Below are 66,690 nucleotides of genomic sequence, written 5' to 3'. Positions count from 1 at the left end.
GGAATTAACCCTGTCCTGTCCACACCAGCTCCCAGCATCATCACCGAAATGTTCAGGTGCTGCTGATAACAGGACAGTGATGGAAAACCTGCTATTTACTAGGCTCGGATTTAAGAAAGGAATGAAGATAAATAGAAAAGCCTCTCTTTGCCCAAGACATGAAAGGAAGGGGTGTCAAGATGTGAAACCCATGGGTTTTGAGCGGTGCATTCCTCCACGTGCATTGGCAAGGCTCTAATGAAGAGCATCCTGCTGGACACATCCTTGTGGGTCCATGGAGGTGGTGGGGAGAGACCTGCAGCCATGAGGTACCTCCTGATTTGGCTGGGCAGCTTCTGAGGTGCTTCTCCTGCTGGACTCATCAATATTTATACAGGAAATGTCACAAGTGGCAATGGTGGGGTTCCCCTCACACAGGAAATGTCACCAGTGGCTATGGCAGGGTTCCCCTTCACACAGGAAATGTCACCAGCTGCTGCAGCATGTCCCCTTCTGGGATTGTCCTCTAAATAACTGCACAGTCACAGAACCCATCGCAGACTCATTTCTGTTGAAGTGACCTTAGAGGTCACCTAGTTCCACCCCAGCCCAAAAGGGGATGGTGGCACTGGGGGATCCTTGTTAGGGGCAAAGGCACTGGGGGTCCCCAGGACAGGATGGCAGCACTGGGGGTCCCTCATGAGGGGACAGCGACACTGGGGGTCCCCATGACAGGATAATGGCAGTGAGGGGTCCCTCATGAGGGGACAGTGACACTGGGGGTCCCCACGACAGGATAATGGCAGTGAGGGGTCCCTCATGAGGGGGTGGTGGTACTCAGGGTCCCTCATGACAGGATAATGGCAGTGAGGGGTCCCTCATGAGGGGACAGTGACATTGGGGGTCCCTCATGAGGGGGTGGTGGTACTGGGGGTCCCTCATGACAGGATAATGGCAGTGAGGGGTCCCTCATGAGGGGACAGTGACATTGGGGGTCCCCATGACAGGATAATGGCAGTGAGGGGTCCCTCATGAGGGGACAGTGACACTGGGGGTCCCCATGACAGGATAATGGCAGTGAGGGGTCCCTCATGAGGGGACAGTGACACTGGGGGTCCCCATGACAGGATAATGGCAGTGAGGGGTCCCTCATGAGGGGACAGTGACACTGGGGGTCCCCATGATGCAGTGGCTGCACTCAGTGCCCCCATGAGGGGATAGCGGCACTGCCACCGAAACTGAGGGAAAACCAAAAACCCTCCAACAACATTTTTAAAGTTAGACAGTCAAGGCATTGCTTTATTATCTGGCCAGGATGTTGTTCTGGCCAGGAGGTACCACAGAAATCATCTCACCCACACACAGCCCAGAGTACAGAGAATCATTTCATGGCACGTGGCTTTAACCGGATTTTTCAGATCTTTTATGCAGTCAAAACTCATAGAAACAAACTGGGTCAGTGTTCATTGGTCCCAAGGAGTTCTTAGCATTTGGTCTCCTATTGGATCTGGATTTCTTCACTTCTGATGTTAATTAGCTCTTCATTCCTTGATTTTCTGACCAGTCTTTCTGGAGATGTCTCCGACTCCGCCAGCTCTGGGGTGGATGTTGGAGGTGGCGCTGATGTCCCTTCATCTCTTGGGCACTCCCAGTCTGTTGGTGTGCTGAGTCCATCACACCCCACCTGGTGCAACAATGCCCTGGAAAGAAACTTACAATTCTTTTTCCCGGGCAAAGGCAAACAAAACCCCTTGACTAAAGTTGCACAACAGTTTTTAAACGGGTGTGTTTTCCAACAGTACTGGGAGGTGTCCTTGACAGGATAATGGCACGGAGGGGTCCCCGTGAGGGGACAGCGGCACTGGGGGCTCCCCCCGGCCGCGGGCCCCGCTGCCATGGCAACAGGTGACGATCGCCAACGGGCTCGGATTGTCCCTGCGCGCCCTCCGTACCGCGGCGCGGCGGGGGCGGGGCTGGCTGGAGAGGCGCCGGGACGGGCGTTAGCGGCAGCGCGCGTGCGCGGTGGGTGACGCCGGGCACTGAAGATGACGCCATGCGCCGTAGATGACGTCATGCGCATCGGATGGCGTCATGCGCAGCGGATGACGTCATGCGCATCGGGTGACGTCATGCGCAGCGGATGACGTCATGCGCAGCGGGTGACGTCAGGCGGGCGCTGCCTGAGGCGGGGCCGGTGCCGCCCTCAGGGCCATGGCGGAGTGCGGAGCGCGGGGAGCCCTCGGACTTCAGGGCTGTGAGGCGCAGCTCAGAACTGGCAGCAGCGAGGGGTTTGTCCTCACAAACAAGCTGCGGGTCTGCCGGTGGATAAAACCAGCGCTGAGAGACAAAAGAAACAATGGGAAGGATTCCACTGATTGATGGATGGAAAAAGATATTTGCCTTTAGAAACGAAGTTTAGGTTTGCTGATAAGTGGAATTTGATATTGAAAGATGAAAGAAACGATGGGGAAAAACCCTACATTCCATAAGAATGAAAATGAAAAGGGAGTGTTGTACATTAGAGGGGAATCTTTGGTATCAGGCATTCCAGGAAGTCTGAACCTCTCAAGTGCCTCAGCCAATGGGGAAAGAGAGAGGGAAATGTGGGAAATTGGGATAAAAAGGAGGCTGCATCCTCCAAAACTTGAGAGACCCCAGGGGAATGCCCCATGGCCTCTCCCTTTATTCCAATAAAGTAAAAGGACTCCTCTGTCTCCTTTTTGCACATAATCCTCTGGTGTTTGTGGATGTTATAAATAAGAAGCTTGACTAGGCCAATATTCAAGCAGCAATCAATTTATTAATTAATGTGGTAAAGTATGAGCAAAGCAGCGCTGGGTACAGTGGGGGAAGTTTTCCCTCCAACTGCACACCGATGGTTGGGGCGTACAGATATTTATAGGGGTGCACATAAGCTTTTTTCAGCAGTTTCTATTCCCAATTTTTACGTCACAATTCTATACACTACTGTGAGTTAGTTTTTCTCAGGATGTACCCCAGAAAGGAGTATTCCCAGATGGTGGGGTCCGACTTCCCAAAGAAGAAAGAGGCCTCCCAGCTGGTGCGGTCCAGACTCCAGATGTGGGCCCACCTTTTAATTACAAAGACTATAAATCCCATAACAGTGATGTCCAGCTTCCCTTGGTCGAAGCTATCAATCCTTGGGTTGATGTTCATCTTCCTTTCTCAAGCTGCTTTTTACTGTTTTGCTAAGGTGTTGAGATAAGCATGTTTCCTTTACATATATTCTAAACTTATATTTTCAAAGTTCCTTACTACAAGCATTATTCTAAAATTCTACTTCAAAAGGTTATTATTGCAAAGCTGTTTAATGCTTAGCTACGTGCAAAAAGTTCCTGTCTAGCAGCAACATCCTTAAAGCTTTAATTCAGATGCTATAAAAGTTAATTGCAAACAAAGGATAAGTTCAAAGGCCTTCTTCCATGCTTTACTCCCTCAGTTTTGTTTTTTTTTTGGAATTCATCCTTTAATTATCCCATGATCAGTTTCCATACATATCACAATCACAAGCACACACGCTGCCTGTATGTACCTGACACGAAACACAGCTTTGTATCTCACAGTGGATTAATTTTCCTGACAGAATTAAACACAGGATTCAATTTGAGAGCTTGGAAAAGGCTTCCCAACTTAGGCGCTAAAAGCGAGAACGTGGATTTGTAGTCTAAGCAGAGACACATTAACTCGAGGAGAAAAAGGTTTAGAGTTTAAGGTATAAAAATAAAAGTAGTTGCAGAGGTAAACAAGGAGTGGAGAATGCAGTACTGTAGGTTTGTATATCATAACATGATTGGCTAAGAAAGCTCACATGGTAGCTTGAGTCCATAAGACAAAATATTTAAGAATTGGGTCAAAAACATAAATATCCATGTTGGCAGTGTTTTATTGGTCAATAACTCCTTAAAAGGCCTTGTAACTAAGGTTTTATGGCCTTCTGAGCCATGCTGTGAAGAGGTGAGCTGAACTCACCCTTCTGCCCATGTAGAAGATAAGAAAATAAACCCCATCATCCAAACCAGCTCAGAGGTCCCGTGTCAGACTCTTTCAAAACTCTTTCAAAAATCCCCAGAACTGTGGCTCCCCAGTCTGAGGGCTCCCATCTTCGGAGCTCTCTTGGTGCCTCAGGTTTTGGCTTTTCTATTTTTCAGGTTCTGTGCTGCTTTAGTGTGTGGGGCTGGGTTCATGTGGGGGATGCTGAGCTCTGCACAGAGCAGGGAGACAAAACAATTCCTGCTCCAGCTGGGCACCAAGGACAAATGATCCAAAGCTCAGCCCAGGAGCACAAACAGCGTGGGCTGGAGAGAGAAAAACAAGCAGGATGGGAGTGCCTGGGCTAAAGCTGGAACGGGACAATGAACTGCAAGGTGCAAATGGAGCAGAACTGAGCCAAGGGAGAGACCCCGGGAGCGCTCGTGCATTTTGGGACCATTTGGGTTCATCTTGGGGGCAGCCCTGGCTGGGCTCTTGTGCTGCCCAAGGTGGATCCATGGAGGAGCTCCTTTAATAAATCCCCAATTTATTTTTCAGCTCTGTCCAGCCTCTGCTCTGGGTCACCCTTCTCAAGGCATCACTCTAATCACAGAGTCTGCCTGAGCAGGGACACATTGTTTATTCTGTACTGTTTTTTCTGTGCACAGGGGAGGTTTCCACAAATCAAGTGGGTGAAAAGTCACCTCTTTTATACAGTAAAATTCACATGAATTTGCCTATTTGACAGCAAGTTGGACAAGCCCAACTCCCTGAACTGACAGCAGCTCCAGAGAGGGAAACACCTGCAGTCACATCACGGAGCACAGGGTTCACCACTTCCAGCAGCAACCCCTGCAAAAAGCTCATTTTAACAATCTGTAAAGAAATCTCAGATCTCCATCAAAGCTACCTGCACAGCAGAAGGGAATTCTGCTCATTTTTATCTTCCCCTGCCTTCACCTCCTCCACCTATTAAGGTTCCTTTATCAATTCATTCCAGATTTTTTTAAAAAAACCTGGATCTCTGAGGATGTGGATGATGTCTTCAAGCTGAATTATCAGTCCCCAGGCTGAATTTTCTATTCGAGTGGTTGATTGGGGAGTACAAAAGTTCTTTTCTTCATCAAGAAACTTCTGTTGTAGAATTTGTCTGATGGCATCAGTTAGATTTACAGAAAGAGAGAAAATTCAGCCTGGGGACAGATAATCCAGCTTGGATACCAGGAGACTTGTGCACAGGGTGTGAGGTGGGGGTCTTCACAGATGGAGGGGCCAAAAGTTCCCTCTCTGCAGTGAAATTCATGTGAACCCACGCACCTAATTCATATTTGCTGCCTACCTAATGCATGTTTATTTGGGTGAGGTCATTTTACTCAGCGCTTGCTTGCTTTGGGTGAATCTTAGAGGACAAGAAGCAGAAGTTTGCCTTTTCTCCACTGAGCATCTTCTGTTGTAGAAGTTACCAGAAGTTACCCGATGCTATCAGTTATGTTTACAAAAGGTGAGGAAATTCAGCTTGAAGACATCATCCACATCCATCAGAGATCCAGGTTTTTTTAAAAATCTGGAATGAGTTGATAAGGGATCTTTAGTAGGTGGGGGAGGTGAAGGCAGGGGAAGATAAAAATGAGCAGAATTCCCTTTGGCTGTGCAGGTAGCTTTGATGGAGATCTGAGATTTCTTTACAGATTGTTAAAATGAGCTTTTTGCAGGGGTTGCTGCTGGAAGTGGTGAACCCTGTGCTCCGTGATGTGACTGCAGGTGTTTCCCTCTCTGGAGCTGCTGTCAGTTCAGGGAGTTGGGCTTGTCCCAGCACATCCTTGCTGTTGAAGCCTCTGCAAGAGAAGAGGTGAATTTGCACTGTCCTTTTCTTGGAAAAAAATGAGAATACTTACAGATGGGAAAGAGTCTGGCTCCCACACACCATGAACCCTCTGCTTTGTGCATCTATAGGGTTATTTTCCTCCTTGTATTGCCTCCTGTGCTCTTCAGGGGCATTCTGGGATTTTTTTGTGAACTATGTCAAATATTTCAAATAAATTCCTCAGGGGTATTTCTCAGAATGAACCAAAGGCAAAATTCTTCACTAATACCTGCCAGAGGAGAGCAAGCAGGAGTTTCCAGAGCAGCTTTGGAGTTAGAACACTAACAAACACCTCGCTACTTCCTTCCTGCCTCACCCTTCCAGTCCCTCGTGTCTCTTAACCACTGTTGCCAGGCAGGGAATTAATCTAAAATAGTTGGGCTTTATCCCCATAAGAACAGAGGAACAAAATTCAAAAATCATGTGGGTAACAATCTGGTTTAGATATATTATTTCCCCAGCAAGGTGAAATAACTTGTTCTGAAAGTTTTTTTACCTGGTGCCTATGGGGAATTTGGGCAGTAATTCAGTGAGTGTGGGGCACAAGCAGCTCCTATTTTAAAAAGCAGCTTCACCTTTACTGCCTTTGCTTTTGTTGGTGAATCACATTTTGATATAAGGGCTGCATAAAAAGTAAACCCCTCTGCACTGAAGCCTTTTTTGCCTGCATTTCTCTGGAAGTTTTCTGACCAGCACAACCTCAGAGGTGGTGAAAAATGTACAGTGGTGTCTCCTACCTTCTGGTTGTGGCAACTGAGTGGTATTTTGGTTTTTTAATTCTTTCTCCACAATATGACTAAAGTTTTTCTCACAAAAGTGAGAGTTCATAGGGATCATTTTTCTTGTGAGTCCTCTCTAAATATCAAAGGAAGCAGCAGAAGTTACAAGTGCTGGAAGCAAAGATAGGCTCAGGAGATAGGGATGGAGTGCTAGTGCCATGGATTTGAATCTGACTTTGTGCTAGGACAGAGACAAAAACATGGAAAACCCTATGGTTTTGTTTTCTGTTTTATTTTTTTTTAAATTTTGGATAGATCTTATTCAGCTCACCCAGTCACTGGATCCCAGCCAACACTTCTGGAATAGCAGTAAGACACTTTTTTTTTTTTTCTTTTTTTTTTTTTCTTTTTCTTTTTTTTTTTTTTTCTTTTTTTTAACCTAAAGGGGAAATTCTCCTGTCTGAAATTCTTTCTTAATTCCCAAAGTAGGTCAGGAATGCAGCCATGGAGGTTCGTGCTGCCCTGAGTCACGGTGTGCTCAGCTGTTGGGAATGCTAAATTGCACTGGGAACAATAAACACAAAGTGGAAGTATTTCATCGTTTGTTTCATCTTCATTTGTCTCAGAGGAAGGGGATAATTGATTTTGTTTTCCATGAAAAGCTGCTGCCAGACCTGCTGTGGGGATTGCAGCGTTGAAGCAAGTCGTTAGGGATGCTGCTGCAGGGAGAGATGAGCCAGGCAGCTGACATCACCCCGGGGAGGCACAAACAGCCTCAGCACATGTCCAAAATCGGCAGTGGGACTGGGCCAGGCTGGCAGGGACGCTGTGAGCCTCCCCCAGTGCACCCTGGGGACACGTAAATGTGCACCCTGCACACATTTATGGGATCACCCCCAAATAATCTGTGGATTCTGGCGGATGCATGAGAGCAGTGGGTTCCTCCCCTTCCTTAGGCATCTTGTGAACCTCAGGAATGAGAGATCCTTGGCTCTATGTACATGACCTATTGAGTGTAATTGAATTATGCAGGGAATTTCACCTGGGTACTCACTGCACCACCATGGGCTGTGAGAAATCAAGGTGAGGGATGATGAGTCCTCTCAGGGCAGTCAGTTTTTCCTCCTCTACACTGGTGAAGAGATTGCAGCCCTGCAGGAAGGAACGCTTGGAGAGAGGTGCTGCTGCCTGGCAGTGGAAAGTGGTTTTTTTCTGGAGATCTTTATTACTGCCCTGCTGCAATGGCTCACGTTAGCTTACCCAAGGGTAACTTGAACACAGCCCTGCATTGCTCCCAGTCGGAATAAAGCTCAAAACCTGCAGACGTGGGCAAAGGGAACGTGGAGCCAGCAGTGTTTATCCTCTGGATGGTGCTGTTGTGTTGTACAAACAGCAGAGAGGGCCCGCAGAGCTCCGGCTGAACATTTCAGGTGTTGTTTGCTCCGGGGAGGGTTAAGGATGTGCTCAGTCCTTTTCTATTCACAAATCTCTCACAAACCTCGTGTGTTGTGATCCACCTGTTCTCCAGCATTCCTGAGACTGGCTAAGCTTAGCTAATGACTACTGATGAGAAAACTCATATTTTCTGAGCAATTCCTCCTGGTCAGGACCAGGAGGGTTTTTTTTAGCATCTTACTTAAAACTTCCCTCGATAACCCAGCCCCCAAGAGTTAAGCTCTGTTTCACCTGTGGGATGAGTGTTTGTTGGCTCAAGGGAGTGCACTGAGCTGGCCTGGAGTCACAGGGGGAAAAAAGCTTTCAGTCTTGATTAAACTTCACTGTGGGGGAAGAGAAAGCACATGCCTCTGAGGAAGCCAAAGTTTCAGAGGCCAGGACTCTGATGTTTGAATGTTGTTTGTCTTCATAGCTCCAGATAAGATCTGAAATAGGTATTTCCTACTGTAATGTGTGTGACCTTTTTCTAATGGTCTTGGAACTTTATTGTTTTGTTTTATAACTCTGTCATAAAGATATAACTGCAATCCTTCTGGAGGAGAGGACGTTGTGGATCATTGCCTCTGTCATTTGTCTTCCTTGTCAACGCTGCTATAACCCTTTTATCAGAGAGAAAACCAGCAGCCTGTGTGGTGTAAGATATTGTTTTGTGACTGCCTGTGACTCAGTTCTACTCCTGATAATTGATGGAGGTAGAAATTAACTCAAAATGCTTTTTTTACGGAAATGGGAGGGTGGTAAAGGAGTGGTGGAAGTGTTTGGTTTGTGGTGAGTAAGGAAGGTCTCACTGGCTCAGTAACTCCCCTGAAAGGTGGTGCTTTGACTTTGTAGTGCCTTCCAGCATCAGAGAACTGCCTGTCAGCTTCTTTCTTTGCAGATACCCCAAAGTGTGGCAGCAGAGCATTCAGAGAAACCTGCAGTCCACTGGCTGTAGCTGTTTCTGACGACCACTGCAAGTCCATGGGGAACAGGCAGAACCCCCCGTGTGACAGCTCAGAGCTGTGTCTGGTGTCCCTGGCCAGGCTTGTGTCCGTGCTGGGTCCCTGCAGCAGCTGTGGTGAGCTGAGCAAGAGCTGCTGTCCAGGATGGGTGCGGGGTGTGCCTAACCAGAGACTGGCTGCTCCCAGCGTGGGGCAAAGCAGAGGTCAGCAGAGGGAGTGTCTGACTCTGGGATGCCAGTGGTTCATGTGACGAAAGTCCTGACTTCAGAGGAAAAACAGCATCAGATCCGTGCTTCAAATTCTCATCTTACTGTAACCTGTTTGAACACAGTAGTGGCTCCCCGCTGAAGCACAGGATCTTTTAAATCCCTCCTGTCACCCTGAATTCCCTTTAGCTGCCATTCTGTTTATGTGGAGCATGTCCTTTCATGTCAGCAAGGACCACTGAAAAATCCAGCTGTTTAACTTTGGAGGAGAAACAGCCCAGCAGCTGATGGAGATGCTGTGACCTTTGGTGGGAAGAGGCACATAGTGAAGATGGGACTGGAGGGATAAACCAGACTGCCTGGGAAGACAGATTTGCAAGGAGATGGAATGACTGACTGCTCAGGCTTGTCCCAGCATCTGACTGTTTACCAAAAGTTAGAGCTAAAATGGAAGACTTATAGTTTCTGGATACTTCCAAGACGTGGTCAGAATGGCTGGGAGGGAGACTCATACCTGCTGATTTCAGAACTTGCTGTTTGTTTTGGCTTTTGGTCAGAAGCTCTCCTCTCTGTGTGCTTACGTACTTCAGTTTTGAAGGCTCTGACCAGATATTGTCCGTTCCTCTTCCATGCTCTTTGTCCTGTTTGTTCTTACACTGTGATGTGAAGCCTGTGGATGAGTTACTGCATGGCAGCAGTAGAAACACCAGAAGAAACCAAATGGAGAAAATAGAAACCCCAGCTTTCCTCTGTACAGACTACGCTGAAATTTTCACACCCACACGCTTAAATCAACTTTGTAGTGGTGAAGTTTGACTTTTGGCATGAGCAAGAAAACTTCTATTTCAGGCAGCACAACATGAAAATTTTAGGTTGGGTTTGCCAGTTCTTTCTCCCCTGTGGGCTGTGTTTTTATCCTGTAGTAAAGGATTCCTGTGCCTCTTCTGCTGTCCTTGTGCTGTGTGACCTTGGTGAAGAAGGCGAGTGCCACTGTGTCTGAACCCAGTGACCTTGAGATAGGAGCAGTGGCATCCTGAAATCTTGTTTTTAGGGGGAAGGTTGTCTTCTCCCTATTTTCAAGCTGCCCATGAACAGCCAAGAGTGTTTGGCCTCATTTTGTGTGTAGACCATGACAGTTTCAATAGCCCTACGGTGGCACTCTTAAATTGGCAGTGCTTTGAGTGGGTTGATGGGATGGCTCCCGAAATTTCCTGAGGAAATGGCACTCTATCCTACACACCTCCTTTGCTTTTTAAAAACTGCTGGCAGCACAGCTGAGGTGGGAAATGGCTCCTCAGGGAAGTGGTCACAGCCCCAAGGCTGCCAGAGCTCAAGCAGTGTTTGGACAACGATTTTAGGCACAGGGTGGGATTTCTGGAGCTGTCCTGTCCAGTTGCTCTTGATGATCCTTTTGGGTTTGCATTGCCAGGCTTTGGTAGCAGGGTGGCTACAGGGATGGCTTCTGTGAGGAGCTGCCAGAAGTTTCTTCCATGTCCAGCAGAGCCAACTGCAGCTGGCTCCAGGGTGGACCTGCCACTGTCCAGTGCCAGCCAGTCAGTGATGGCAGTAACACCTCTGGGATGAAATATTTAAGAAGGAATAAAAAGTTATTGCACAGAGGTAACTGCACTCAGAGAAGAGAGGAGTTAGAATATGTGAGAGAAACAAGCCTGCAGACAGCAAGGTCAGTGGGGTAGGAGGGGAGGAACCAGGGTGAGGTTCCCCTGAAGCCTGTGGGGCAGAGCATGGTGAAGCAGCTGTGCCACTGCAGCCCATGGAGGTTCATGTGGGTGCAGATCCACCTGCAGCTCCTGCAGGAGCCCACGCTGGAGCAGGGGGATGCCTGAAAGAAGCCTGTGAACTCCTGGGAAGGCTGAGCTGGAGCAGGGTCCTGGCAGGGACCTGTGGTGAGAGGAGCCCATGGGGGAGCAGGTGACCTTGTGGGGGATCCACACTAGAGCAGCCTGTTTGTAAAATGTTTGAGTGCCCAGGCAGAGATGTTGGACCTGCATCCAGTACCTGTATTCTTTATGCAGGTGTCCAGCAGCAGTGCTGTCTTGGATGGCCCCTCCATTCCAGGCTGTTTCATAACAAAATCTGTCTTTGCCAGCCAGCCAGCTCCTCCTGTGGCCTTTTGTGGCAAATGGTTTCTTCCTAAAGGGTGGATTATCCTTGTTTGTACATGGATATACTGCACCTGGGAGTGATCTCCATGGTGCATGACAGTTTGGTGATATTTGTACTGACAAGCCTGTGATGGTGGGGCTGATGTCCCTGCTCACCTTTCTGCGACAAGAAATGAGGCAGAGAGCCTCAGAATGGTGTGAGCTTTATCCTGCTCTCTGCACTCACAGTGGCTGACTCAGCTGAGGAAAAGTGATTGTTGCAATGTCTTTGGGGGCACAGACATGCAGGCCCTTGGGGCTGGGATCTGGGGACCCAGGCATGTTGTTGTGAGGTAGTGTGAGAAATGGATTTGTAAAGAATTCTCAAAATCTGACAGAAAGCTCACAGAGTCTTGTACATCTGTATGCAATCTCTGAGATAAGGTGTGCTGACTTAGGAAGAGAGATGAGATTGTTGAGAGAGATTGAACTCAACAAGTTTCAAAACATGGCTTTGCAAAAAGAGCAGATATTTTAAAGAATTAGAACTGTGAAAGATGCATTGTAGCAGGACCATGTGGGGAAAAAATATAGGTGATTGGTGTTAGAAGTAACAGCAGCAAAAGCTAATGGGCTGGAAAACATTTATAAGGTATTGTAACCAGGAAATGGGTTGGCTTCTGATGGAATGGCATTGAGTTTTACATCTCTTATGTGTCACTCTTCATTGAGACTGATAATGGGACAAAATGTTTTAAAACACCTCTCAGTTGCCCCGTCTCTGTAAAAAAAGCTGGGAAAACCAACAAGGTAGGAGAGCATGTGGTGATGGGAATGGCTGGGCTCTGTCCCAGCAACCTTGGGGTCATCAGCAGGTGGAGTTATCCAAGACCCCTTGAACATACCTTCTTTCTTTAAACAAACCTACCAGAAGACAGAAGATATTTTTTTTTATTTGTGAGTGCAAAATAGGACAAAATTATCCATATGTACCTACTTGTGGGGAAAAAGTTGCTTGGGGTACTGAGTGTCCACAGTCACTTACCATGGTTTTTTACAGTCTTGTTTAGGTGCATGTAGGAAGGGATGGTGTCAGGCTGATCTGCTCATCTCTTTTCCAGGTTTGAATTCCACCTGCCAGTTGCAGTGTTGAAACAAAACTTGATCACCTTGGCTCTGCTCTGAGTCAAACCAGGTTAATAAACCTGGTGACCAAGTATCTGCAGGCATGAATGTGTCTCAGTTTGGCCTGCAGGAAGCCCTGGCAGTGTTGGTGGCCACCAAGTCATTTTTCATGAAGTGTGGATAAATGGATACATGGATCCATTTATAGTAAATGGATAAATGGAACTGCAGGCTTCTGGTTTACTTGAAGTTGTAAGGCCAGACCTTATAAAGTTCTGCTATTAACAGAAGCACAAAGCTGGCTTGAATACAGTATTGTACAGGGAACAGTAAACAACTCGAGAAAGTGGCCTTCTGGGAAAACTGACCTTCCATTCAGCTGCAATCCCTAGACAAGGAATTGTTTCACAGAATAGCACAAAACCCAAAGACTAACCACGTGACAAGACAGGAAGTTTTTATTCCTGGTTAGATGAGATAACAAACCATGTGAAATTCCACAAGTAAGATGCCACCTATTTATCCTCAACAAGGAAGAGACAAATGTGCATTTTGTAGACGTCGGGTAAAGCTAATTCTCAAATCAAATTGTATATGAACTTCCATCCATCAAACAGTGCAGTTATTTTAATGTGTTTGTGGGGTACTTGACATATCAATGTGTTTTTAATAGATTCGTCTCCTGAACAATGGTGAAATGTTTTGACTGTGGCAAAATAAATAACCCACCTTTGACTTGCGGGCTGCAGGAGCCTGGTGGCTTCAGCCATCAGGGCTCCAAGGATGTTGTGGTGGAGCCACAAAAGATAAAAGCTGACAGATAAAGCTGAAAGCAAAAAGATAGTTTTGGGCAAAAGCAGAACTGTTGGCACCATTCTGGTTAAATTCTGATGTCATTAACTGCCTTTACTGCTCTGTCTCCTTTCTATTTACTTCAGAGATCTTCTGTCTGAAAAAGTGTGGGGTGCTGTAGGATGGCTCCTCATCCTCCTGGCAGCCAGGAGTGCCTTTCAACATCAACTGAAGGACCCACAGTAAGGTAATTTTCAAGTGCTTCAGGGTAAATTAGACAAAGTTTGTCAACACAAGGGCTTGTTATTTCTCAGTGATTCTCACAGCACTTTACCGTATGGTTTCACAGATAGCACACACAGTTAAGCATCCAGCAGAATAACTTTTCATAGCTCTCATTTTAATACGCAGCAATGTCTCTTCTTGCTCTCGATTGTTTTATGCATTTAAGATGTTATTTTAGCTAACTGAGCTTGTTTTTCCTTATGGTTACAATATCAGGGAGTGAATATAAACTTAGATACTGAGCAAAAATAATAATAAGTGAATATAAACTTAGATACTTCCATGTGGGGTGGAGCAAAAGGGATCAGCAGAGTGTGATGCAGTGGTGGAGATTGCTTAGGGAGAGGGAGGAAAAGCTCAGGCACTGAAGGATAGACAGGGCCCAGCTGACATCTGCTTGGAATCATGGCGTTGGTAATGGCAGGTGAACAGAGATTAACACGAGGGGTGGGCAGCACCCACATTTGACGTGGTGTGTAAACTACACTGTTTCTGTCGTAGGCCCGTTCTCAGTTGATAACTGCAAATGGAGACCCAAGGCTTGAGGTGCAAGCTGCAGAGCTGGGAAAAGCCCCACTCAGTGTGTGTCCTGCCTGACTTCTCCGTGGCACATTTTGGAAGTACAGCTCATGAGGAGATGATGAATGTCACTGCACAACATTAGTGGAAACAGGCTGGCTCATCCTCTTGGCTCTGGCTGAGACTGCAACAGAAGTGTCCTTCCTGGAATCTTTGAGACAAACCTGGATTGATCAGATACTAAAGAGCTCCAAGGAATCAGGAGAGAATGTGTGGCCCTTCCTGAGCACCAGGATCTCACATTTCCACTACAACAGCATAGTGCTGCTCTCCTGCCCAGCAATTCCTTTGCCTGGGCATTTCCATGGAGGAGGTTGATCGGTGGTGTGATTCTGCTGTGGCAAAGGTTTCCCTTTTCTCCACGGCTAACAAAAGGCTCTGTCAAGTTAACAGGAGAAGGATGGAGTTAAGTAGCACCAGGTATGTATCTAAATAAAGCAGGAGAAGAACTGTACAGAGAAGACAATACACAAAAGGGAGAGAAGGGAAGAGAAGCATCTGATTTTCAGCACCTCCTCATGGGACCTTGTGGCTGTCCCACTCTTGCAGATAAAAATATGACTGCACTTCCCTGATGCTCCTGTAAGTCAGGAGCAGAGAGGAAAGCGCTATGAGGCCACATTTTCCCAAGTGTAAGACAGGAGCAGGATGATTTATACCACTCAAGAAGCAGGCTTATGTCTTGCATTCCCTGCAGCATTTTTCACCCCAAAGGATGCCAAATGGCACATTTGTCCTGCCAGAGATGTCAAGAGCAATGGTTTTTGATGTTAAGGCAGTGGGAAGAGTATGGGAAAGACTTTTACCAAGAAATATTTCACTTCTGGCCCTAAAATTAGTGCATCCCCATGGAGATGTGATTCTGTAATTCATCGCTCTGCAGGGCCTGAGTTTTGCTGCCAGATGTGATGTGCTGAGATAATATGCCTGCAATTTTTTTTTTTTTTTTTTTTTGCAAGGGGTATGGAGGGGAATTTGGGCTTTGTGATTCTTGTGTTTCTTTCTCTGGAGCAGTGGAGAGTCCTTGAATGCTCCTATTCCTGGCAGCTGTCAGGGACAGGAGCTGGAGAGGCTGCTTTTCTGATGGGAGGCCAACTAGCCATGAGTTTAATAAATTACCTCTTCACCTGTCTGCAGTGCTGCCCTGCTCCTTGGAGGACCAGCGCTCTGAGAGATTCCCAGCCAAGGAACAGAATTTTTTCTTCCTTTCCATCAAGCAGATTTTAAAAGGGAGGGAAAATTCCACAACCCGTCTTAGCCCAGAAGTGGTGTCAGTTTGTCTCTCTGTCTGTCAGCTCTGGGGTGATGTGCTAGGCTTCCTGCTGGGATGGCACAGACAAAAGGCTGCTGAGGGAGGCATTTGGATAAAGGGTCCCTGGTTCTTTCCAGCCTGTGTAACTCCAGATGATGTTTCCAGCCATTGTTGCTGGGAGTGTATTTCTCTGTGGTTTTAAAAATTCTCACAAATGATGAGGCTCATCAGTCTTCTCAGCATTGTGTGTCTGAGGAAGGAATGCTGGCAGCAGAGCATTTCAGTGGGATGGGGTGAATGTGAAGAGCTCGAGGAGCAGAAAAGGCTGTGTGATGGCAGACTTGGTCTGCTCCACTCTGCTCAGGGAGGCTGATTATCACCCAGAGCTGTGGCCATAGGGAGCAGCTCCAAAGCCAAGTCCTCACTATGCTTACTGAACGAACTAAAACAAGTTCCAGCAACCAGAGGTGGTAACAGGGCCAGATTCAGAGCACTTACCCCCCACCTCCCAGTGACTGCCCCAGGCAAGGACACTCCATGGTGTGTGGCACTGGCTGGAGGAACCTGCCCACGGTCCCATTACCAAGTGGGAGAGGGGGAAATGACCTAGCTTGGACCCTTGTCACCTGCTGGCCCTACACAGATCCAAGACAGTTTCTTTAGAGGGGCGTGAGCTGGCTGGGGCTGGACACCAAGCACACAAATCAGCACTAAAGAAAAGCTGATGGGGTTTGCAATCTCTGCAGCTCTGCTCTGTGGACACTGAGCAGCCACTTGCTCATTCCACCATCAAAACCACTGAGTCTTTCCCTCCTGGAGATTTCACCCCATGGAGAGAACAGACCAGTTGGCTCACAAAGCTGTTTCCTCACTCCTGGCACAGTTTACTGGGGCTTTGCTCTGTGAGAGAACTCTGAAAGTGCCACTGTATAAGATGTGGGGGCTTTGCTTCAACAAATGCTGTTGTCTCTGGGTGCTTGTTTAGTTTTTGAGAGAAGGTTTGGTGCAGAAGGGAAGGAACTAGCTGGAAAATGCCCAGTGAGTGTGAAATTATGGCAAGCTTGGGAGTTTCTGGGCTATCAGTTTCATTTGGTAAAAGCAAGACAAACAGCTGTTCAAAGTTTGCTTTTGTAATTTCTTCGCCTCCAGATTCCCAGCCTGAAAGCATTTGCTTCTGAAGATGACTGCTGAACAGGGAGGGAGAAACAAGAACCTAATGTTGCCAAGCCAAGCCTTTGCTAGCCCCAAGGCATGACCACTGAGCAGCTGCCTGCTGCAGACAATGTCATTCTTTTTCTTCCCCACTTATAACTCAGTTCTTACATCATCAAATAATACTGTGAAGATGTCCAAACACCTCCAGCTTCTTTAGCAGCTTTATTCCATGGCTTCCAGTCAAACACTGGTTTTGGTAGGTTGTAGACAACACTGAAAGACAAGTTTATCCTGCAGCTAAGATGGATTGATCTGTAGAACAGTTCTGTTCTTAAGCACATCTTGTGATGTTCTGTTCTGTAGACCAGAGACATGGGAGAGTGGAAAGCACACAAGGCTCAGGCAAGTAAACAAGATTTGGTGCACAGCCCGGTGAAGAACGTGCTCACAGAAAAGTTTATGGCACAGTTCAAATGCCAGCTTGCCAGCTGACACCCTCAACACACACAGTGTAGGGTTTAATGACAATCAAGTTTCTTTATGAATTAAAAAAAAAAAATCAACAAAAAAAACCCCAAACACCCCTCCAGGCAAATCTGCCTTTTATACGTCCAGGATGTAATTAAGGATTAGTGAAGTGGACGTGGAATTAAATGGATATTGGAGCTCAAAAAGGGCTGGCAGAAAACCATCTTCTCTCGATGATCCCAGGTGCAGTTTGCTTAAATAAAAAAGTCATCTTGTTTTTACAGTACTGAAGAATGGAAGAACTTCTGCTGTGGGCATTGGTGCTGAGACTGGACACACCAGCACTGCTGGGCTTGGAGTCTCTCTCTACACCATAAATGAAGCAGCATCTCCTGAGATTGCAGGTGGGATTGCAGGTAGGACTGCAGAGAAACATGCACTTGGAAAAGGATGCTGTGGCCCTTGAGAGGCCAGGCCCTGTGCATTGTGCAGTCTTTGCTTTGTGCCTTCCTGCCTGTGGGCTGGGAGCCCTGATCCCAAGAATCTCACTTCTTACAGAGCTGTTTAAGAGATCAGCTCTGCTCTTGACCTCAGTTTTCACCAGGTCATCCCTGGAGAGTTCCAGTACATCCCCATTTCTCAATCTGACCCTAAGTTTGAGGAAACCAGCCTGGTGCCTCAGTTCTGACAGACTGATGTCAGCAGTGGGGGTGGATGGTGAGGAAAGGATGCTCCAAGGAAGTGAAAGTCTGTACTCTGATGAGGGGGGGTGTGTTAGGTTTTCTTTCCTTACACCAAGAAGGTGAAAAGCCCTGTTTTGCATATACCAAGCCTGCTTTTGGCTAATGTGCTTGCCAGAGATTTGGATATTTCCCCAAGCACAATCCCTCCTGAACAGACGAGTTCTCCACAATCACCAGCGCAGATCCTTAAAAGCAAAGAAATCTTTATTTTTCTGCTTGTAGGAATTTTTCTATCCCTTGTGGCTCTTGGTTTTGCAGTAATGTTACAAGGAGGAGATTGAAGGAAAATGTTTCCTGCCTCCAGAATTTCCCTTTGGGACCCCTATTAACAAAAAAATTCTTGCAGTTGTGAAACCTGTTGACTGGCTTTGCTGTGATATAAAACAGGCACCTTCAGTTCTCTGGGTATTCAGTAACAGTATGAGTGCCTCTGAGATTTGAGATACTGTCAGCAAAAGCTTTTTTTATATCTGAGCTTCATTTTTTTATAACAGCTGTGCAAAAGCAGCCTATGCATAAGAAGCAATAGGGCCACCAACCCTTGAACTTTCAGGGTTAATGTTTAACAACTTAAAAAGCCAAAATAGCCCTTTGCTGTAAAACGACATCCCTGGTAGAAGTAAACATTTCTCTGGCTGTGGTGTCCATCTTTGCAAATCTTTTCCTCTGCTGGTGGGGTGATGTACTCTGGACTGCCAAAGATTGATTTCACACTGACTGGGGATTTTCATAACACAAACTCCCATTTGCTGTGGTGGATTTGCACCAAGTCTTACTTTGATTTGTTGGGTTGCCTCCCAACCACAAGGTAAAATGAATGTGTGTCTAGCCATCAGCATTTGTGGGGCAGGGATTGCTTCTGGATTGGAGCTGCAAGCCATTACTGCACGAAGAATATATGTTTATGGTTATGTCTAAAACCTCGGGCAGGGGGTGGTCTGAAAGCTTCCTGGATTGTAACTATGGTCACCTCCACAGTTTACATGCGTTCCCAGTGACGCCTCTTCCAGGTTAGAGATAAGAGGTTTCCATTTTAGGGCAGAACAATGTCATTAAGAAAAATACAGGACACTTGTATTGTTTGCAGTAAAAAGCTTTCCTTCCGCCCCTCTTTGTTAAATAAGCTTCTGGTGATAAACAGGAACTGTACAAAACTGATGCCTTCCTGAGAAATTGGATCTGTGTGCAGTGTCTGGGAATGCTGGGAGACAGGGTGTGCACATTGTGGGGAAATCCAGAGGGAAGACCAGCCCAGTCCTTCCCCACCCCTTGGTGAGGCAGTGCCTGGCAAGCGGCTCAGCCACTCAGGGGTACCTCAACATGCGCTGCTCCAGGATAAGGCTCCCAAAAATTGCCAAAGCCCTGATTTGCCTCATTGTTGTGACACAGTTCTGCCTCTTCATTGGCAATTCCAGCTCCTTGTTTGACTTGGCAAAGACAAAGATTTTCAGGTAAGGGACTTGTTCCTTCGGGGCATGCACTGCCTGGTGTGGGTGCTTGTGGTCACTTTCTCTCTCTGCCTCTCTGTCTTTTTTACCCTGAAACTTGCACTTCTGATCTGAGTTAGGTGACCACTTTAGCAGAGCATGGTGTTGGAAGATCCACGGTCAAAAACCGGCCTCACTGTTTTCCAGGGCTTCCTAAAGCAGCTTTTGCTTCTCTAATGCTACGTGTATTCATGCTTTGGCACTACATAGTATTTGCTTTTCCTGATGGCTTCCAGAAGGACCTTATTCAGCCCTAATCCAGATTGCCGTGGTGGACAGTGAATTTGGTGGCATGGCTTTGAATTTATGGCAAGTTCAGCAGCTGATTCCTAACACAAAATATGCTGCATCCTGGGACACCAATGCCACGTGGACATGATATCTTGATATCTCTTTTATATAAATGGTCAAGTAAATCCTTCAGGAATGGGTGTGGAGGGAATTGCAGTGAAATGTCTCCAGCATCACTGGCAGGGAGCACTGCTCCTTGCATGAGCCCTTGCAGACACCTGAGCCTTTCCCAGTATGGCTCGTGGATGTGCTGGTGCTGTGTATAGGAAGCACCACTCCCCAGTCTCCCCACCACCCTCACATGGTCCCGGCTCTCCCAGTGAGCTCACATGGCTTGGCTGGGTCGGTTGGTTCTCGGCTGAATGTCTGGGCTGGTGCTATGGGGGCAGGCAGGAGGAGTGAAGCTGGGAACATCTGCAGCTCTTCTGGAGGTGACTTGAGTCCAGCAGCCTGAGACCACGCTTTGAGGACAGCTGTCAGTTTGGAGAGTGGGAGGGAAAGGAGAGAAGGAGGAGGTGTAGAGAAGTGAGTTCTCCTTGATCCAGAGCCCATCAGTGGCAGAACTGGAACAAGAAGTGGCTCTTCATATTTAGCTGCTTGAAGCCATTTCCTTCTACAGTAGTTTCAGAGAATGGAAATGCTGTATTTATACAACTTAAGTAAAACACAAGAAGATATGAGCTGTGTGTGGTTGTCTGTGTGGCAGTTCTATTTCTGTACCTTGTATGTCACGCAGAATACACAAAGCAGCATTTTCATGGCTTTATCCTCTATTTGTCCTTGGGCTTTGTAAAAGGGGAGGAAAATGACAGTAAATGTCATTGAGCTTCTGCAGTTGTTTGCCAGCTGGACTCTAGAGCCTGAAATTCATGGAGATGCTTTGACAATTTGTCTGGATTTAAAATGCTGGTCAGGAGAGCAGGGTCCTGTGTAAGCACGAGTGCCTGGCCATGTGGGCCTGACTGCAGGGAGCAAGGTTTGGGATGTGAAGACTCCCGGGTTTTACATTTTGGTCTCTGGCACAGCATTTGAGGGGTAACAGACTGAGGTGGAATCTGCCCTGCAAGACAGCACATAGGGAAAGCCTGGAGTGGGGGCTGGTTTCTCATTGAAACTCCTTTTCATTTGTTCTCTGCGCTTTAATTCAAAGTTTTAAACATCATCTTAAAAACACAACAGAAATTCACCAAGGGATTTAAGATCTGCCTGAGCTACCTCACCAAATTCCTCTTTATTTAGAGTGTCCATATAAAATCTTTCCTGGTGTTGGGCAGCAAACAGTGACAGTAAGTTTATACATGCAGCACTATGATAGAAAGCACATGCTGCACACTTGGTTGAAACTGGCTAATGATTATGAGAGAGGCAGAGCTGATAGGCCATTTACTACAAGCTCTCTTTTTTAGCCTTGCAAAGGTTCACTCATTTATCTGATACAAAACGATTTTTAAAAGCCGCCTTAGCTGATAATTTCCTGAACACTTTCAGAGTGGTATAACATCCATCAAATTTCAGCAGCAACTGAGCTGCTATCTGCAGCCTGTTATCTGCAGAAGTGCTCTTTGTCCCATTTATCACTTCGGAAGCAATCCACAGCGTTCCGAAACAAGTGTGTCATGCAAAGGCTGAACGTGAGGGTGGGATCAGACTGCCACAGCCATGGTTTATCCTGAACAGCTCAGCTGCAGATATTGTTCACCTTCCTTTTCCCTGTTCTACCCTCCAGCCACGTACAGAGAAGAGGGGATGTTTAGGGCAAAACTCCACCAGTTCTGCCTTGATTTTTTTTTCTGCGTTCCAGCACACTCTTGTTGCAGGTGGCTCTTCTGCTGTCAGCAGGTGTGTCCTCCTGTGACAGCCTGGTACCTGCCTGTGCCTCTGAATCAGGCAGCAGGGCAGCTGCAGTATTAGAGGCAAGTGCTAAAAATGTAGAGATTTTGCATTTTAAGAGCTTCACAGTGTCTGCCTTCAGACACATGTGCCTGGAGAGTGCTGTGTGATGCCCTTGCACTGCCTGACCAAAGCAGAGGAGGAGAGAAAAAAGTGCCCTGTGACCCCAAAAGCTCAAGAGGTGATGTAGGTAAAGAAGTGAGTTTCACTGTGGCATTCACATTCCCGAACATGATTTCTTCACCCAGGGCTTTTCTCCTGGGAAGCTGAAAGGCAGTGAGAGGCCTCAGAGAAAAGGAAACAATTCTTATCTCATTTGCTTCTCCTGTGTTGTGCTCACATGTGGGATGTGTTTGGAGATTGTTCACCCACAGGTGATTGTTCCATTGTATTCTGCTGTGAGTTGTTTTCACTCTTTGGCCAATCAGGGCCAAGCTGTGTCAGACTCTGAAGAGTCACGAGTTTTCATTATTATCTTTTTAGCATTCTGTAAGTATCCTTGCTGTATTCTTTAGTATAGTATAGTATAGTATTCTTTAATATAATATAGTATCATAAAGTAATAAATTAGCCTTCTGATATCGATGGAGTCAGATTCATCATCTCTCCCCTCATCGGGGTTGCCTGAATTTACAATATTTCACTTCTTCTCAGACTTCCCTTCCTGAATTCTGGAAGATCTTCATGCTCCGTGGCTGAAGCACAGGGCTCTGCTGGCAGAGGAGAGAGGCAGATGGCTCTCCCCATGGTGGGGGCCGTGTCCTGAGCCCAGGATCTCCAAACCAACCCCGCAGTGCTGCGGGGACATTGCCAGGGGGCCTGCCCAGTGCGTGGCAAAGCTGGGCTGTACTGGTTGGCTGTTACTGCCAGTGTGAGTGCTTCATGTGCCAGGTGCTGAGGAGAGAATGTGTGCCTCTGGGATTTGCCTGGTGGGGAGATAAGCAAGATTCAGGCTAGAATGGTGCAGGAAGTTGAATAACATTTTGGCAAAGTTTAAAATGAAATTGCTCTAGAGCACAGAGAGAGGCTCAGAGTCAAGAGCACTAGAAATGAGCTGAAGGGTGTTCTGTGTTAAGTGTGTGTGATGTATCTGCTTTTCCTCTGATTGCATTCAGGAAATTGAACATTTTCCAACATGCCCCAGCAACACAACAAGTGGACCCCCAAGAGCAACAGGGTTTAAACTATTCTGATAATGGGAACAGGACCATTTTAAAGGTGACTTTGGGAGGCCACATCACAAGACTCAATGATGTGGTGGAGAAGACACCAAGATGGAAAGGAAAGGAGGAGCAGAAGGAAACAATGAAACCAGTTATGAGTGTTGAGGAAGCAAAGGAGAACATGGCTGTGAAACCACCACCCCAGTTGGAGGGAATCAAGAAGACAACAGTAAAAACAACCCCTATGGTGCAGGAAAACAAGGGGAAAACAACAGTGAGGCCAGCTCCATGGGTGGAAGAAGTCAAGGAAAAGACAACAGTGAAACCACTTGCCAGGGAGAAGGGAGACAAGGAGAAGGCAACAGTGAAACCATCCTCTGTGGTGAAGGAAGAACACGAGAACAACACATCTGAAGACCAAGCAAAACCCAGAGCACCTCCTGCATCAATGAAAACTGTAAGACCTGCTCCTCAGGCTGCTGCTGTGACACAGAAGAGGAAACTGAGCTCTGCTAACTTCACATCTGAGCCACAGTGGGATTTTGAGGATGAGTACCTGCTGGATAACTCATCCCCACCCTCGGTAGGTGGGATGGTGCAGATGGTCACCAAGAATGGTGCCTCCCCATTGACCTCCTTGTCTGCTGGCCCCTGTGTGCCCTTTGCAGCGGGGGATGATTTCAGAGCTGTAGGTCACTCATTGGTATATACAGATGCTGGTGGGATCCAGACAGGAAGACCTCTATATACAACATCTGCATTCACAGGAAGACTCAGATTAATTAAATTTGAGCATCTCTTAATTACTAATGTCCAGGAGCAGGGCCTTTAGGAAAGTAGTGGACTCCAGCAAAGTTCTCAGCAAGCAGCTGGGCCGGGTTGTGGTGTCTCATACTGTCTCTGTCCCCCATCCTGTGCTGGTAAGTCTTTGTAAAGCTCACCCAGAGCAGTTTTCCCTGGCACCCCTGTTTCTGGAAGGCTTGGAACAGGTGGGTCACCTTCTCACATGTTGTGTCTCACTCCCAGACCTGATCTGTAATTCTGCAGAGAGAAGGAGTCATTGGGAACACTCTCCCCTCCTTCATTTCCTGCATGATCAGAGTTTTCCCTTGTTCCTCTGGTACTGATCCAGTCTAGCTCTGGAGGCACAAGAAGAACCAAGCCTTGCACAGTACCTGCTTGAGCAGGATGGGAATGTCCCTGTTTCTGACATGAAATATGCTGTGAGTGAAATGATGCCACCATGAAACCCTTGACAATGTTGTCCTCAGCGTGTTCCTGTGGTGACAGGCAGAATGAGGGCTGTCTCCCCAGCCTGTGACAGGGCTGTCATCCTCATCCACTGCAGAGAGCCTAGCTCAGGCATGGAGCACTCAGCAAGGCTTTGGCAATGCAGGGGATTTGAGCTGGGCACAAGGGTCCATTTGGTCTCATTTTGTCTTTCAGTAGGTGTTTGGGGAAGGTGTCTAAGAAAGTAGAGCCCAAATTGACTCAGCAGAAAATTCAGTGTGGTGGAGCTGTTTCCTTGTTTCCTTTCCATCTGCACACACAGCCTCACTCTTGCCAGGCTGCAGTGAGACCTCCCTTGTAGGATAAGCTGGCTTGGATTCCCTTCTCAGCTGTGCATTTCACTGATTTATTTATGACATTGAACAAGTTGTTGCACATTTTTTCTTACCCTTAAAGGGAGTGGCAATGATGATCTGATTTCATTTGTTCATCAGTGTTTCCTTGGGTGGACGCTTAGGACCTTGTGAGGGGCATTGCCAACAGGGACTGCTCATTATAACATGTATATATTATTGCAGCATATTCCTGGTGCTTACAGCCTTATTTGATGCATTTAGGTTAGACCTGTTACAAATGTTAATTTGCATCAGCTAATGAGGCCCAAAGCCAGTAAAACATTTAAAACAGCAAAGCATTTTAAACAGTGAAACATTTAAAACAGTAAAACAGGCCTGTTGTTCTGAAGAGGAAAGTCTCAGAGTCATCCTGGCTCCCTTGTAGGTGACTTTTCACCCGCTGGTTATGGATGCAGTGCTAAAATTGTGCTTCATGTTCCTGGTGATGGGGATCATGAGGCAAATGGTACCACTGGAGTTTCTGTGTTTCCCCTTTGGTCCTGCCACAGACAGGCCCACAAGAACTGGCACTCAGTCAGGTTTACCACCTCTGCTCATCAGTCATTTCTGTTTCCTTTTTGTTTTTCAAGACCTGCTCTGAATCAGTGAGGGCCAGGGCTGCCAAGTCTGCCTGGCTGCGGGATCTTTTCCTGCCCAACATCACCCTCTTCATGGACAAGAGATACTTCAATGACAGTGAATGGAACCGCCTGGAGCATTTTATACCCCCCTTTGGCTTCATGGACCTGAATTATTCATGTGAGTCCCCCAGGGCTTGTCAGGATGGGACTTTCAGACTCCTAACAGGAACCTTCTGCTGAGTAGCTGGAGGTTTGCAGCATCTCCCCATCAAAGGCATCAGTCTAGAGGATCTCACGGTGGAAGCTCTGGTGGTTTCACTGTGTCCATCCCTAAGGCTCTTGATAACTCAGCACTGTGTTTGCTTCACAGTGGTAAAGGAGGTCATATCCCTGCTGCCCCCAAAGCCCCACCAGCAGCTGCTCCTGGCCAACCATGACAGCAGCATGCCCACATGCATCAGCTGTGCTGTCGTGGGGAATGGAGGAATACTGAATAACTCTGGGATGGGCCAGGAGATTGACTCCCATGACTATGTCTTCAGGTAAGGCTGCCTTCCTTCTCAGAAGATGCACAGCTACTTTACTGTGGCTAGCCCCTAACTGTGACTGGATCACTTCATCTCTTCTAGTATTCCACTCATTCCTAAGTGCCAAGATGATGGATGGCAGGAGATAAAAAGTCCAAAAATAATTGGAAAGTTACTCAATATCCAAAGCCTGTGGTCACAAATCAGCCATAAAGAGCTATCTCCACAGCAGGGGCTGTCCTGCAGATCAGGGTGCCAGTCAGAGTGGGCCTAGTCTACCCTTCCTCCAGGCTAACACTGGCTTTTCCTATGAGGAATGTGCATGGGAGGGGTTTCAGTGGTCACCTAACTCTCCTGTGTTTCATTTCCTTTGCCAGGGTGAGCGGGGCTGTCATCAAGGGTTATGAAAAAGATGTGGGAACAAAAACCTCCTTTTATGGATTCACAGCCTACTCCCTGGTTTCCTCTCTTCAGATCTTGGGACACAGAGGGTTCAGCAACATCCCACGGGACAAAGTGAGTGAGGTCCCTGCTGTGTGCATGCCCAGCTTTAACAGGATGCTGTTTGTCTGTGTGCTTCAGTTCTGCTCTTGCCACGAGGAGCAGAGGGGCTGAGGCAGCTCTTTAGCATTACCCTCAGGGAGGGAACCTGCCCTGCCTCGGCTCAGAGTGAGTGTTTGCAAGTTGTGTCAATGCCACCCCAGCCTTGTGTCATCTTTGAGGCAGGAACAGGAGTGAAGGCAGCACGTGAACTCTAACTCTCTTCAGCAGGCTAATTTGAGTTTATTAGAAACCCATTCTTCTTATACACCATACACAGGTGGACTTGATTGGTCACTTAATTAACACCCTTCACCCCACTGGCTAATTAAGAAGACACACTTTGGTAAACATTTTATGAGAAAACAACTGTTCAAAACACCAGCTGCAAGATTGTTTTAATTCTTTCTCTTAGCCTTCTCAAAACTCTCCAGAACAATTCCTGGGAAAGTTTATCTGGCTTTCTCTCTCTCTGACCAGAGTGTCACACCCACAGCCTTGTGGCATGTAGAAGGAGCTGCACATCAGATGTTTTCTCCGTTCTGCTGCTGTGCTGGTTGAGAGCTGCAGACTGAAGATGTGTGCTCAAGAAACTCAGTGAGCCGAGATGTCTACTTGCATTTTTTTTGGAAGTGCTGTTCACTGATGCTCCCTTGTTTTCTTAGCACGTCAGATACATTCACTTCCTGGAGGGAGCAAGAGACTATGAGTGGCTGGAGGCTCTTCTCTTCAACAAGGACATCAGGAAAGGATTCTTGAACCTCAGCGGGTAAAGCAAACTACATCCCCTCTGCCCCTCCAGTGACAAGCTCTCTGTTGGGCTCTTTTCTCTCCCAGTGCTCAGCCTATGGAGGACCAGGCCAGGGTAAAGCCTCCCTCCCGGGGCAGACTTGCAGGCAGAAATCTCTCATTTTCCACACAGCTCTGAGCACTGCTGTCGTCAGTACACCTCCTTCACAGAGGTAGCTGATTTCAATGATGTGTGGCCAGAGCTTAGAGAAAGCTTTGTGACTTTTGGGGATGAACACATGCTGCTGGCTGGTCTGGTGTGGCCTGCTCATGGATGAAGGCCTGGCTTCACTAATTTTTGCCTATACAAACACAAGCTTTTGATATTCCTGTCTCCTTTTGTTGCCTTTCCTCCTGATCTCTTCCTCTGCAATGCACACAGGCTATGGAGACTTTGTCATAATGTGTGAAATGTTACAGAATATCTTCACAGTGCTTGTGGTTCTTCTCTTACCACCAAATGCATCAAGGCTGATCCTTTGCAGCTGTGATGAGGTGTAGGAGATTGTCTTGAGTCTCCCCATTCCGGTCCTTAGGCAGAAGCCCCGGCAGAAATTCGATGAAGATTTCACAATGGACAAATACCTGGTGGCTCACCCTGATTTCCTCAGATACATGAAAAACAGGTGAGCTGTGGGTTGTGTGCTCTAACAGGCTTGTTTTTCCTGGCCAGCACCATCTCTGTCTCTGGCCTCTCCTCCCAGCTCCCTCCCCTGTAACCACAGCTCAGCCCCACCAGCAGCCTGAGCTCAGCTGAAACTCTCTGTGGTGCTGCAGTGGGATGCTAGTGGTGGGTGAACATCCAGAACCTGTGGGCTGGAGAAGCAACAGCCATCAGACTGTTTGGTTTTCTGCATCCAAAAGAGACCCAGGGCCAATTGCAGCTTTAGGTGTAGGAAGAATGTTGCTGAAGTGCCAGAGTAGTTGATCTCTAGTTCAGGACCTTTCACCCATTGCTTGGCACCTTGGAGGAAGGCTCTGTAACAGATTTTCTCTCCAGAGATTCCTTCTAGACATGGGAAGTTGGTTGTGCTCTCAAGCACAACAGGCTCTTCTTCCCTTGCCTGGCCTGGCTGCTGCTCTTCTGTGCCTCTCCAGCCCTTTCCACAAGCCTGCTGGCCACTGTCACCATGAGATCTGCCCATCATGGGCCACACATGACCGAGAGATGGAGGAACAGGAGCTCCTGTAGTGCCCAGCTTTGGCTGCCTTTATACCCTTCAGTGTCCTTGAGAGCTGCTGCCTTCCCTGGAGCCAGATGGCCAGCACTCCCTGCCTGCTCTGCCATGCCCCCTCTGAGCTGGGGCCTTTCCAAGACCAAGAGGACTCCGTGCTATTTTTTCCCAGTGTTTACTCCTACTTTCCTAACAACTCCTGGCATGACACGGTGCAGCTCCTGGCAGGTTTTGTGACACTCCTCTGCGCCTTCCCTAGGTCTCCTTTCACTCCTAGATGTGGGTGGGGAGCAGGATATACCAGGGAGCCTCAAAGCCACCTCTGCACTGCAAAGCAAAGGGCAGATTTAAGAGTAGTGGGCTTTAACCTATGAGATCCTTTAATCCATCCCCTCTTCACCTCCACTGCCTCAAGACCCACCACTTCCACAAAGCTGGGGCAGAGCTGGGCTTAGGTTGCAGTGCAGATGGTGGAGAGTTCTGGGCACACTCATGGCTTCTCTGAAATGCCTCATATGGCCCCAATCTGGTGCAAGGAGGGAAGATGCCACATGAGCCACAGGGGGACAAGGTGTGCCCTACTTGAAACACCACAGCCAGCAACTCCTCAGTGCTTTCCTTTCTCCTGCTGCAGGTTTTTAAAGTCTAAAAATTTGGAAAAGCACTACTGGAGGCTGTACAGACCCACAACAGGGGCCTTCCTGCTGCTGACTGCCCTCCATCTCTGTGACCAGGTAAGGGTACAGTGATCCTTGAGAATTCCAGACCCAGAGCTGTCTGGGAGTGGGAACAGGGGACCCAGGAGAGCAGGGGCGGCTGCTGTCTGCCTGGAGAGTATATGGGCTCGTGGCAGCTGTGGAGGAGCAGACTGAAGATGAGAAACAGCCCCAAAATAGCTCCCATAGAGGTGGTGAAGCCTGCTGTGACCTGGAGCACATGATCTCCCAGGGAGACAGTGGGGGGACAGCGGGATCTCTGGAGCCAGTGCTCACAGTCTGGTCCTTCTGGACCCCCACACAGCGTCACCAGAGAAGCCCCAGCTGGCATCTCTATCCTGTATTTCACCTGCTCCCTCCATCCCTGGGAGCCTTGCCCACTGAGCCTTGCATCTTTCCAGGTCAGTGCCTATGGCTACATCACAGAGGGGTACGAGAGGTACTCGGATCACTACTATGACAAGGACTGGAAAAAGCTGATTTTCTACATTAACCATGACTTCAACCTGGAGAAGCAGGTGTGGAAGAGGCTTCATGATGAGAATATAATTAAACTTTACCTGAGAACCTGACTGCAGCAAAGGCCATTGCCTGGGAAATCTCAACACCACCTCACTGGGAACAGAAGAGGATCACCAGAGCCAAGGTTAGCTCTGGACTGCCAGGCACATTTCATGCCCACAAAGACATTTCCCTCCTCCAGCAGCTCTGTTATTTCACAACACTTCAACAAATGTGTGAATGCTGCAGACCTAAAGAACAACAAGGAAATGCAGCCTGCTAACGAAGTCCCACCTGGCTGTGCTGCAGGACTCTGGCTGATGTTGTAGGCATGGCTATTATGAGAGCAGGATCCAGGATGGATATGGTCCTTTGTGTAATTCAGGTTTTCTCTCTTTGCAAGGAGATGCTCCTCAGGCTGGGACCACTTCTCCTCTGGGTGGATCCTCTCCATTAGCAATGCCCATTTTGGAGCAGGGTATTGTCTGAACAAGCTCCCTGAGGAGCTGCAATGGATGGAGGTGGAAACACAGATTCTGTTTCAGGTTGACTTGATTTCTTGGGAGGGGGCTGCACTCACTCTGCTCCCTGTAGATAAAAAGGATGGACTGGACACTTCCAGGTGACTAATTTGAGAGAGAATGAGTTTCACTTCTGCTACCCCGTGCTATGACACTTCCAGAGGAGCACTGTCATCAACTCCAGGGCAGGTAGCTGCTCTCCATGGTGTAGCAGACCTCCTGTACCTGGTGCCTCTTGCCCCAGGGCTGCCCTGGCTGCACAAAATGTGAATTTTGTGGCCTGGACCTGCTGTGCCAAGTCCTTGCATAGCTGGGCTTTGTCATGCTTGGCTCCCAGCTGTGCCCAGGGCGCTGTGTTTGTCCTGTTGGGAGGAGAGGTGGAAGCTCTCCAAGTCCAGGGATGGATGCCATGTGTCCTTGCTGCTGGCTGAAGTGCCTGTCCCCCATAGTGCTGAGAGGGGCCCAGCTGCAGCCAGCACACCTGGAGTGTGTTGGCCTCCTGAAAGGGGTTTTGTAAGCAAAATAAATGGTAATACTTTGGCCAAGCTGATCTTTCAGCAGCCCTGTGGATTGTGGTTATTTAGTGCAGAATTGATGCTTTAATGGCTGAGATACAGCAGATGGTAAAGCCAGGAAAGAGCAGGACTGAGGGATAATGAGATTACCTCCACCTGCAGAAGCTCTGCAGCTTGTGTAGACACACCTGAGCATCCCCCACCTGTTCACCTTGCAGGACAGGGATCAGCACCAGCCAAACACCTCCCTGAGGAAGTGGGTGAACACCTGATGAGTCTGCCCTTGTCCCAGCAACTGCTCTCTAAGTATATCAGATATTCAAGAAAAAATTATGAAGGGTTGTGCAGGCAAAAAGCCACCTCCAGTGTCCCAGCAGGTCCAGAGCATGTCCTGGGGTTAACCAGCTGCACACTCACCAGACCTGCTTTGGTTGTGTTTTTCCATTTCTGTGTTCTTCCATTTCATTTTTTGTTGGGGGCAGCAGTGTCTCCAGGGACTCTCTGGGCTCCAAGGAAGGCATTTCAGCCGGGATTGTCAGCAGGGTTTGTCAGGCTTGATTTCCTTTTCCCCTTTTTCCACGTACTGCAGAGAGGCCGGGCAGTTTCTCATGTCTCACTGAGTTTGTTTGTGAAGGACAACCTCCCACACTGAGAATCTAAATGCAGAACTCAGCTTCTCTGGAGAGGGTGTAGCCTGTGCCTGGCTGCTGTGCCCCTGGAGCCCAGGGTGTCTGTGGGAGCAGGGAGCTCCTGGATGCTCTCTTGGGAATGGTGCAGCCCTGTGGGAACGCCAGGCCCAGAGGGAGCCACGGGCTTTGCAGCAGAGCAGAAATCCTTCCTGAGCAGCAAACAGGGAAGCCTGGGTGAGGCTGGTCACCATCCAGAGCTGTCTGGGGAGAAACTCCTGCACCCAGGAGCTGTGGACCTGCTGGATGCCTCAGCCCCTCGTGGTGGCTGTGCACTCTGTCCCCAGGTGGCCCTGCTGGTGTGCCCGGTCCCCAGGCCCTGCAGGCTCTCCCTGATGGGCTGTGGGTGGGCAGTGAGGCAGTTCTGTTCCTTGCCTGTCCCTCAGGCCATACCACATTGCTGTGGGTTGCTTAGTGACCAGCTCCACCGGGTATTCTTCCTGCCTGAATAGGGCTTTTCTCTTCCCGAGAAGTTGGAAGAAGTTTCTCTTAGACCTTTCCCTTCCCCCTCCTCCTCTTTTGTTCCTCTGTCCTTTGGGAAGCAGGAAGGGGCTGAGTCCCACTGAGCAAGGACTCCCCATGGGTGAGGGGGCTTTGGGGTGGGCTGGCTGCTCCCCCAGCCCAGGCTTTTCCCTGGTGTTGAGGCTTCCCAGAGGCAAGGGAAGGAAACTTCCTGGGAGGCTTTCCCCAGAGCCTGTTCCCTCCAGGCTTTTCTCTCAGCACAGCTGAGTTTGATGTTATCAGGGATAATCCTGGCTGAGAGAGGAGCCTTTGCTGTGGCCTGAAGTTTCCCAGCGAGCTCAAAGCCACATCCTCCCTGATCCCAGGAAAGTGACTCTGACCTGACGGTCCCCCTCATCTCCTCGCTTTGCTCCTGTCCCCCTGCACCAAGGCCACCGTGGGCTGGCTGAGGCGTGGCACACACTGGGACACATCCCCCGGGCACAAGTCCAGCTGTGCCTCGCCAGAGCCACCTGATCTTGTGGCACCGGGTCCAGCGTGGCCGCAGGAAGTTGAGCGGGGTTGGGGCTGGCATTTCCCTGCCAACTTCCAGCCTGGCACAAACACAGGGAACAAAGCCTGTGGAGAGCAGCTACAGCTGGAGCAGCCTTGGCAAGAGCCAGGTTCAGGGCTGGGCAAGCTCCCAGCAGGGTGAGTGTCCCAGGGTGAAAGCAGCACAGCTGGGCAGAGCCAGTGCCACGGTGCAGGGCCACCCCAAAACCCAGGTCTCCGTGGTTGGCACGGCACCAAGATTGTCCCTGTGCCACCAGGTGGCAGCTCCTGTTCAGGGATCTGTCCTTGTGCCGGCTCTGGCACATCCTGGTGTGCCACCGTGTCGGCGCTGGGCACAGCCCTGCAGCTGCTGCCACTGACAGCCCGGGGGCTCCCTGGGCTCTGAGGGGACACACGGAGCTCGGCTTTGGTACCTCGCAGTCACGAGGTGTGTGCAAAGGTGGTGGGGTCAGGTCTGAATCCCGAGGGATGCTCAGATACAGCCACTCCTGCACGGACACAATATCCAGTGCCAGCGAGCAGTGGAATCCCCACTGCCAGCCAGGAGCTCTGGGGGCTGCAGGATTTAAACAGAGACATTTGATTTGGGGGATAAATAAACCATGTGCCTCAGCATGTCCAGAAGTTGCTGTTTTGTCAGCCCTGCTTTTTTCAAAATCTCTTGGTGAGTTCCATGAACTGTTATTGCAGCTGTGCCAGACTCCTCCTGGGGTTCCTCAAGAGTTAACAGCCTTTAAATATTCCCCACCAGATTGTAGAAACCAAACCCAGTTGTCACCCAGAAGCTCTCATGGTGTCACCTTCCTGGCAGGGACTCAAATTCATTGCTTCATTTCCACCTCTTCCCTCTTTGAGTGTGGCTGCTCACCTGCAGAGCAGGAGCAGAGACCACCCTGTCCTGCTGTGTGTTCACAGCTCCTTGACTGCAGCTGAAGCAGGAGGAAGCAGACATGGGCTTGCTGGGGCACAGGGCTGCATTTTGGGGACGAGTGAGTGTGCAGAGCCCATCTGGTCCCTGCTCCTGGTCAGTGCAGCCCTGCTCTCTGGCTCCTCTCTGGGTTTGGCCTTACCAGGACCTGGGACAAGGTGGGCTCTGCACCATGTCCTGAGGTTTGAGGTACCTCCTAAAGGTGGCAGCCAACCCCAAACCCAACCAGGTGCTAGAGGGAGCCGCTGTGTATGCCACACAGGGCTCCAAGGCAACCTCATGCCATGGTGGCACATCCATATTGTCACTCCTGTCTCAGGGAGGCACGGAGCAGCCAGAGCTGGATAACAGCACCTAGCTTTCCAGCATGGACTTGCTCCCTGTGGATGGGTTACTCTCCAGCTTCTGTGGCTGATGGGATGCTGTGGGAGTGTGGCAGAGCTGTGTGCCTGCTCCAGGTCAGCACAAAAAGCTCTGTGCTGGGGACTCAGCAGGTGCTGTCAGTGTTCCTCAGTTGCTGAGAGGTTTTGGGCAGGCCTTGGGGGCAGAAGGTGGAAGGTTTCCCCTCCTCGCCTCCTCTGTGTGGACCTTCTCCCTTTCTTGGGGATGTGGTAGCAGGTAAATCCAGTTGGACCAGAAAAACTATTGATAATAGGGGAGGGAGAACAAGATAAAGGAGCAGCCCATGGCTTTGTTGTGCAAAAAGCACCTCCAGGTGCTGGAGCAGGGCCCTGCAGGTAAACAGCTCCAGGGGGTGCAGCAGGGCTCCTCTGCCAGGCTGAGCAACAGGACCTTGGGTGCTGCAGGGCTTTCCCAGCTTGGCCTGCCCAGCCCTTGGGGTGGTAAATTCTGGAAAGACACTTCCTGAGTCCTGGGGACATCCCAAGGCTCCCTCCATCCCTCCCATGGCAGCCATGCAGTGTCAGATGGGCCCACACAGGGGGGTGGACAAGGGGCTGGGTCACCAACCTCACTCAAACATGGTGTCCCCTCTCCCCAGCTTTGGGGACAGAGCCTGGCCTGACCCCAGGGACATGTGGCTTTGAGCAGACCTCAGGGACTGGTTGCACTGCTAAGAACAGGGCAGGATCAGCCAACATCTGCTCTGCTTGGTCCAGAGATGACATCTTGGTCAAAGATATCTTCTTGGTGCCCCAGGGAGGGGGAAGGCAGTGGTTTGCATCATCACCCTAATTTCTCAGAGGCATTTCCCTGCTCTGCACCCCTCCTGGCATGGCTCAGAGCCTCCCAGGTTGCCTCATGCCAGTGGAGAGGGGATGGCCTTTGAACTGTGGGTTCAAGGGCTGACCAAGGGCTCTGCCATGCTCAGGCACCCGAGATAAGAGCTGGGCTGGGCCAGCAGGGCCAAGGGGAGCGAGCCAACACGAGCCAGCCTAAGCCACATCCTGCCACTGCTCATGAGGTCCTGACCTGCCACCTCAGCATATGGCTTACCCCAAGAACCTTCCTGCTTTGGGGAAGGGCAGGAGGGGAATACAGGGTGCCACCTCCTGCCACAGTGGCACAAAGATTACAGAGTCACAGAATCCCTTTGGCTGGAAAAGGCCTCTGACATCATTGATTCCAACCTTTGACTGAACACCACCTTGTCAACTAGTCCATGGCACTGAGTGCCACACCCAGCCTTTCCTTAAACCCCTTCAGGGACAGTGACTCCACCGCCTCCCTGGGCAGCCCATTCCAATGCCTGACAGCCCTTTCTGAGAAGAAATTCCTCCTCATGTCCAACCTAGAGGTCCCCTGGCACAGGACTATGTCTTCTCATCCTGTCACTGGTTTGCAGGGAGAAGAGACCGATCCCCAGCTGGCTACACCCTCCTGTCAGGGACTTGTAGAGAGTGATAAAGCCTCCTCTTCTCCAGGCTAAACAGCTCCAGCTCCCTCAGCTCCTCCTCATAGGATTTGTGTTCCATACCCTTCCCCAGCTTCGTTGCCCTTCTCTGAGCAGTTTTGCTGCACCCCTGAACCCCTTTCCCCCCCTGCAGCCTGGGGGTGTGGGCGGAAGGGCAGAGCCCAGCCCTGAGCATCTCTGGTCCCACAGCCAAGTGCTGCCAGTGCCCTGCTGTCACCCTGCTGTCACCCTGCTGTCACCCTGCTGTCACCCGGATCTCCAGGCATCCTCCGTGTGGTCACTTCTCCTGCCCTTGGTTGTAGTAACACCTACAAATGGAACACAGAGCCGAGCGGAGCGTCAGGGGTGCCTGACCCCGTTTGCCCTGGGCGAGGGGAGCTGTGGCCGAGCTGCTCCCGCTGCCCTCCCTGCCTGGCAGGCAGGGGCCCTGCGTCACCTCCCGGGACATCTGCTGATGAATTTTTCATGCTGCCGTGGCCGTGCCTCCGCAGGCAGCCATATGGCCCTCGTTCTCGGGGGTGACACAACTCTGCGTTTCAGGGACCTGCTCGGTGAGCAGGTTTTTGGCACTTTCTTAAATGTACCTCTGACCCGTGCTGAAGGAATTTGGATGTATGAATCCTCCAGGAGATTTTTGGAGATCTCATTCTCCCACCTGCACACTTCATCATGGCAAAGACCATGAGATTTTCCTCCACCAACCTGTGGCTGGCAGCCAGCTGGTGCAAAATATGTTTATTCTCCTCTTGTGCTCTCTAGCCACAGGGAGGGATTGGGTTCTGTTTCCAAGGAGTAATCACTGGAATAAAAAGCCCAGGCTAAAAATGATACTTGCTGGTTTCCATTGTAATTTCTTTTATGTTCTTTTCCTAATCTTTATTTGGCAACTACCATCCTAAAAGGTTTTTCACACTTATTTAACTTCTAAATTAAGCACCACTTAATTTTGGGGCATAGTCCAAAATGCATTGTAGCACAAAACAAGTAGAGCAGATGAAGAACTGTGCATCTCATTTTCACCCCGCTGAAAATAAAACCAACAGTAGAAAACCATATATCATGGAAACAGCGAGATGTGAAGAAACCAGCTCCTCTAGCCCTTGAAGCTGCCACTCCACCAGCATTTGCATGATTGGGCCATAAATGTTTCCAAATGGTAAATTCCTGACTTTCCCCAGGTCACTTCCCCTGGACCATTGGTCATCCATCTGGAGCCAAGCCTTGCTGTGTCCCTTGTGACTTACTCGAGCAGTTGGTAATAATTAGCTGTGGTTAACGAGGGGCCAGAGTCAAGAGCACGTGAGCCAAGGCACTGGATGGCAGGGAGCACATCCAGCGATGAGCAAGGCAGAGCAAGGCAGACCCTGGGTCACACAGGGTGGGGACAGCTCCAGGCTGGGGGACTCTGAGCAGGACCCCAGACTCAACCATGCTCTGCTGGCTCTGAGTCTTCCAGAAAATGCCTGCACCCTGAGGTCTGGGAGCAGCTTTAGTGATAGAGGCAAAAAGCACCAAACCCCTCCATCGACGCACCCCCATTTCTCTGAGCTGCCTTTTGCAACTGGGGTACATGTGACCCCCTCTTCCTGCTGTCCTTCCTCAGCTTTAGCTCCAGCTGGGCTTTAAGCTCAGTCTCACCCCTGTGTGTCCAAGTGGTCATGGTCTGTTCTGTGCTTCCAGCTGTTCTCTCCTTCCCCGAGACAGCCAGTGCCCAGCCAGCCTTCCTGCCACAGCTCCCCTGCACAGCAGCAGGGAGGGCTCCCTGCAAGTCTGCTTTGAAATCAGCCTGGCCACCATCCCTTTGTGGTGTCCCAGGTCCAGTGTCCTCTCTCCCAGTGGGACAAGGCCAGCAGTGACAGCGCTGCCAGCCTCAGGCACAGAGCTGCTCCCGCGTTCGCACCACAGCCTGGCACTTCATGGATACCAACGCGGTGCCACCCCCACACAGCCAAAATTCCCAGAGGACAGGGCTGGCAATGGAGGGATCTCTAGTAATGGAAGCAAGTGGAGATTGAAGAAAACTCCTGTTAAAATGTGCTTTGCTTTTATCTTCATTTGAACCTGTCTGGGCAGGCTGGAAAGGAAGTGGGGAGTGGTTGGATCTGAGGGGATAAAGGAGTGTTGGGGAAAATGCAGGCACAGTGGGACTCAGGGAAGGGATACAGTTTGGGCCCAAACTTTGGGGCTGTATAATGCAAGAGGGTATTTGTGAAGGGGCTGGAGGTGTATGAGAGCCTGGAACAACACATGAGTGCTCATGGAGCTGCACGCAAAGGGTTTGGATGGAGCAGGGCTCACCAAGTGCTGCTCCCCACGTCTGGTAACTTCCTAAAAATCCAACCACCCAAATCTCTACAGTTCAACTGAAAAGGCTTGTTTGCCTGCTGAGTCCCTTCCCCCACTGCAACAAACATTTTGGTATGCATATCCTTCAGTTCGCAGGCTGGTTCCTTCGGAGTTGAACTAAAATAACACCAAGATATTCTTTCGAAAAAGAAACTGGAGCACATCCTCTCCGAAAATACCAAAATAATTCATGCAAAATTTCCCCCAAACCTGTTTCTCCTTTTCTCCAACCCAAACTCTTTGTCGAGCTTGCCACAAAGCCCAGAAAGGTTTTGTTTGCTGCAAATGCAGGCGATCCATTCAGCCAGAACGTGGCCAGGGACCGGGGGGCAGCACCCCAACCGTGTCCCCCCTCCTCTTTAGAGGCAGTGCCCCATCAGTGTCCCCCCTTTTCCCCACATTTGTGCCCTCCTGGCGGGGTCACCGGGTGGCTGCAACAGGGTGCTGCTGTTGGGGTCCCGACTTCAGAGCCTGCGGTTTCTGAGTAGCACAAAATAACCATAATAAGAAGAATTATTATGCTCGGGGGTGGCACCGTGGGGCCGCCGGGTGTCCGTGTGGGTGCAGCCCAAACACGCACGTGTTTGAGTCGGACAAGAAAGTTAGAAAAAGGGGAACCCTGCTTATGAGCCGTGGGTGGGTAGAATGAAGAGGAGGTAAAAAAAAAAAAAAAAAGAAAAAGAAAAAAAAAAATCTCAGTTCCCTTCTGGTCTGGGTAATGTTTAATCCCCAGCTCGGAGAAAATGCAGCTCAAAAGTGCTTTTTTTCTCAGCAAGTCTGAACCAGTCAGCCTGGTGCCTCCTCCCTCCGGCTTACACCCTCCCTCCCACCGCTCCGGAGGAATATCCCAGCCTGCTCCAAAGTGCGGCTGGGCACCCGGGGCAGGACGGAGCCAGCCCGCAGCGGGGTCCGCGCCCACCGGGCTGGGAGAGCAGCGGCGCCGGGAAGTTTGCGTGCCCGGGGCTGGCTGCCACGCTCCGCTCGCCTGCGCGGCTCCAGCGGCCGAACTGCCCAGGATGGGGTCCCCGCACTGGAAAAGGCTTTGCCTTCTGCTCATGGCAGGTTTAACGTCCTCCCTGCTCCTCTACAGTCACTACCGCGCTACGGTGGAGGCGCCCACCGGCCAGAAGATCATAGCCAGGTAAGGGGGACGGGGATGGGAGAGAGCTGGGAGGCAGGGATCTGTAAATCCCGTGCGCTGGGATGGGGAGGGGGAATCGGGGTGCCGGTGTGGGCCCCTTAGGGCAGGTGATCCCAGCTCTGCCCCCGGCCGCTTTGGGAAATGGGCTGGCAGCGGGCTCTGCCCCCGCTCTGAGGAGTTTTGGGCAGCGGCTCCTGCCCGCGACCCCCGGCCGAGCCCAGCGCTGCCCGGAGCGGGACCCCAAGGCCACGGGGGCTCTGCAAGGGTCCCCGCACTGGGCTGAACCCCTGCAAGGGTTCAGCGCATCACAGTGCCGAGAAACCAGAGCTGAGAGCAGGGGCGGCTGAGGGTGGGGATCAAACCCGCCCCGGCTGCCGGCCGGAGCCGCCGCGTGTTCCCGCCGGGCTGGGGCGGGATCGGAGCCCGCTGCTTGTCCTGGGGGAGGTTCGGCCCCCACCGAGCTGCACAGACCCCCCTTGCAGAGGGAGGGCACGGCTGCCCCGGTCTCGGATCGCCCGGACTGCCCACGCCGCTCGCGAACTCCGGGCTGCAGCATTTTCCAAACTCCAGCAATTTGCAACTGCCCCTTTGTCTGCCTCCCCTGCATCCTCCAAACCTCCCGGAGCCCCTTCCGAGCCTCCCCCGTGCCCAGAGCAGGGGTGCCGGGCTGCCCCGGGGAGCCCCGCCGGGTGCGGATGAGCGGGCGGGGGAAGGAGCCCGCACGGCGCTGGGGCTGCGGGACCAGCTGCCCTGTCCCCTGCGAGCATCAGGTGCTGGCCAGGAGAGCGCTGTGGGTGTCCCTCACCTCCTCCTGGGTGCTTTTGGGTGCCATCGGTGTGACAGAGCCCAGCTGGAACGGAGGATGCTGTGGGGACCGGGGCCGGTCCTGCACAGGGTGAGATTTGCAGCGGGATTTGCTGAGGACGCAGCCGGATGAGCTGCCCCGGGCTTCAGACCTTCTCTCTTCCCCAGCTGGGAGCTCTCCTTGCCCGATGCCACCGTGCCAAAGGCAGAGGTCCCCTCTCCTGCCGGGCTGGTGGATCAGGAGGATCTGCAGTGGCTCTTTCCACCCTCTCCATGCTGGGTGCTCAGCGGGGCCAGCAGCAGCGTTACCAGAAACTGCCCAGGGCAGTCACAGCTGGGGTGTGAGCAGCTCCCCGCAAAGAGCTTGATGTCCACGGGAGGGGAAACTGAGGCCCATGAGGGCAGCAGAACATGCCCATGGCCCATGCTGGAGCTGGGAATGGAACGGAAACCATACCCCCTGACACAGGGTCTATGGGTGTGGAGAAAACCCATGGGATGGAAGCAGGGAGCAGGTTCCCCCCACTACGTGCCAGACTAACCCTGCCTGGACCTGCTGCAGCCCCAGGTCACCTTCCTTGGAAAGCCAGCCCAGGCTCCAGCCCCTGACTGATGGGACCAAGGGTCAGCTTGTCCAGCCCCGGAGAGGGGCCCAGGGGAGGTAACACAGAGCTGACCTGTGCTCCAAAGCCCTCCTGTACTCTCCTCTTGGCTTTAACTCAACCCCTACAGCTAAACCCAAGCCAGAGTGCTGTCTGTTTGCCTCAATTCCCGGTCTTTCCAAATGTGGCACTGCATGAGTGCTGCTCATCCCAACAGAGCTGTGTCCCTGGAGGAACTGGTGCTGCCCTGCCAGCTGAGTCCAGAGCTGGAACTGGGCTGGCCATTTCACAAGGCAGAGGTGCCATCACAGAGCACTCATTTCCTGCTCTGCCAGCGGGGACAGGAGGGTCAGAGCCCTCACCTCTGGGTGCAGGTGACTCGGTTCCAGCAGGAGGTTTGTGTGAGCAGTGGCTCCATGCAGAGGCACAGGGGGACGAAGGGGATCAGGAGGAAGCTGGTCTCTGATGGATGGTGGCTGCTGCCAGCACCAGGTCACCCCAGAACCCGATCCCCACAGCAATGCCAAGTCCCCCTCCAGTTCTGCACAAAGCTGGTGGCCCCATGGAAGTGAGCAAATGCCCTGTTCCCTGCAGAGCTGGGATGGAGAGAATCAAATCCCCTGGGGTTCAGCTGTGCCCTGTCCCACTCCCTGCCCGTCCATCTCTCCCAAACCCCACTGGTGAGCTGCTGGCTGCGCTTGTGGCTTTTTTCTCAGGGCAGATGGGATGAGCACAGAGCTCTGCCCAGCCTTGCTGTGCCACTCCTGCTCTGCACCAGGGAAAGATGCTTCTGGAGCTCAGCCCTTCGTGGTGAGATGGAGCAAGAGCGGGTTCTTGTTGCTGTTTTGGCTCCCTCAAATGTTTCTGTGAGGCCCTGGGAGTATTTGCTGAAGATAAGGCTGGAGTGTGTGCTCACAACACTCACACACAGCGTTATCTTCCGGAAATGAGGGATGGCCTTGGACCAGAAACGTCATATCTGTGAATGTCACGATGGTGAGGGAGCGCACCCAGCCTTGGCTGGCTCTGCTGCCACCACCGGTGCCCGGGCAGCCACAGCCACTCCTTCCCACAGCCCCATTGTGCATCTGTCCGTCCTGGGCAGGATTGTCATCTTCTGAGTCAACCAAGCAGCACGAGGTGCTTCACCACATCCTGGCAGGTGACGTCAAAGCACTTGGCTCCCCGTCACGCTGCTGAGATGCTGTGTGGTGGGGGGCCGGCTGCCCCACGCCCTTCCCAGCAGGGTTTGGGCAGCAGCAATGCTGGAGAGCTGCTGGCTCCAGCACCCACAGCTGGCAAGCAAGTGCAGGGAGGTGCTGGCACTGATTTATCAGTTCAGCACAAAGCCTGGAAGAAGCGATGAGCAGGTGCCACCCACTGTGTCCGGCCATGGGTGGGGTTGGGGCCCAGCTCCCATGGAAGGTCAGCAGGAGCCAAGCTGCCAGGCTGCCTGTGCCCACCTCCCTCCATCCTGGGCACAGCCAGGCTGAGCCTCTTGGGGCTCCCACAGATCCCTGGCAGCTCAGAAAGCAGTGCGGCACCCTCGCGCTGCCACTGCCCAGGGCTCTGCCTTGTGCTGCAGGCACTGCGTGAGCCAGGGAAGGGAAAGGGAAGAAACAGGAGCAGGAGAGCTGGGGAGGGACTGGGTGGGCAGAGATGGGCAGCTGGGGCTTGTGAGCCTGGTGGGAAGGGCTGGGGAGGTGGTGGGGCTGGGAGAGGCTGCTTGGATGCAGCTCAAGCCTGGGCATGGTGGGTGAGGGTTACAGCCTCAGGGTTTGGTGGGGGGCTGCATGTCTGTGGCCAGAAAATGGATGAGCGGCCAACCCAGGGGCTTCAGTGCTTCGCAGGAGCCAGCTTGGCGTTGGAGCAGGGAGATTTCCCCAGTCCCTGGTCCATCTGTTGGGTGGTGGCTGGGCAGCTCCCTGGGGCTGGGCAGCTCCCTGCGCCCCAGGGCAGTTCCCCGGGCTGAGCCCACTCGGGGTGCAGAGCTGTGGGACACTTGTGTGGGAGAGCTTTGCCCTGGAGGATGTGCTGTCAGTACCAGGGCTGAAAGAGCAGCTGCCAGCGCAACCACCAGGCCTGGTACAGCCTCTGATGGCCTTGCCCTTGCTGTGAGCAGACCCTGCACTGCCCCCTGCAAGCCAACGGAATAGACAAGTTCGCTCAGGCTGGGGTTAGTTGGATGATGCAGGGTAACACCAGAAAGGCCCTGCTGCATCTCTCTGGGATGGCTCAGTCCCATCTTGGTGGACCCTCTTGGGATTTTCCCTCCCTCCTCTCTCTGCCTGCTCAGGCGGTCTCAGGATGAGCCTCAGGGGTGAGCTGGGGGGGCCCTGATGTGCTGACCCCTGGGCTGTTCAGAGTGGGCTTTGCAGGGCCCTGCTCCTGCTGGAACCTGACTTCCCATGAGACAGCACACAGACTTGATTCAAAAGCTGCCCTGCTCCACTGTTGGGGCTCAGCACCCTCAGCATGCCCTGCCCAGAGCTGGCAGCACTGGGATGGTGCAAGGAAAGTACTGGGAATAAAACCTGCTTGGTGCTGCCCTTCCATCCATGCCTGGGGAGATGCTCCAGACCCCAAGCAGCGTGCTGGGCTGTCCCCCCATGTCATGCCATGCCCACAGAGTGGCACGGAGCTGGGTTTGGGTGGCAGATGGGTTTGGATCTGCTCCTGGGCAGGGCTGTGGGTGCTGCTGGTGTTGACAGGGGCCGTGACAGGGACAGAAACCCAACGCCCGCTGTGCCCCTGTGCCAGGACACGTCGTGCCAGCAGGGGCGGGGGGGTGAGCTCCGCTCCCCACCTGCCTTTACCTGTCCCCAGGCTCCCAGGCAGGGATCCTGTAACAAGGAGCCCTTGTCTCCTCCACAATAGCCCCCTTCTGGCCACAGCACCTGCCGCCCGGGCTGGCGGCGGGGCCGGGGGCTCTGAAGGGCCTTTCTGTGTGGGGATGAATGGGAGCCTGTTCCCTCCGGTGGGCTCCCACCTCCTGCTCGCCTGCCCACCCCCAGCCCCAGTGCCCCCCCAGGGGCTGGGTCAGCTCAGCCTGGCCCCGTGGGGCTCAGGGCACCCCAAGTTGCTCAGGGAGGGCAGCCCCTGCTGCTAATGAAGGATCAGGGCATGCTGCAGCCACCCCCATGGCAGAGGGTGTCCCATGCACCCCGAGAACCTCCAGAGCCCAGTTGCTGATTGCTTCTCCAGTAGAACAATTAAATGTGTCCTGCTGGCCTGTCCAGTTTATTCCAGCCTGGTCCTCTTCAGACTCAGGAGTGGCGGGGTGGTGGGAAGAGCCAGGGAGGTCTCAGCAGGATTCCCCAAGGCTGCAGGCTGGGCTGGGTGTTGTTTTTGGTACGTGGGAGTCCTGGAGGTGGGACCCACCAACAGATGGTGGCTGCACAAACCCTGTATTTCGCAAAACCTCATCTCTCCACCTGCAGATGGGCATGAGGTGGGCACAGGCAGTGGTGAAGAGGAGATAAATGGAGGGGTCGTGGGGATGTCAGGGTGCTCAGTGTCACCTCCTCAGCTGAGCCCTCGCTTGTTTTCTCCCAGCTTGCTGCAGCCGGGGCCGCTGGTCCTGGCTCCCTCAGGGACACCGCAGGCAGCCGGCAGCCACAGGGGGGCTCTTGGAGGCAGCTTGGAGAGGTAAGGAGGGAAGATGCTCAGCCATCCTGGCAGGAACTGGGAGGCCCCTGCCCTCTGGGCTTCCCCAGTTCCCAAGCAATGGATTTTTAACTCTGCCATATGTTTCCCCCATCCCAGTGGGAATTCCTTCAAGGCCTCTGCTGAGCTGGAGGAGCCGGAGCCCAGCAGAAAGCAGGTAATCATTAGCACAGCACAGTAATGTCCATGGTTTTTTTGGTTGAAGGGCTGTGTGGAGAGGCTGAGGTGGAGCAGCATCCTCTGGAAGGGGTTTACAGAGGAGCAACCTTGTCCCTCCACAGAAGTGATTCTCCCCAGGCCTCCCTGCTGCCATTCTCCAGTGTGGAGGCTGGAGCCAGCATCACCACCCCCCATCCAACCCCGTGACTCCAGCAGTCCAGGCTGGAGACTCACGGGGATGGACCCAGGCCCTGAGGGGAGCTGTTACTGTTCTGTTCTCACAGAGCAGAGCCCTTTAATGGGTTGCCCACACCTGAAGGTGCTGAATCTTTCATGCCCTCAGGTGACTCTGTAAACCCCTGGTTCTGCCAGCCCCACTGAGCTGGCTGCCAAAGGCTGTTTTGCAGCACAAAATTAAGGCATGAGGCAATGCCCTGCCTGGGTGACCCGGCAGAACATGATGGACGTGGGGCATTTCTGTCCCTGAGTTTGTTCTCACCTTGGTGAGGGCCTGCTGAGGGGTGGATGTATCACAGGGAAGGCAGACCCAGGCTGGAGATTGAGCAGGGATTCTCCTTCCTCCCTCCCAGCCCAGCCCCTGCCTCCACTCTGTAATGGCCAGAGCAAAGGCAGACCCCAGGTTTCGGGAGATCTTCCACTTCAACACCCCCGTGCTGATGTGGGACCAGCACTTCACCCTGGACACCTGGAACAGGCTGAAGACACGACATGTCCCCTATGGCTGGCAAGGCTTGTCCCTCGCAGGTACAGAGCCAGCTGGGATGTGGGGCAGCTTGAGGGGACTGGGGAGCCCAGAAGGGACTGGAGATGTGGGACAGGCAAAGAGCCCTGCAGAGGAGCCAGGAACGTTGATCTCTTCCCACCCCACCTCCCGGGGCACAGGGCGGAGGGTGCGGCTCTTGCTGCATCTCGTGACATTTTCTCTGAATAAAAGCTCCAGTGTGTCCATGATTATTAACTGGGGCCGGAGGAGCTCGGACAACCAGCTCCATTGTTGTGCATGGAGATTGTTTCCCTTCCCACCCCAAACCCACTCTCTGTTTTCCCTGGGAGCTGCCAGCTTCAATCCCTGGGCTGGGAAGTGCTGGGAATGGTGAGCAGGAGAGAACCAGCAGCATTTGCAGAGACGTTGTCTGTAGGGGATGTGGCCAGCACAGGCAGCAGCATCTGCAAGGCTGGAGATATCTGGATGCATCCTTGTGCCTTGCACAGCCTTGGGTGGCTCCTGTTTGTAGCCCAGCTAGGAGCATGGGGAGATAAGATATACAAGGAGGTGACACCAAGCTGGGAGAGATAGGCCTATCTGGTGCCCCCATGTCCCACCTGCAGACCTCTCTCCTGCACGGGGGTGGTGTGAGTTTTCTTGTGTGCTGCTCCTGGCTGTGCCATGCCAGCTCTGTGCATGCTGTTGCATGTGCTCACATGGGCTAGCACACACCTTTTCCCTGCCGACTGGTCACATTCTGCTCCATTCCAGTGGTGGGCAGCACCCTGCAGCTCCTCAACGCCTCGGCCAACCGGCACCTCTTCGACAGGGCCGCCTTCTCCGGGGGCTGTGTCCGCTGTGCCGTGGTGGGCAACGGCGGCATCCTCAACGGCTCGCGGCAGGGCAAGGCCATCGACAGCCACGACCTGGTCTTCAGGTGAGGGTGAATCCCAGGCAGGATGGGGCCATGGGTCCTGGGAGATGCCAGCCCTGGACACGTGCTCCCTGCTTTTCCTGCAGGCTCAACGGTGCCGTGATCAAGGGCTTCGAGGAGGACGTTGGCACCAAGGTCTCCTTCTACGGCTTCACGGTGAACACCATGAAGAACTCCCTCATCTCCTACGAGGAGTACGGCTTCACCCAGATCCCCCAGGGCAAGGTGAGACCTCGAGGGCTTGTTGGGGACTTGAATCAAGTTGTCCCTTCAGGCTGGGCTTGCTTCTGAGACCTTCTCCCCATCTCGGGAGCCCTCAGTCCTCGCCTGCAAGCGTGGGCCGTGTCCCTAAACCCCCCTCCAAGTGCCCTGTCTGTGCTCCTGCTCCAGGACCTGAAGTACATCTTCATCCCCTCGGATATCCGTGACTACATCATGCTGAAATCAGCCATCCAGGGCAGCCCAGTGCCCGAGGGCTCAGACAAGGGGGACGAGTGAGTAGCTCCCCAAGATCCCCCCAGCACCCCCAGTGATGCAGGCATGACTCGCCTGTCCTCTCCCCACATCTGTCCCTCCTGGGATAAACCCTCAAGGAGCTCCAGGACTCCCATGACAAAGTTCTGCCCTCTCCTTGCCTTGCTGCAGCCCACAGAAGTATTTTGGACCGGAGACATCTGCAGAGAAGTTCAAGCTGCTGCATCCTGATTTCCTGCAGTACCTGACAGCAAGGTGAGGGAGATGAGCTCTGTGGCTGCTGTCTGGCTCTGTTCCAGGCTGGGCTCCGACTGCCTCCCTCCCCCCTCTGCTCACTCCAGTACAGACCAGTAGCTGCCCAGCATCAAAGTGCAGTCCCAGTCTTCCCCAGACACTGGAACCACCCCCGCCCTGCTGTTTGCATGCAAGGCAGAGGCATCTCTCCCCTGCCATTCCTGTTCACTGCAGCACAGCTCACATCCCCTCCTACGCCTCCCCGTGCTCACCTTGCTCCTGTTCCCCAAAACAAATTACATGTTGTCCCAATCTAACAGGAGCAAAGGTAGGTCCCAATGGGATGGTCTTTTCCTGCCTTTCACGAAAGCAGGTGCCCAGGCTGGGGTGGCTCCAAACAGCAGAGAGGTGCCTTTTACCAACCTCTGAGAAAATGAGAGCAGCAATCAGAGAGCCCAGCTGAGCCGTCGTTTCACTCAGCGCTCCTGCCTTACTGGGCACCGGTGTCCCTGGAGAGGGCTGGGTGGGTGTGGGTCTGGGGGCTGCAGGGCTGTGCCAGCCCCACAGCCACCCTGTCCCTGTCAGGTTCCTGCGGTCAGAGCTCCTCAACAGCCAGTACAGCTCCCTGTACATGCCCAGCACCGGCGCCCTCATGCTCCTCACCGCGCTCCACACCTGTGACCAGGTAAGGGGCCACAGGGCCACTGATCCCCTGGCGAGGAGGGAACCCCCCCTTTGGCTGCTGTGCGATTCCAGTGTATCCTGGTGGCTGTCCTATATGTCCTCTGTCCCTAAGGGAGTGCTGGCGGTGATGGACCACCCGAGGTGAAGCCTTGACCCTGTCCTCTGTCTGCCCCACCTCCTTCCCCACAGGTCAGTGCCTACGGGTTCATCACGGCCAACTACGAGCAGTTCTCAGACCACTACTACGAGGTGGAGAAGAAACCTCTGGTGTTTTATGCCAACCACGACATGATGCTGGAGGCAGCGCTGTGGAGGAGCCTGCACCGCGCAGGGATCATCACCCTCTACCAGCGCTGAGGCAGGGAGGCTGCCCACAGGGGCAAGTCCAAGGACTCTTGTGGCTCTTCTCCTTTCTCCTGAGGGTCACCTTCTCCCTCCTGAGGGCTCTCCCCAGCTGGCCAGCCAGCCCACGGAGCAGGCTCGCTGCACCACAGCCAGCAGTGATGTGAGGATAACGGGGAAGCTGATGCTGGTGGAGGAACGTTGCATCTCCTCAGGGATCAGTGTGATTGATCGTGGCCTTCGGGGCAGCCAGAAGCACCACAGCACGTGGCTGCCAGCCCCATGAACGCAGCTTTGGGGCAGCAGTGGCCCCTGTGGAGAACAGGAGGGGCAGGGTGATGCTGGAGATGCTGGAAAATGCCCTTCACCTTAAATGCTTATCACCACGGTGGGACCGCAGCAGGCAGGATAATTCCTTGCACTGGAGCTCAGGTGACAAGAGGTGACATGTCAGGAGAACACCTCTCTCCAGAAAGACTGCCAAGTCCCAGCTCCAGCCAGCTGTGTGTGGATGTGTGCCACGTTCCAGAAGGATCTGTTTGCCTCCCTGGTCAGTGACACAGAGAGCAGGACAGAGTGGGTCCTTGTCACCATCCCCTTCTTGAGGTCTGGTGTTTTCTGACAAGGAAGGGGCTCCAAGGAGGGTCACAGCAGCTCAGCCAGGACACCAGGAACACATCCAGGCTCTGAGCAGCCCAGAGGTGGCACTGGCCTCAGCCACGTGTGTGTGGCACTGGCTCTGTCAGCCTTTTCTTGCCCAGGGACTCCGTGGTGCCTCTGAGAGGCAGCCCCACACCAGGAGGGTCAAAGTGATGGTCACTCTAATTTCCTTCCCCAAACCCAAGGGAGGGGAGGGTCCTGAACCCTTCAGCTGTCCCTCACCCACCAGCACTGCTCAGGGAGACCCACCTGGGAGGCTCCTCCAGCTGGTGGGGGCTGGAGACAGAGCAGTGTAATCCAAACCTTCCCACTTTGTGTAATTACATAAATGTTGAATGACTGTTTTCCTTAACACCTCTTTCTGTTCATTTGATGAGCTGGGTGGGGTGAGACCCCCCCTGTACCTCCCACAGCAGAGGAGCAGTAACAGGGAGTAGAGGGAACAGCTTCACAGGCAGACAGGGATGGAAACCAGTTTAAATCATGGAGACTCAAGACTTAGCTCCGAGCACAGCCCTTTTCCACTTGGAATGCTATTTACTGTACAAGGTTGGTGCACAGAGATGGCAAAAGATACCCTGGCCCTGAGCCAGGGAACCTCCAAACCCCCTGAAGCTCCCAGCAGGCTGCTTCCAGCTGGTTCACAGACGCAGGTTAGGCTCCAAGCCTGTTCCAGATGTAATCTCTAGCTTGGGGCCCATCTTGTGTTCCCACGTCTCAAATTAACCTTTGTTCCCATCAGAGCCACCCCACACTGGTACCACAGCAGCCTGTCAGGCCTGTTCTGTGTTCCCAAACACTCAGCAAAACCTTTCGTGACACGAACGAGCCTGATCCTCACATCTCCTGGCCAAGACTCTCTGAAACCTCCCCAAACCAGCTCTGGCCAAGCCTCAGGTGACATCAGCAGCACTGTGATACTCAGGGCAAGACGAGCAGGATGGTGCTGTCACAGTGCTGCAATCCCGCCTGGAATCATGCAGCTCACATCAGGAACTAAACAGTGGCAACCACAACGTGCACCTTCCTTTCCCCTCTCAAAAAGGGACATTCCCAGCCAAGGGTGGAGCTGGAGTCAACTCCATTTCAAAGATTTATTCATGGCTGTATTCCCAAGCATACCACAAGAACCATCTGGCACCAGACCTTAGCCATGAGTTAGTTTTGTAACACTGTTCCCATGAATTACTTCTGGGACAGAATCTGCAGACACCAAAGTCTTTGTGTTATCCGGTTTGCTATGAAGGGTAAGCTCACAACAGCCATTTCAGGAAGGGTTTTAATCCCAAATCCTTCATACCTGCACAAAACCATTTCTGTCCAGAAAGAATCAGAATCATTACAGTTAGTAACCACCTTCAAGAGCACGGACTCCAACCTTTACAGAAATAACCAAATAAAACCCAACTTCGACTCACAAGATTTTCCACAACTTATTTTATTCTGGAACAGAAGAAAGCAGGGAACCATTTTTCCTCCAGCCAACTGTAGATCAGGTCCTGGTGAAAAAAAACAAAGTATCAGAGCAGCTGAAAAAAAAGTTCCTGATTTGCACTGTTTAATCTGGAGTACAGGTCTCAGGAGACAAAACCTTGCTCTCAAGCCAGGCCAACGGCACTAGTACCCAAATCCTTTTTGGTTTTAGTGGTCCCTTACCCACGGCGTGGCTGCAGCAACACTGAGCAGTGAGGAGGAGCCTGTGGCTACACACAGGTGGCCGTTTCACATGACGTATCAGCAGTCATTTGTGACATCCATGCAGAACAATCTTCCTTCTAGATCTGTGAGAAAGAAACCACAAACCAAAGCTGTAACTGTCTTCCTAAAAAAGTCCATTCTGAATCAATTTCTGCCCTTCTGATCTCAAAGCACTGAGTAGCTTTTACTTGTCCCATTTATTATCAGGCTGCCTCTCCACTTTCTTTTCCCTCACAAGTCAAAAGCTCCAGGTGCTTGTCCCAGTGCCTGATGCTGTCTGGGAGACAGCTGTGCTGTCAGAGCACCCAAAAGCCTGATTTGTGGTGCCATTCCCTCCCCTTTCAGTCCTGCCGACGCTCCCTGTCACCAGCTCCGCTGGCCTGTCAGAAGCTGTTACTGACCTTCTGCAAACAAAACCAAATTCTGTTCAATAAAGCGTAAAATCATTTAGCAGAAGGCAGCTGTCAGCTGCCCAAGACAAAGTGCTGTTCCAGCCTGTGTGTTCAGTGACTGTACATCAGGGGAGATAAAAAACGCATTTCTTATCTGCCCTTCAACTTGTCACTGTTTGCACAAGGAACTTGAAAGCTCTTTGCAGCTCTAAACTGTGCTATGACAACAGCAGCTCTGCAGCTGTGCCTGGGACTGCACCTGGCTGCTGCCACACGGCACAGGGTGGCAGGACAGGGGACACTGTCATACTGGTGCCACTCACACCTGTGGACTCTTGGCAAGGGGCAGGGGACCTGCTAAGGGAAGTACCTGAGCCTCAGTGGACATTTTCCTCCTCAAGCTGAGTGTCAGACAGGGATAACAGCACATCACAGGCTCAGTGTCTGTCCCAGCCCTGGCTACACAAACCCCTCACGCTCCCCAGAACCACACACAGTACAGAGACACAGCTGCTCTCCCTGGGATTTTTCCTGGTAAACCTTGAGAGATTAGGCTCACCGGGTGACTCAATGTAATTAATGAATTAAAAACAAACAACACACAGTACTGAAGAATTCACTTCTCTTACCAGCCTGAAGCCAAACACAGCAGCTGTGCTCTGGCCAAAGATGTCTTTGGGCAACAGCAGCCCCAGGATTCTGCAGGACCACTTCCTCCTAAATACAAGTTGCAATGAACACTGTTAGCAAAAGTACTTTAAATAAAGTCAGTTCTCTTTTCCTCACCTCTCCTAAGAAAAAACCCCAGCACTGGATCACAGTGCAAGAATTAGACAGAAATTCTCCATTCAAAGACAGGCAACTTCTGTCTCATAAACTTAGCAGAGCAGAATCCTGTCCCTGAAGACACAAAGGAACATGTTTGCCAGGGGGCTGTCTCATACACAGACAAGAAACTTTGAGAGGTGGATGCTATTTAAATCCTTGCTTAGGGAAAAACCCCACCAGCTCTGAGATCTTGGTGGTTTGGACCATTTTAAGCTGTTTCAACATGACATTCTCATCTTCCAGAAACCTCCCAGTCCAACTTGTTCCCTGCACACAAGAATAATCCATCCATCCATGGTGTAACTGGTCCATGGGTTTATCTTAAGAAATGCATTCATCAGCCCTAGGGCAGTCACATCCCCTCAGGTGACAGATTCCTCAGGGTGTGTCCTTCACAGGATGACCCTTTGGGGCAGGTGAGCTGCACCTCCCCACCGCCAGCACCCTGGTGCAAGTGTGAAACTGTCCCAGAGCTATCCAGGCAGGCAAACAGAGCAATTATTCTGTCACTCGGTCTATTTCTGTGACAGACACAGTTATGAGATGAGCTGTGTCAAGTGTCTCCATAATGGGCTGTCATCCAATCCTCTCCTCCTTCTACTCTGGCTCATCTCTGACCACGCTGACAAGTGGGTGCTCTGCTGGGCACCAACACCAGTAAAATTCCCATTCAATCCATGCTGCTTTTCAGCCTGTGCTCTGTGCCAGCAAAGGGCAGCACGCTCAGGCGGCAGCTGTGACAAAGCTACAGCTTTTATTGGCTTAATTACATTCATCAAGCCGTTGGGCTTTTATATCTCCTCCCAGGAGCCCCAGGAATGCAGGAGGATATAATTTGAGACAGCAGAGTGAGTCTTTCTTCCATATCCCCCCTAGAGGAGAAAAAGAAAACCAGACTATGCCAAGACAGATGCTGCTGTTTCTCACCATTGTGAAGGTGCACTGTGGGTACATCAGCTCCCCAGCCAGGGCAGTGTTTTCAGCCCTTCTGGACACGGTGTCATGCTCTGAAACCGAGAAAGGGGACAGAGTTAGTTCAGGTACCAAATCATTCCTTTACCTTTGTGTCTCTTACACTGAGCCTCAGAGTTACACTTCCACAGAAGAAAGATCAAATTCAGACAGGGATAACATTTATCATCACTAGCTCAGCTTCCAGAACAGCTAAAGAGTAGAGCACCATCCCAAATCGCAGATCTGTCCTTGCCCTCGTGGCTGGCACGCTCCTCACCCGGGCAGCGCCGACGCCTGCGGGTACACGCGGCTCCCCGGCCCGCTGAACGCCCGCCTCGGGGTGCTGGGAGACAGCCCCGGCCGAGCCGCACCCGCTGCCCATAAAACGCCGGGCATGGCTCGGGCCAGGCCGTGGTTCCAGGCGCAGCCCCGTCACGGCAGGGCCGGAGCCCGCGGGGCCCAGAGCCCCCGGCCTTGCTCTCTCCGTCCACCATGGCGGGGAGAGGGGCCACATCACGCCCCCTCATGGAGCCCTCGCCGCAGCCCTACGGGCGGCTCCGGCAGCGTACGGGAGTTCCCCGCACACCGTCCGGCCGTCCCCGCGCCCCTCCAGGCCGCCGTGCCCGCGGATGGCGGCCGATGGCGGCCGGGCCCACTCACCACACACAGCTCCGCCGCCATGCTGTCCCGGAAGCCGCGCGGAGAGGGGCGGCCGTGGGGGCTCATGGGAACTGTAGTGCCGTTCCGTGGCGGCGCATGGGCATTGTAGTCCGGCCCCCTGAGGAGCGCGGGGGCTCATGGGAACTGTAGTCCCGTCCCTCAGGGGTAAAGGGCGCTCCTTCCCCCCCTCATCCCACTCCTTAATGGTATTTACTAATTATTTATTAATTCTTCATGTCCTCTGTTCATTAGGGAGACACGTATAATTGTTCTTAGTGGGCCAAATGCTTCAAAAGGCTGAACATGCCATAGCTCATGGAGGAAGGGGCTAATTAGCTGAAAATCGGGGATTAGTCAGAGATTAGTTAGTAAATGTATGTGCTGTGCTTTGAATGTGAGATGCTTCCAGGATGTGCTGTGATTGTCCTTTGCTGTTAAAACCTAAAGTGAAATCCACAGGATCCTATTTAGCTCGTATATGAAATTATAAATGAAATTATAACTTATATATGAAACTATGGATGATTCTATTTAGCTTGTATATGAAGTCTGCGTGAACATTAACAAAGTGCAAACAGAACCAAGGAGAAGAAACATAAAAAACTGCTAATATCTACTTTCTTGCTCCAAAGGTATCGGTGATATTTCTGCCTGACGTCCAGGAGAAATGACGAGGAGGACTCCATGGACATCAGAAGGCTAATTAATTACTTTATTATATGATATTATTCTATATTATACTACACTATATTACATTACATCTAAACTGAATCTGCACAAGCACCCGACTGAACTCAGCTGCCCAGCACCTCGTGACCGTCTGCGGACCAACAGTCTGCACATGTGCCTGGCCCTGACAGGCCAAGGAAACAAAACCCCTCACTGTGGGCAAGCAATCTCCACATTGCATTCTGCTGCAGCACGACACAGGAGCAGCAGATGAGGTAAGAATTGTTTTGATCATTCTTTTCTCTGCTTCTCTCACTGCTTCTCTCAGGCTCAGAGAATGTGAATCCCACACAAAGGCTTACCCATCCTTGTGGTAAAGAGCTCAAGGGAATGGGGATGGAGAGACAACAAGCCAGAATGTGAAAGCGGCCAAGTCTGAGTACAGATGCCAACGCCAGTGCCCCCCCGAATTGTCTGGGAAGCGCAGGACTCATGGTCCCCTGGGGAGTTTGGATCAGAGGTGTGCTCATGGACAATTGCCAAATTCCCACATTGCCTTTGGCCTCCAGAATGGCCCATGCTGTTTCCTAAAGTTTCTTCTAAAAAGTCAACGGGCTGCAGGAGGCTTTAAAAAAAAAAAAAAAAAAGTGCAAGGAGGCTGTAGGGAGATACCAACGTGCTGTTATAAAGAAGCTGCTTCCAACACCAGCAGCTGGCTGTGGTGTTCCCCAGCTCTCCATGCCCTCCCTGGATGCAGAAACCACAAATGCTGTCCTGGCTGGAAAGAGCTGCCTGCAGAGAGTCCTGGGCTCTGACATGAGGACACAAGAGTCTCCCTGCTCCACAGGAGCCTGTGGAATGAGTGTTTGGCCTGGTAGGAAGGCAGATGATGGTAGAGAACAGCAGTAATTAACACAGCCTTTGTTGAAGCAGCCTTTGCTCCGTGAAGATTTGGCTGGCACTCTGCCTAGCTGCTCTTAGCTTCCTAAATAAGCAAATCTAACCCATCTAATTCAACTAGAATTAGCCTTTCAAGGCCCCAAGGGAGGCACGTTTTAAAAAATAAAACAACTAAAATCTCCCTTAAGCAGAGCTCAGATCGCAGAAGGAGAGAAGATGTAACTTGGATATGCTGAGGGATTTGCCACTATCTTGATTTTTTGGGTGGAAGCTGCTCAGCCCACAGAGCCCATGTGTGCCTATAAAAGGAAAAGCTCTGCCAGGTACCAAGTAATGAACGGACTCAACAATTAAAGCCTGGAAGAACAGCATGAGCTAAGTGTGCAGCCGACTGGATATAATAATTCATGTTTGCAGAGCAGGGGTAATGTTTCCAAGGATATCTTGGAGTCAGAACAAAGACTCTGGGTGAAGAGGGATAGCCATCGCCTTGCCCATGCCCACGCTTTCCTAATTCTCTGCAACTTTGCCCGAGTGCGAATTAATCGAATTTTCTCAGTTCTTCCCTTTAGAGGGCGACCATGTCCCACAGATCTCCGGCATGGAACCTTCACCGGGAGCTGCAGGATGAAGCAGAGCCTCGCCGAGGTCACCAGGATGTGGTGGCTTTTCTGAGGCTCTGTGAACCTTCTGAGATGTGAAGGAATTAACAGCCTGGTCTGAGGGTTGTGTTTGAGCACACTGCCCTTCCTCAGGCAGCTGCAGTGCTGCTTCCAAGGGCAGTTTGGACATCATTTGGATGGATCTCCTGTGGCCAATCTCCATCTGTTGAGGTATTTTCTTGCTCCAGTCTCTGAAAGGTTGAACAAGTAAGGAAAGCTATGAAAAGGGCACGTGGATCTTATACGCAGGAACTTTTGGGGGCTGCTCTCAATTTCCCTGCAGAGCATTTGGAGGGGATTGCTTCCTCCCATAAATCATATGAGAGATCAGTATCTGAGAGAGGAGGGAAGGATGGAAAAACAAATGGAAATCAATGACAGAACCACTCCATCTTTGGCTGGGCTTTGATCCTGTGCTCAGATTGAAGGACAAGGTCATCTCAGTTTTCCATCCCTTTCTTCTCTCAGCTGCCTGTAAATCCCTCGAGGGAGAAACTCTCCAAGCTTATTGAGAGTAATTTGATTTCCTCCTGATTTCCCCTCTGCCTGCCCTGGTCCCACCCTGCAGACAGGGCTCCACAAAGCCTGGAGAAACAAAACATCTGGGGCTTCAGAGATGCTTTGCTGTGGTTATCTTTGACATATGGCCAGGGTGTTTGAACCCATTAAAAAGCCAATTCCCCCCTGGCAGACCCCAGCCCCCTGCCAGGCTGCAGTGCACAGAGCATGAGGAGATGCTGAGGTGCAGGGATTGATTCTTGTTTCTGTCAGAAATGCTAGGTGCCCAACAAAAACCAGTCCCTTTGGGTAAGGCTGGAGATTGCTTGCTGGTATTTCAGGTGCCAGATTTCCAAGATAAAAGATCAGTACTATAAAAAAAAACAAACAACAAAAAAACCAAAAAAACCCCTACCACAAGGTCCTAAATCCTGGTGTCAGTTGCTTCAAATCAGCCCCCTGAAATGGCAGAAAGGCTCTTTGGAGCTCAGCAGCAGACAAGCAACATCTTCCCACACAGGACAAGGCACACTGCAAACAAAACATCCTTCCCTGCTCCTGGCAGCAAAGCTCTTAAGCCTTCATTTAATATTAAACACACGTTTAAACCTAAGCCCATTTCTCAGCATGTCTCGTGTGCTTATGTAGAACTTCAGCAGGCTCAGGAAGGCTCTGCTGTAACTGGAGGCCTGTGCACTGAATAACAAGAGCTTTATGCTCACAGAATATCTGTGCAAACAAGGGATGGCTTCTCTGGGATGGATTCTGCAGGTTGAGAAGAGAAAATGTTCCCTTTTCTCCTGATGGTGCGGAAGAAATTGCAGCTCCAGCCACTCAGCTGTTCCTCCTGTTTCTCTCCTGAGTTTGGAGAAGAGTGCAATAAAGCCAGTCTCAAGGTACTGGTTTTTGAGTGCAACACAGAATGGATCTTGAGATGTTTGTGTCAGTGGGATGGAGACAAGCTGATCAACACTTTTGATCCTTCGGGTCCGTGTCCCAGCCAGGCAAAGTGACCGTCTTGTCAGAGCCAGGCAGATTCTGCTCCCAGCTCCTTGGAGGAGCAACCAGAGCAGAGAACACACGCAAAATGTTCCAATGGCAGTGCATGCACAGATAAATCCTGGGGCCAGACTGATGCATTTGTTGAACAGTAGCAGCAGGAATCCAGCTGCTTCACGGATGAGCATGTTTAATTGAAATATCCACCCCCTGAGCATACCCAGAGATAGGAGATGTGTGCAGCTACACAAATGCTCCCAAAGGCAGCAGGAAAACTTTAACATTGTAAAGCTGGTGAGACCAGGAGAGAGATTTCCTTTTAGGCCAAGTTAGATGAGCAAGGAAAGGAGGGTTGTCCTTGCTTTGGTCAAAGAGATGGATCCTCTCTCTATTTCCTATGTCAGCCTGAGCAATTACTGCTTAGTAAGCAGAAAGGGAGTGAGTTGGTATAAAAACACCCAGGTAATATTAATGGGAAACTTCTGAGGCTTCTTTTATCACAGGCTCCTTTAATCACAATGTTTGCTTGGATTACGTGGCCATTGGTTCAGCCATCCCATCTGCACTGTGCTGTAAGCAATATTTCATCTATCAGGCTCAGATACCAGAAATATGCTGGGCATGCACGGAGCAAACAAGCATTTTCTTGCAAGTGATTAGCATAAGCTGCACTGAGGTCAAGTAGTTGTGTCAGAGCACAATGCAAATCAACATTTCTTCCCGCTGCAGATGGAAAAGGGAGAATTGCAAATGCCCTATCTCCAGCTCACCTCTTGCTTCCCACCATTTATTCCAGAGGAAGGAGATAATTGTTTTGAGGTACTTTTGAGAATAGCATCTCTGCTGCTTTCATTGCTTAATGGGAAAAAACGTGTTTAAATAATGAAGGGTCACATTATTTCAGGACCTTTTGGTTAATTTTTCTTGCCCTTGTGCAGGGAAAGCAGGCCAAATGCCTAATTTGACCAAGTCTGAAGGTAAGCTGAGGCTTTTCAAGATGACAGAGGACAGCTGGTTAAAGGACAGTGGTTATTCCTCCTGCTGCCTGTAAAAAGGTTTCTTGAGAACAGTTTCCCAGTGACATCTGCTTAAAGGAGCCCTGCTGCAGGGCATCAGACCAAGGGCCACCCAGACTCATGTCATTTTTCCAAGAGATGTCCAAAATGAATGCCTAGGGAATACAGGAGCAGTGATAATTTCCAGTACATCTCCCAGCACCTTTCCAGCCACCAACCACTTCAGGGGTGCAGATTCTGAGAGCCAGAGGTCAGTTCACTGCCCCTGCTAAAGAGTCTTCTCTGGAACAGAGATTGCAGGAACTTTGTTTTCCATGAACTTGCTCAGTGAATCTGTAACAAGCATTCCCTCCTGTGGGGAGGAGAGGGACCAGCTTCCTTTTGTTTGCTCCGTGTCTGGCTCCTGGTGGTTCTGTTTGGTGGCCCCAAGTTCCTGTACAGGGAGAGACCATAAATGGCCTTTGCTGTCAACCCTCACTGTAAGGGCAGAACTCATGGATCTACTTATCCTAGCCCTGTCTTCAGGCTCACAAGTGCGATTTCTTCAGAGTAGATCAAAGAGGGTAGTGTTGTTTTAAACCATTGTTTTCCTCCAGAATGTGATCTATCCACTTGCAGATGGCTTTTATGGTCTCTAAAGCCTCCCATGGATTAGCCTGAGCTTGACTGTATAAACATTTTCTCTATCCCACATCCTGCTTCCACAGCATGTCTCATATTCACTTCTCTGTCCTTTCACTCAATCCAAACATCCTGCAGAAAGCCTCCAGCTCTCCTGGACAGCCGTCCTCACTCCCTTTCCCCACAGGTTGCAAATAAAGCTCAGCCAGCCCAACACGACCCCCAGATTCCTGGAGACCTGCCTACAAGGGAGAGGCTCGCACGCCGTTCTTTCTGATCAAGCCCCCACCACACTGCTGCGGTGCTGCTGCTGCAAGGTCGGTGTGTCTTTAGCCGTCTCCCCCCTGCACTTCTCGAGTGCTCTCCTCTCTTTGCTCAGCTGTCATCTCCTCGCTGCTGAAGGAGGTGGGCGGCAGAACACGCTCCGCGGGAGACGGCTAATCTTCCGTGGCGCTTGTGCTCGGCGGTGGGAGCGCTCAGCTGCCCCGGCATCCTCCTCCACCTCTCCTCCCAAGGTCAGCCCCACCGTGGCTGCCTGGGAAGTGCTGCTGGGGGCTTGGAGTGCGTGTGGGGAGCTGGACATGCACCCTTTTATCCCACAATCCAGGGCTGCACCCAGCACACTGCAGAGGAGGGAGCTGCAGCAGCAGCAGGTCTCAGGGTAACCTCTTCTTCTGGGGGGGGCAGGACTGAGGTTTAGGGGGGTCACGGGGGTCCCTTCTGCTGGAGCAGCTGTGGGGCAGGCAAGGTGAGGCAGGAGGAGCCAGGACAGTGTGGGTGGTACTGTCACAAACCACAGCACCTGGTTTTCCAGAAGTTGCATGTGAAGTGCTGCTGACTTGGAGCAGCTGGCAAAAAAACTGGAAACAACCCCCTTCCACCCCAATCATTATTTAAACAATCTAAAGGTCTCTGTAAATGTTTAAAACAACGTGGTTGTGAGGGGAAGGAGGAAAGACAAACAAGTTTGCTGTTTCAGCTTTGCAGAAACAGATCTTAATTTTTGGCAAGGTTTTATTCATCCAGAAGATCCAGCTGCTAGCCCGCTTTGGGAGACTGCAAATTCATAATCACTTCTCAAACATCTTCTTTCAAGAGGCTGCAGTTTGGCATGGGCACCACCTTTGATGTTTGTGTTTGGTCAGGGCCTCATGCCAAAGGATCCCAGTTCATGGCCAGGACACCTCTGCCAGGAGTCAGTGGTTGTGGGTACTCACTCCCAGCGATGTTTTGCTTTCCCAGACCAAAGATTTATGGTGGCCAACGCTCAGCAGGAGCCAGGCAGCTCAAAGCAGCAAGGTGCTATGGGCTGGCTGACTGCTGGGGTACCTTTCCTACATGTGAGCAGGGCAGGAATCAGGAACCCCCCTGTTCCCTGACCTCTCCCAGGTCCAGCCCCCTGCCCTTCCTTCCTCATCTGTCTCAGCAGCACTGCCAGCACCTGCTGCATTACCACAGCAGAAACCCTATGTAATTCCTGTTTAAATACACAGCTGGCACCATGACTTCAACTAATTCAGCTTTTTGCTGCTGAAGAGCTGGAGCTGCATCCTGGTTTGGCTCCAGGCTGAGAGAGAATTGATCTGAAGCACTGGGCATCGTGGGCTGCTGGAGATCCATGGCTGCTCTGCAGCCTCCCTGCAGATCTGATGCCCTGGGTCCCAGATCCCACACCCTGGAACATCGGTCCTGGCGCAGGGCCATCATCTGTGTGGGCTCTCAGGGAAAGGAGGGCATCCTGCTCAGCATGAGGGACAGTTTAGACTGGGAAAAAGAGGATTCATCCATGAGGAAGGACATACGAGAAACATGTCTGGGGAGCAGAGGAGGACTGTACTCCCCACCAACTTGCCTGAGGTCTCAGCTTGTCCCCAGCACCCAGCCAGGGCTTGCTTCTGCCCAGTCCTACCTGCTCTGCTCCTGTCCAACCAGGGAAGGACTTTGTGCTGCTGGTCACTCTTGTGTTGCCCTGGTGTCCTTCTGGCCCAATCCTGCTCAGCCCCATGCCCAGTTGTGGGGTATAGATCCCCTCAGCACCCAGGGCTGGGTGGCTGCTCTCTGCTCTGAGTTGCTTTGTCCAGTGTGTGCCACCTGTTGTGCTACAGAAATGTGCTCTGCTCTCCTGTATTTGCTCTACAGCCTCTAGAATGACACTCCTGCCTCAGCTGTTCATTCTGACAATGGTGCTGGGCTGTGATCTGAAGATGCTGTTTCCAGAGAAGCTCAAGTACCTGTTGGGTGGCTAAAAAAGCTTTGCTGCTGCTGAGGTGTGGGTGGCTGTTCCTCTGTAGATATGGGAGGAGGATGTACATGATGGGTCCTCATACAGCCAGTCCCAGCCTGGCCCTTTCTGTTTCTGGAGTGACCTGAGCCAAACCAGAAAGACTGAGCTCATCTGTGCTGGCTTAGCTCTTGAGCGGGGCTGCTTCTGTTGCCTGGGACTTCATGTAGTTTGGGGGGGAAAACTCTGATGCTATTTTCAACCAAAGCCTGAAGAGTGATGTGATGGACCAGCTGCTCGTGTGCTGTCCTGCCTCCCTGGAGTCCTCTTCTACTCAAATCAGTAACTGCCCACAGACAGCACCAGGAAAAGCTGTTGCTGGGGTCTCCTTTGCTTTTCTAACTTCAGCCAGCTCCTGTGCAGAGCCTACACTGAGATAAAAGAGACTGACACAGTGTGAAACCTTCCTCCTCTTCAGCAGATGGTGTTTGTGACAGTGGACTTTGCTTGTGTTGTTGTAGCAGAACGGCCTGGGCTAGCCAAGAAACAGAAAGAGAAGCTGCAGTCTAGGCTTGCAGGAACTGGCTGCTTGTGTAAACCTCACCTCAAACCTCAATCACAAAGGAATTCTTGATTTTTCAAGGACTGGGCTTCTCTGTCATCTCCAGCTTACAAGCTAAAGCACTGTCTTGACTTGCCTGCAGTCAGCAGCTCCAGTCTCTCTGAAGCACTCCTGGCAATCTCCTGGGAATCTCAGTGAGCAGGGAGGTGATGCGTGTTGCAATGTGAACTTCATGTTACCTTCACAGAAAACCTTAATGCATCTTAAGTGGGGCTAACCTGGTGTTGCTGCCTTAGGCTTTAGCAGATCAGCACTGCACCCATCCTAGCTGTGAACTCTACATGCTTCATGCCTAAAAATCCTCATGGTCAGAGAAACTGCCCTGACTTAAGTGAACCAGAGGTGCTGCTGACTGAGCCTGTTCATGCATATCCTGCTAAAATCATCACTGAGAAGGTGAAGCTGAACCTCCATCAGACCCATTTCTGTCAGACTGAGACTTCTGAGCACTAACTGCAGTGAATGATTTCAAGACAAGCCTCAGTCTCAATCAGGGTGAACAAGAAAAACATATTGCCTTCATATTGTCTGAAGGCTGCCTTCTGCACCATGACTGAGGGTGGAACCCTGCTATCAGCAAGGAGCAGGTGTCAGTGGCATAAGCCCTCCAAGAAACTGGCTTGCCAATATTTCTGTCCTTATTCCATCTATCACATTCAACATGTGAGCAAACACAGAGCAAGTTTTGTTCCTTCAGCTGAAAGGGGCAAGAAGCCATGTGCTTTGAGGCTGCTTGTGTGTCTCAGCCAGCTCCAGGCCTCCAGAAATGCTTCTCAATTTTCTTCTGGCTGTCTCTGACCATGTCCCTGCTCCCAACCCTGCCAAAGCACAGCAATCTATACAGAAATTGGTGAACATGGCAGGGAGACTATTGCAGGCTCCATTCCACATCTGGTTAATACCTGGGAGAGACACTAACCTCCATGGGGAAAGGGTTATGTTCATGTGGGAGCTCTGCTATTCAAGCACACAGAACTCCCATGGACACAGATACCTCCTCATGCAATCCACACTCAGCCCATGCAACCCCTTGTGTGCTTTCCTCCTCGCCAGTCTGACTGATAGCACCAGATTTCCTCACAGCACTTGGGGACAAACTTCTCTTAGCCCTCACAAGCCTCAAAAATTCCTTCACAGCAAGCCGTGTGTGAACTTAATGTGCTCCATATCAGCACCACCTACCTGCCTCTGCCCTGCCCGGTTACAATAGTGACAACAGGCCAGGGCAGGTAGGAGGACACCAGCCACAGCTGGACTTGAATGCTGGGGGGTTCAGCCAGAGTGCACTGTTCCCCACAGCACTGCTTTCAGCTAAAGACCAGATCTCTCCACCTCCTCTTTGACTCAAAGCTCTCAAAGTGGTGCCGTATGGATGTGATCACAATGTTCATTAGTCTCTGTCTGAGCCCCCTCATGCTGCAAAATCCCTGGAGGGGATGGGCTGGAGTGGGATGAGGTTTGCTGTGGCTGAGATCTGGTGGTTTTTCCCCGGGGGTTTCAAGAAGTTTTGTTCCACCCATGAAAAGTGCCAGGCGTCAGGGGAAGATTTGTTTCTTGGCAGCTGTTCCCGTTTTGCTCCAGAAAACCGATGCTGTGCTAGGAATGTGCCGTGACTAAGATGTCTCTGGGCTGCTCAGGTCAAATAGCAGCAACAGGGGAAATGGGGGACAGGAGAGCAGCTCAGCTCAGCAGAGAACAAACAGGAGGGCTGAGCCCTTTCATTCTCCTTTCATCCTTCCCTGAGCCAAATACCTCAGGAGCTGAGTAGCTTGAGGGAGAGGAGGAAGCTGGGGTTAGCAGGCTGCTTCCTCCCACCTCTGGCAGCCCCGGAGCACAGGCATGCATGCTTGGCTCTGCCTGTTGCTGCTCTGGGAAGCTTTGACACTGTCAGTCTCATTGCTTTTGAAGTGGTGTCTGATCCCTGTGGAGAACAGACCATACTCTCTCCATTTGTTTTGCTGAGGGCTCAGGAAAGCTTTCAAGATCAGAGATTTAAACAAGGGGTGTGACAAGCAGCGACAGTTTGGGAAAAACACAAGCAGCAAAAGGTTTTGGTACTGTCAGAGAACATGACAGGCAAGTTCACAGCCCCTGCAGGCCTTTGGCTTCCTGTTTTCTTTTGCCAAATGGAGAAAGCAGTCCTGTGTGGTGACCTTGTGGTGGGCAGGGCAGAGCTGGAGATGCTGAGAGCAAAGCAGCAAGCCTAGGCAGGGACTGGGACGGGGAGATGTTCTGCAAGGGCTAGAGAGGATGCTGTGGGGCATCTGGAAACTCAGATCCTCTAGCATGCTCAGCTCTGTCCTCTGCAGCCTGGATGCTGAAATTGCTCTCAGGGCATCTCCTCCTGCTGCTCAGAGGCTGCCAGGGTTGATAGGAACCTCTGGGGCTGGAGAGTGGGGGTTTAGAGGAACCCAAAACTTGTCTCCTTGCCCTCCAGCAGCTGAAGATGCCAGGACTGGTAATGGGGCCAGTGAGCCCTGGGTGGGTGCAGTGTGGGGGCACAGCCCTGATGCTCCAGCCCCTCAGTGCCACTGCAAAATAGTCGTCCCATCAAAACACATCTTGCCTTGTTCCCAGACTAAAAGAAGGGGTTTTGTGATAAAAAGCTGCAGCTGGTCTTTCTAATCTTCCACCAGCATCTGCATTAACTGTCAAGACAGTGATTTCCTTGATGCTGAGCAATTTTTTTCTGTGCACGCATCCAGCTAATCAATTAAGTTTCTTAGCAGCTTCCTCCAGCATTCAGGCTTGGAGGGTAGAAGGAATTTGTTATTCTAGGCACTGTTGGAGAGGCATGAACTGTACTAAAAGCAAATTGGTTGCGCTTTCCAAGCACTGACACTCTTCACTCACAGCTTGTCTTGCTGATCCTCCTCCCTCTGCCTCCTCCCTGCTCTCCTGAGCAGCTCTGGGTGCAGCCCTGGTCCCACCAGCTCACAAGGGGCTGGCCTGAGGCACATCTGCTCAGCACAAGCTGTGCCCAGCTGTGATGGGGATGGGTTTTTGAGACACTCAGTGTCCCAGGCAGAGGCATGGGTGTCTTCTTTGGGCAGGGTCTTCCTACAGCAGGTCAGTTTGGCTGTCCAAGGGCTGAATAGTGGTGGTTTGTCTCTCACCTGCTTTCCCAGCTGCAGCTGGTACAAGGGGGCAAGGCTGGGTATCACACCACTGTCATGGGGACCTGCCAGGGTAGGTTGGTTTGTCCCTCAGCTAAAAAAATATTCTCTCTTGGTGCTTTTATTCTTTTTCCCTTCTTGTTTTCCTCTTCCTTTTGTTGCTCCTCACTCTGCCTAGGTGTGGTCCTCAGTATATGGGATGCAGATGCCATGGGATGTCTCCACATCCGTCCCAGGAACCTTGAGCTTCACCGAGCTGAGCATGGGGCTGAGAAAGAGAGAAGTGCAAGGATCCAGCAGAGTGGGTGGAGGCACCAGGAAATATGGGAAATTTGGGGTGACCTTGGGAAGATTTATGGATGGTTGAGAAGAATGGTGTATCCTGCCAGATCGGATACACCCTGGCTCTCTTCTAGTGGGAATGGGGATGTTTTTTATGAGTGTTTAGCAATGCAATGGCTCAAACATGGGAGCGGCAGGGTTGCTGGGGTCAGGAGGGCTGCAGAGGTTTGTTAGGAGCACAGCCAGTTGTGTAAAATTCCTCACCCTCCACTCTCTGGCCCGTCAGGACATACGCATGCATCCTCCCAGGCCAAGGAAAACTTGGCCCCAGCAGAGCAGAGCTGGTGGCTGGCGAGTAGGGGTGGCCACAGCTCGAGCCCAGCCTGGCCCCGAGATCAGCAATTTCCCATTAAGTGCAGCCTGGCAGCCTCAGGAATGCCTGCTCAAAGGCTTCCCTGCAGATTTGCTGCCCAACATGTCATCCTGCTTGGAAATCTCAGCACAGAGGGTAAGGAGGAACTGGCTGAAGAAAATGAGCCATGCCTTCAGAGGGTTATCTTTGTCAGCAGGAGGATCTCAGCCACCTTCAGTCCTGTTGCAGCTAACGACATTTCTTCTGTAGGTGAAATCCCATAGATGTCTTGCTTGGGAAGTGATTTGGTGAACAAGGAAAAAGAACCCAGGACCCCTGCTGCCAGTCTTCTTTCCAAGCTGTTACACAATACTATTCTGGGGTTAACAAACCAAAAACATCTGGGAATAATCAAAGCTATTTAGGCTCTGAGAAAGCATGGCTGGAGAAAGTTAGAAGGAAGCAACTTGAAAGCTCAGCACTGTTAAAAACAATCTGGAAGCCCTGAAAATTAAAACTAGGGTAACATCTACAAAGAGTGAGGAAGTATCAAAAGAAGGATCTAATATCCTCTGAGGAGCAGAAAGGAGCCGGAATGAATTGTAATGCTTGAGCTTCTAAGCTACAAGGCATTAAAAAATTGCTTCAGAACAAACAGATCTGCCTTTCCTGTGGTTTCCACTGGCATGAGAGCAGAGGGAAAAACCAGGGGTCTGGCCTAAAAGCAGCTTGGGGATTGGAAGTGTGATTTAAAGACAGATAATTGCAATCTCCAAAAGCCTGGTAATGGTGGTGCAGAGCCCACAGAGACCAGTACCTGCCAGGACTGGGTCAGGGGGGACTCAGGGCACACAGCAGAGATTTGGGGCCCAATGGCATCCCTGGCAGGGGGGCACCAGCCAGAGTACAGCTGGGAAAAGGAGGAATGTAACCTGCAGGCATTGCTTTGCAAGTGGCAGGATGTGTGCTTGGCTGACTGATGGCATCACCACCACAGGTCGTGGTTCCTGGGGCATGTCCCTCATGGAGGGTGGCAGGGCTGTGTTTGCTCTCTCTCGCTGCAGGGCACATGCTGAGGTCTCTTCTGGCACGGGAGCTCAAATGATCCTGGGATCATCCTGGTGGATTACCCAGGGCTGGCAGCTGGCACAGTGTCCGTGGGGTGTCCAGCTCTGTGTGCTTGCTGAGCTACCTGCAGCACTGACCCTGCTCCTTCTGCAGGAGCCTGGAGGCTGCTTCCCTGGAGCGACTCAGGGAGACAGCCCTCATTGATGGAAATCCCCTCTTTTAACATCACAGGAATCAGTCTGTCCCTGGGAAATCTCACTGCTGCTGATTTACAGAAGCTTTAATCTTGGAAGGGCTCTCTCAGTGCTTTCCATTCCCTCTCATATCACTTTACATCTCCTGCTCTTCCTGCCTCTGGCTGGGTATGGGGTGCAAGCTCCCAATATCTCCACAAGATGGAAAAGTATCTTGGGTGTAGGGAGGGTGAACACACTGCAGGAAGGACAATGGCACAGCCAGCCACCACAGGAGTTGTGGAAATTGCTAAAGATTTGGGGAATCCAGATTCACTGCATCTTCTGTGGCAATCTGGCCTCCCCAGCATCCTTGTAAATGAGAAACCACATAAGCCTCACACTCTATTATTGCTTTAGAGCATTAGAATCCCTCATTTAGGATAAACATTCTCATCTCCAGCAGAGCATGAATAACATTAAATGAGATAGTTAAAATGTTTCAGGCCAATTATAGCCCTGGTGTAACTTCGGCAGAGTTACACCAGGGATTAATTTGATCCGGAGAGCTCTGCCTCCTGTTCCAAACTGGGATTCCAGCACGGGTAATTACATCCTGCCTCTCTGCACTTCCTCTGGAGTTTTAATTGGGTTGAATGGACTCAACTTCTGCTCTTTTCCTCAGAAAGCCATGAAATTTCTGAACTGCTACATGAGCTGAGGGAGCTGTGCTGCCTCCGTGCTGTGCAAGTGTGGGTCGGGTCTTCCCTGGGTGTGGGTGCACAGCAGCCTGCACCCCACTGTACCTTCTGCTGGTAAACCCACCACGCCAATCTTATGTTGGGGGTCCAGCCCACCCATCCCAGTCTGGATCCCAGAGCAGGACCCCTGAGCACTGAGACAGGCAGCTGGACTGTCTCCCCCTTCCACTTCCCAGCCCTCTTAGTAAATCAGCGTTAATGAGGGACATTTGACCCTCTCTTTCCCTGAACAGCCTCATGAAGCATTTTTGTTCCATGAGATAGTTAAGAAACTTGAACCAATTTCCTCTACTTGCTTCTACTGTAGTTTTTTGGTTGATTTTTTTTTTCTTTTCTTTTGAGAAAAGGAAAAGTTAGAGGCCACACACAGCCTTTAGGATGCCTCAGGAGAGGGAGCAGAGGAGAGACCGCAGGGTCTGATGTGGAGGGGATGGAGCAGACAGGGCAGCTGAGATGAGGTGACCCCAGTCCTGGTCCACTTGGTTTGTCAGAAAGACCACGTGTGCAACTGGGACAAGAGAGTCAGAGCTGGGAAAGTGCACATGCTGGCTGTGATTAGGAATTTAAATGGGAAGGAACTGAATTCTGAGGCATTATCTCACTGAGTTGGAGCAACACAGAGCCATACATCCTCCATAGCCAGCTGTATACAGGGGCAACAGCAGAGGGAAGGGTGCTGGGAACAGTCTGCTTCACAGATTTCCAAGACTTTCTGCTGCTGTGTGGTCCACTTCCCTTCTCAGAGGGAAATGATGAAAACAGACACTCTGATAAACCCTGGGGAATGGGGCCCAGCAAGGCCCCACAGCTTCACCCCCTCCTCCAGACTGTGTGGGACTGTGCTGGTCCCACAGCACCTCCACCCCACAGCCAGGGGTAGTCCACTCAACGTTTCACCTCCCCTCTTACTTTTTCCCAAACTGTACTTTAATGGGAACAAAGATG

General features: G+C 51.4%; 2 protein-coding genes, 1 long non-coding RNA gene and 1 other non-coding gene across 5 annotated transcripts; 2 read left to right on the top strand and 2 right to left on the bottom strand.

Moving 5' to 3' along the window:
• The first annotated feature begins 18,809 nt into the window (after positions 1 to 18,809).
• ST6GALNAC1 (ST6 N-acetylgalactosaminide alpha-2,6-sialyltransferase 1) lies at positions 18,810 to 29,604 on the top strand. 2 transcript variants are annotated; one of them, XM_038157360.1, is made up of 9 exons: positions 18,813 to 19,109; positions 22,442 to 23,072; positions 24,705 to 24,873; positions 25,066 to 25,237; positions 25,600 to 25,738; positions 26,428 to 26,531; positions 27,088 to 27,177; positions 28,361 to 28,460; positions 28,844 to 29,604. In XM_038157360.1, the coding sequence occupies exons 1-9, from the start codon at positions 18,979 to 18,981 to the stop codon at positions 29,012 to 29,014; spliced, it is 1,707 nt and encodes a 568-aa protein (XP_038013288.1). In that variant the 5' UTR covers positions 18,813 to 18,978; the 3' UTR covers positions 29,015 to 29,604. The 2 variants fall into 2 exon arrangements, with proteins under 2 accessions (XP_038013289.1, XP_038013288.1); XM_038157361.1 differs by lacking the exons at positions 28,361 to 28,460; positions 28,844 to 29,604 and having other exon boundaries at positions 18,810 to 19,109; positions 26,934 to 27,118.
• Positions 29,605 to 37,459: 7,855 nt separating this feature from the next.
• On the top strand, positions 37,460 to 47,607 carry ST6GALNAC2 (ST6 N-acetylgalactosaminide alpha-2,6-sialyltransferase 2). Its single transcript, XM_038157409.1, has 10 exons — positions 37,460 to 37,967; positions 42,929 to 43,021; positions 43,139 to 43,196; positions 43,789 to 43,963; positions 44,697 to 44,862; positions 44,946 to 45,084; positions 45,250 to 45,353; positions 45,505 to 45,588; positions 46,153 to 46,252; positions 46,441 to 47,607. Exons 1-10 carry the CDS (start codon positions 37,570 to 37,572, stop codon positions 46,606 to 46,608), a joined length of 1,485 nt encoding a protein of 494 aa, XP_038013337.1. The 5' UTR covers positions 37,460 to 37,569; the 3' UTR covers positions 46,609 to 47,607.
• A 147-nt stretch (positions 47,608 to 47,754) lies between these two features.
• LOC119709516 lies at positions 47,755 to 51,850 on the bottom strand. Its single transcript, XR_005259377.1, has 4 exons — positions 51,786 to 51,850; positions 51,099 to 51,178; positions 49,973 to 50,060; positions 47,755 to 49,034 (listed from the first exon to the last, which is right to left on the bottom strand). It is a non-coding gene; the product is annotated as an uncharacterized LOC119709516 (long non-coding RNA).
• On the bottom strand, positions 51,248 to 51,323 carry LOC119709621. Its single transcript, XR_005259389.1, has one exon. It is a non-coding gene; the product is annotated as a small nucleolar RNA R38 (small nucleolar RNA).
• Positions 51,851 to 66,690: the final 14,840 nt, after the last annotated feature.

This window comes from Motacilla alba, chromosome 18, assembly GCF_015832195.1.
Source record: "Motacilla alba alba isolate MOTALB_02 chromosome 18, Motacilla_alba_V1.0_pri, whole genome shotgun sequence".
NCBI lineage: Eukaryota > Metazoa > Chordata > Aves > Passeriformes > Motacillidae > Motacilla > Motacilla alba.
This window is presented reverse-complemented; position numbering and strand designations above follow the sequence as displayed.

Excerpts from the sequence above, each read along its gene's own strand:
- ST6GALNAC2 (XM_038157409.1), top strand. The coding sequence starts at position 37,570 with ATGCAGCTCAAAAGTGCTTTTTTTCTCAGCAAGTCTGAACCAGTCAGC. Across the intron at positions 37,968-42,928 it reads GGCCAGAAGATCATAGCCAG|CTTGCTGCAGCCGGGGCCGC; the intron begins GTAAGGGGGACG and ends GTTTTCTCCCAG. Across the intron at positions 45,085-45,249 it reads CCCAGATCCCCCAGGGCAAG|GACCTGAAGTACATCTTCAT; the intron begins GTGAGACCTCGA and ends CTCCTGCTCCAG.
- ST6GALNAC1 (XM_038157360.1), top strand. The coding sequence starts at position 18,979 with ATGCGCTGCTCCAGGATAAGGCTCCCAAAAATTGCCAAAGCCCTGATT. Across the intron at positions 25,739-26,427 it reads GCAACATCCCACGGGACAAA|CACGTCAGATACATTCACTT; the intron begins GTGAGTGAGGTC and ends TTGTTTTCTTAG. Across the intron at positions 26,532-27,087 it reads GGATTCTTGAACCTCAGCGG|GCAGAAGCCCCGGCAGAAAT; the intron begins GTAAAGCAAACT and ends TCCGGTCCTTAG.